The sequence below is a fragment of the Triticum aestivum genome, chromosome 6B (genome assembly GCF_018294505.1).
Source record: "Triticum aestivum cultivar Chinese Spring chromosome 6B, IWGSC CS RefSeq v2.1, whole genome shotgun sequence".
NCBI lineage: Eukaryota > Viridiplantae > Streptophyta > Magnoliopsida > Poales > Poaceae > Triticum > Triticum aestivum.
The window spans coordinates 675,812,053-675,884,141 of record NC_057810.1 but is presented as its reverse complement, the minus strand read 5'-3'; positions in this window follow the sequence as shown (position 1 = coordinate 675,884,141).

The window sequence follows — 72,089 nt, the reverse complement described above, 5'->3', positions numbered from 1 at the left end:
GAGGGTACGAACCTGGGTAAAACATCGTGTCCCCTGTCTCCTGTTACCATTAGCCTTAGACGCACAGTTCGGGACCCCCTACCTAAGATTCGCCAGTTTTGACACCGACATTGGTGCTTTCATTGAGAGTTCCTCTGTGTCGTCGTTGTAAGGCTCGATGGTTCGTCTCATTGTCAAGGACAACATCACCATTGGGGGAGCCCTGGCCCTAGGCCAAACTCTCTGGCTGGGCGGCTTCGTCATGACCGTCTAATCGGCTGTCACGCCGATGATGACTTCTCAGGTCATCAAAAACAGCGTCCACGTCGATTCGGAACTCGCCGAACAGATGGATCCGATGGAGCTCTCCTCCCTTAATGAGCTATTGGATCGCATCGCTGCCCTGGGAATCGCTACGAACTATGACCGGATCGGGCTTAAACTCGACCAAAGGGAGATTCATTCTCCGCCGGTCACCCATGAGATAGCGGTAGTGGAAGAGCATCAGATGAATCCTCCTCCTATTTTGAGGACAAACTATGTCTGGATTTTCGAGCTCTCTGAGCCGGACACCCAAATGGCAAGCTATGGGAGAAGAGCTAGCCAAGCTACTCAAGGTCGGATTCATCAGAGACATAAAACATCCAGATTGGCTAGCAAACCTGGTAATGGTACCAAAGAAGGAAAAATCATGGCGCATATGTGTTGATTTCAAGGACCTCAATAAGGCTTGCCACAAGGATCCCTTTTCCCTCCCCCGCATTGATCAAATCATCGACGCCACCGCAGGACACGACTCATTATGTTTCCTCAACGCATACTCCGGATACCATCAGATCAAGATGGCAGAATCTGACCAAGCAGCAACGCCCTTCATTACGCCATATGGCCCCTTCTATTTCAATACAATGCCTTTCGGTCTCAAAAACGACCGCGCAACCTATCAACGCATGAATCGGACATGCCTGGAAAAACAAATCGGCAAAACGGTAGAGGCTTACGTAGACGACGTGGTCATCAAAACAAGACACGTTGAAACTTTAATAGATGACTTGAGGCTCACGTTCGATAACCTCCGAACATACGACATCAAGCTCAACCCGGAGAAATGCGTCTTCGATGTACCCTCCGGGAAATTGCTCGGCTTCATTGTCTCCAATAGAGGATTCGAAGCAAATCCAGCAAAGATCCGAGCTCTATCACAGTTGGCTACCCCAACGGACCTCAAGCCGATCCTGAAACTAACTGGATGTGTGGCTGCCTTAAGGCACTTTATCTCCCGATTAGGAGAAAAGGCACTACCTCTTTATCGCCTTGTTCGACGCACCGAACACTTCGAGTGGACGGATGCAGCCACGACAGGACTAGAAGAAATAAAGGCACTTTTATCAACTAATCCAGTCCTGACCATGCCAAATACCGGCGAACCCATGCTATTATACATAGCCGCAACACACCAAGTTGTAAGCGCAGTGCTCGTGGTCGAGCGAGAGGCAGACAGACACAAGTTCCCGCTTCAAAAGACGGTATATTACGTGTCCACTATCCTCACTCCATGCAAATCTCGGTACCCACATTATCAAAAGATAGCATTCGCGGTCTTCATGGCATCCTGGAAGCTACGACAGTACTTTCAAGAGTGTTCGATTACGGTTGCCTCCAAATTACCACTCAATGATATAATAAACAACCACGACGCAACGGGCCAAATTGCTAAATGGGCTATTAAGATCCTTCTGTTCGACATAACATACAAACCACGGCGGGCCATTAAGTCGCAAGTTCTGGCTGACTTTGTCACCGAATGGACAGAAGCCGAACTCCCTAAAGAGTACGACGCGTACTCCAATTGGATCATGCACTTCGACGGCTCTAAAATGCTGGCCGGATTGGGAGCAGGTGTCGTCCTTACATCCCCCACCGGAGACACGATTCAATACGTACTCCAAATACTATACACAGACTCCAACAATGCAGCCGAATACGAGGCTTTGTTGCACGGTCTTCGGATGGCAGTCTCCATGGGCATCCAACGCCTCGAAGTGCGTGGGGACTCCAACCTCACAATATCTCAAATAAATGGAGACTTCGATGCCAAAGATCCGAAAATGGCGGCTTATCGCAATGCCGTCCTTAAAATGCCAGCTCGGTTCGAGGGACTCGAATTCCACCATGTGATTAGAGAAAATAATCAAGCGGCGGACGTCCTTGCCCGCATCGGCGCTAAATGCGACCCCGTCCCACCTAATATATTCTTGGAAAGGCTGTTCAAGCCATCCGTGGTATGGGAAGGGGAGTCCGGCAAAATTAGTCCGGCTCCGCATACAACCCCAGATTCCGAACCATCTGACGTAATCGGAGGCTCTGCCACCGAAATAACACCTTCGCCCCATGAAATCATGGCTGTAATCGCCCCGTGGACCGAGCCCTTCTTAGCCTACCTAACTAGGCAAGAGCTCCCTGAGACCAAAATGAGGCACGTTGTATTGTGTGATGCTCTAAGGCCTACAAATCCATGAAGGAGAGCTCTACAAGAAAAGTACTACCGGAGTGCTCCAAATATGCATCTCTGAAGAGGAAGGACGGCAGCTCTTATCCGAAATCCATTCTGGACTCGGCGGGCACCATGCTGCAGCTAGGGCACTTGTAAGCAAGACCTTTCGTACAGGTTTTTACTGGCCGACAGCCCGAGCAGATGTGCAGGACCTTGTCCAACATTGCGTGGTTGCCTACTCTTCGCCAATCAGAGCCATATGCCCCCTACCGCTCTCCAAACAATCCCCATAGCTTGGCCCTTCGCGGTCTGGGGGCTGGATATGGTAGGACCTCTCAAAGGAGGAAGCCATAAGAAAAAAAATACTGATTGGTCATGGTGGACAAGTTCACCAAATGGATAGAAGACAAACCAGTTAAAACGGCCGAATCCGGACCAGTGATAGACTTCATATCAGGGGTCGTACACTGTTACTGTGTTCCCCACAACATCATCACTGACAATGGCTCAAATTTCATAGCCGAGGAGGTGAAAACTTGGTGCGGCAACATGGGCATTAAGCTCGATTACGCCTCTATTTATCACCCGCAAACAAATGGTCAAGTCGAACATGCAAATGGTCTCATCATGAGTGGCATTAAACTCAGACTAGTGTGATCCTTGAAAGACACAGACACGCATTGGGTTGAGGATCTTGACTCCATACTCTGGGGGCTGCGGACCACGCTGAATCGTACCACCAGATACACACCATTTTTTATGGTGTACAGCACATAAGTAGTGCTACCCTGCGACATAATCCATGACTCACCTCGCGTGCGCATGTACGAAGAGAAGGAAGCCGAGCTAGATCGGCAGGAAAACTTAGATGCTCTAGAGGAGGAGCATGAAGTCACAAAAGCCCGTTCTGCATTCTATCAGCAACAGGCTCGAAGGTATCAAAGCAGAGAAGTACACGCCAAAACTTATAACATTGGCAAACTAGTTCTACGCCTCCCCGAGAAGAGGAAGGACAAGCTCAAACCCAAGTGGAAGGGTCCCTTTATCATTGATAAAGTCCTCACCGGAGGAGCGTACCGTCTGCACAATGCATCTGAGAACAGACTCGAGCCGATTCCATGGAATGCAGCCAGACTCCGAAGATTCTACACCTAGCGTCGGATTCAGTGTTCGTATCCTTACCTCCGCTTCCTCAATTATGTTCCCCTTTTTCCTTTCTCGCCCTCTTTTAATTTTCACACACAGTCAAACTGTACGGATGCTTTGATCGCTCCGGCCGCACTACGTGTGCTCATTATACATGGGGGCTTCCTATACAGAAGCTAAATATAACTACTATAATGGCTTCCTGCCAGCCACATATGCGTTTTTTCATCATATGTGCCTTTTCTTCACCATTATATGCATCAATATGACTTAAGTTTTGGCCATGCTGGGTTGCCTGGCTCTTGTGCTTATGCCCTACGTTCACGTTAATTCGGCTAGGGCATAAGGGGAGCACCTTTGCGATTGTTACTGCCGGTTCAGTCAGATGTGTACCTCAGACTGGGTGAAGCCGAAAGCTAGCGTTCTTAAGGGAATATTCGGTCGGTGAACAAAAGATGTTTTATTTTATTACAACGTGAATCCCCAGATATTTTGCTTCCTGTGTTTCTATTGGCAGTTCGGACATGCACATCGATGCATGCGCACCCGGAGAAAGGAACCCCTAGAGGAACTATTCTCTCTAGAAGATGTTTCTTACTATCCATGTAATATAACATAACTAGTTGGGTACTTGTCTGTTCAAGCACATATGACCCCTACGCCTGGTTTCCACACATACCCCGGTTTTTCATAACTATGCAGGTATTCGGATACACTCCAGACTATCGGGTCCGGGGGCTGAAGCAAAAAGGTCTGCCATGACAAATGATTTTCAATCCGGCTAGGGACTACATAGGTCCATTTACATTACATAGTCACTTAGATTGACTATATTCTTCCTCTATACCATCCAACATGTTGTCTAGCTTACAATCCCATTGGGAATACTTTGCGGCTAACGCTACTTGGTCATTGAGGGAGTCCTGGATTAGGGGGTGTCCGGATAGCCGAATTATCATCATCGGCCGGACTCCAAGACTATGAAGATACAAGATTGAAGACTTCATCCCGTGTCCGGATGGGACTTTCCTTGGCATGGAAGGCAAGCTTGGCGATACGGATATGTAGATCTCCTACCATTGTAACCGACTCTGTGTAACCCTAGCCCTCTCCGGTGTCTATATAAACCGGATGGTTTTAGTCCGTAGGACACAACAACAATCATACCATAGGCTAGCTTCTAGGGTTTAGCCTCCTTGATCTCGTGGTAGATCTACTCTTGTAATACCCACATCATCAATATTAATCAAGCAGGACGTAGGGTTTTACCTCCATCAAGAGGGCCCGAACCTGGGTAAAACATCATGTCCCTTGTTTCCTGTTACCATCCGCCTAGACGCACAGTTCGGGACCCCCTACCCGAGATCCGCCGGTTTTGACACCGACATTGGTGCTTTCATTGAGAGTTCCTCTGTGCCATCGCAATCAGGAAGGATGCCTCTTCCCGTCTTTAAAGACGGCCGCTGGTCTAGCTATCCGGCTAGGTGGTTTTCTTATGACCGCCTGTTCGGCCACCGCTTCGACGATGACCTCTCCGGTCATCAAGAGCGATCTTCGCGTCAACTCGGAATTCACCGAGCAGCTGGATCCGATGGAGCTCTCTTCCGTAAATGAGCTCTTGGATCGCATCGCTGCCCTGGGAGTCGCTACAGACTACGATCAGATTGGGCTTAAAACCGATCTGAGAGAAATTAACTCTCCCCAGGCTACCCACCACGTTGTTGTGGTAGAAGAACAACGCGGCGACTCTTCTTCTATGTTAAAAACTAGTTATGTCCAGATTCCCGATCCCTCCATGCCATATTCCCACGGAGGGACGGACGTCAATCGAGTACTAAACCTAAAGTCAGGCAGCGGACTAGATTCATTGGACGACGTCCAGCAATCCAAGCTTCCAAATCCGGAAACTCCTCGGCCTTTGAGCCTCAGATTGGGTGGGGTTCCGAATTTAATTCCACCTACCCACCCCAACACAAGCGATATATCTCAAAGATGGCAAGAGCCCGGTGAAACAGTACATCATTACTGGGCCAGATTCCTCCTGGTTATGGACAGGATAAAGGACTGCCGTGAGGAAAGCGCAATCTCTATTTTCTGCAACAATTGCACGGACAAGGGAATAATGAACGCCATAAGTCATCGCGAAGTTACGTGCTTCGCCGACCTGGCGACCATAGTACAAAAATATTGTGCGATAGAGAGTGCCTGGAAAATCGAAACCAGATTTTGGGACAATCCGGCCCTGAACACAACCCTAGTCCAGAATAAAAGGGTGCACCATGCTCAAGCACCTGGGTCAAAAACCAAAAAGCAAAAACCCCCTAAAGGGTACGGAACCGTACTGGAGGGATGGCTCAGCGGACCCTGCAAAATCCATAATACAGAGGGCGCCACTCCAACACATAGCCTTCGAGCATGTTGGATACTACGGCAGGTGGCCAAAAGTGGCAAAGGTCTTCTAGCCCCGGAGAAACAGCCCAACAATACCAGTACGGTATTAACAGTTTTCAAGACTTTGGCTTCAAATAATATGCAGAAACGATCAATCCGCAGCCTCACTGAAGTCTACCAAGTAGCAACAACAAATCCATGGAGGGACACGGCTATCACCTTCAATGCCAGTGACGAACCTAAATTCCGAACAGCCTGAGCACCAGCCGCATTGGTCCTTAGTCCAATAGTGGATGGCTTTTGTCTTACCAAGGTACTCACGGATGGCGGCAGCGGATTAAATCTCATCTACGAGGAAACCCTCCAAAAAATGGAAATAGACTGGAGCCGCATTGAGCAAAGCAGCACAACCTTTAGAGGAATAATCCCTAGTCGGGAAGCACGCTGCACAGGAAAAATCACACTAGATGTGGTGTTCGGCACGCCAAACAACTACAGGTCCGAGGAAGTCACGTTCCAAGTGGCCAAGTTCAGCAGCGGATATCACGCTCTCTTAGGGCGAGAGGCATTCACAATTTTCCAAGCTGTACCCCATTACAGTTACATGAAGCTTAAAATGCCCGGGCCCAATGGAATCATCACTCTAGTCAGTGATCTGGACATAGCACTCCGCGCTGAAAATAAGACAGCCGCTCTAGCCCTAGAGGCACTATCCAAAGCCCTAGCAGCAGAGGAACTCACTGCACTGCGCTCCACGGTGAATAGGGACGATGTGATACTCGATAAGAGATCTAAGTCCACCTCTTTTAAACCAGCAGACGAAATAGTCAAATTCCAGGTCCATCCAACGGACCCCACAAAGACGGCCTCCATTGGGGCACAATTAAACCCTGATGTAGAAGCCGCACTACGAGAATTCCTTCGGGAAAATTGGGACATTTTTTCCTGGCACCCTTCAGATATGCCAGGAATCCCACGTAGGCTGGCAGAGCACAGCCTAAATATCCTAAAAGGATTCAAGCCAGTCAAACAGGCTCTTCGATGATTTTCTGAACCCAAAAGACAGGCAATGGGAGAGGAGCTAGCCAGACTATTAGAAGCCAGATTCATCAGAGATATAAAACATCCGGACTGGCTAGCGAACCTGGTAATGGTACCAAAAAAGGACAAATCCTCGCGCCTTTGTGTCGATTTTAAAGACCTTAATAAGGCCTGTCCAAAGGATCCTTTCCCCCTTCCCCGCATCGACCAAATCATCGATGCTACCGCGGGGCATGATTCATTGTGTTTCCTCGACGCATACTCCGGATACCATCAAATCAAGATGGCGGAAACAGACCAGGCCGCAACGGCATTCATTACTCCATACAGACCATTCTGCTTCAACACAATGCCCTTCGGACTCAAAAATGCCGGCGCAACATATCAGCGCATGATTCAGACATGTCTGGCTACCCAGATCGGCAAAACAGTGGAGGCATACGTAGACGATGTGGTCGTTAAGACCGAACACGTCGAAACTCTAGTAGACGATTTGAGGCTCACATTCGACAACCTCCGAGCATATGACATTAAGCTCAACCCGGAAAAATGCATTTTCTGCGTACCAGCCGGAAAGATCTTGGGCTTCATTGTATCTGGTAGAGGAATTGAAGCAAACCCAGCCAAGATCCGAGCTCTGTCACAATCGGATATCCCAAATGACCTCAAACAAATACAAAAACTGACTGGATGCATGGCGGCTCTAAGCCGCTTCATCTCCCGTTTGGGAGAAAAGGCATTGCCTCTCTACCGCCTCCTCCGGCGCACCGAACACTTCGAGTGGACGGATGCCGCCACGGCCGAACTCGAAGAAATAAAGGCCATATTAGCAACAAATCCGGTCCTGGCCACGCCCAACCTAGGCGAACCAATGTTATTATATATCGCGACAACACATCAAGTTGTAAGCGCAGTGCTCGTCATCGAACGAGAAACAGAAGGACACAAATTCCCTCTTCAAAAACCAGTGTACTACGTATCCACTGTCTTAACTCCATGCAAGTCCCGGTATCCACATTATCAAAAGATAGCGTACGTGGTGTTCATGGCATCCCGGAAGCTGCGACACTACTTTCAAGAGTGCTTGATAACAGTGGCCTCCGAAGTACCTCTCAACGACATTATAAATAACCGCGACGCGACGGGCAGGATTGCAAAATGGGCCATTGAGCTCTTACCATTTGACATAACCTAGAAACCAAGGCGAGCTATAAAGTCGCAAGTTTTGGCTGACTTCATCGCCGAATGGACCGAAGCCGAACTCCCTAAAGAGTACGGCGCATACTCCAATTGGATCATGCATTTCGACGGGTCCAAAATGTTGGCCGGCTTGGGGGCTGGCGTCGTATTGACGTCCCCAACCGGAGATACAGTCCAATACATACTTCAGATAATGTACACGGACTCCAACAATGCAGCCAAATATGAGGCCCTTCTATTTGGTCTCCAGATGGCAATCTCCATGGGTATTCAACGCCTAGAGGTGCGCGGGGATTCAAACCTCGCAATATACCAAGTAAATGGAGACTTTGACGCCAAGGATCCGAAAATGGCAGCCTATCGTAACATCGTCTTAAAATTGTCAGCTCGGTTCGAAGGACTCGAATTCCACCATGTAGCCCGGGATAATAACCAGGCAGCCGACGTGTTGGCGTGCATCGGCAGAAAACGCGACGTCGTCCCTCCAAACATCTTCCTGGAGCGGCTCTTTAAGCCATCCGTATTATGGGAAGAGGAGTCCGGAAATAGCAACCCGGAACCAACCGCGCCACCCAACACGGAACATTCTGATGCAGTCGGTGGCTCAGCCAATGAAATAACACCCTCAGCCCACGAAATAATGGCAGTAATTGCCCCGTGGACGGAACCATTCCTAGCCTACTTAACTAGGCAGGAACTTCCCGAAGACCAAAATGAGGCCCGCTGCACAGTTCGGCAATCTAAAGCCTACAAGGTCCATGAGGGAGAACTTTATAAGAAAAGCACAACCGGAGTGCTTCAAAGGTGCATCTCCGAAGAGGAAGGACGAAATCTCCTGGCTAAAATTCACGCCGGACTCGGCGGGCACCACGCCGCAGCCCGGGCCCTTGTAGGCAAGGCCTTCCGTACAAAATTTTATTGGCCGACTGCCCGGGCAGATGCTCAGGACTTAGTCCAACGATGCGTCGGTTGCCAGCTCTTTGCTAATCAAAGCCACATGCCACCCACCGCCCTCAAAACTATACCCATCACCTAGCCGTTCGCGGTCTGCGGGCTTGACATGGTTGGACCCCTTAAAGGGGGAACCCACAAGAAAAAATACCTATTGGTCATGGTGGACAAATTCACCAAATGGATAGAGGCCAAGCCAGTTAAAACGGCAGAATCCGGACCCGTGAGAGACTTCATATCCGGGGTAGTACACCATTATGGCGTCCCCCACAGCATCATCACTGATAACGGCACAAATTTCACGGCTGATGAGGTTAAACTCTGGTGCAAAAATATGGGCATCAGGCTCGACTACGCTTCAGTCTATCACCCCCAAACTAACGGTCAAGTCGAACAAGCAAATGGTCTAATCATGAGCGGCATCAAACCCAGATTAGTGCGGTCCCTCACAGAATCTAACACGCACTGGGTAGAGGAGCTCGACTCCGTACTCTGGGGGCTGCGGACCACGCCGAACCGCACTACCGGATTCACACCATTTTTATGGTGTACGGCGCAGAGGCAGTTTTGCCCTGCGATATAATTCATGACTCACCTCGCGTGCGCATGTACGAAGAAAGAGAAGCCGAGTTGGATCGGCAGGACAGTTTGGATGCCTTAGAGGAGGAGCGGGACGTGGCAAAAGCTCGTTCCGCCTTCTATCAGCAGCAGGCTCGAAGATATCAAAGCAGAGAAGTACGGGCCAAAACTTACAATGTTGGCGAGCTAGTTCTACGCCTGCCGGACAAGAAAAAGGACAAACTTAAGCCCAAATGGGAAGGTCCCTTCGTCATCGACCAAGTCCTGACCGGCGGAGCATACCGTCTACGTAACGCATCTGACAACCGACTCGAGCCGAACCCATGGAATGCAGCCCGTCTCCGAAGATTCTACGCCTAGCACCGGACTCAGAGTTCGTATCCTTCCTCCATCCACCTTTTATATTTTCGCTGTCTTTTGTTCCCCTCTTCCCCCCTTTTTTTATAAAAGCCTTTGAGGGACTGATTTGCGCATTGTTCGCACACACTTGATGTGCTACTCGCACTCATTATACCTGGGGGCTTCTTTAATAGAAGCTTATTTATACGGGCTTCATGGCCAACACATGTGTCATACTTCCGCATGTACCTTTTATTCACCATTATATGCATCGATATGACTTAAGTTTTGGCCAAGCTGGGTTGCCTGGCTCCTGTCCTTACCCCTACGTTCCCGATTGTCTGGCTAGGAGGTAAAGGGAGCACCTCTGCGATTGTTACTACCGGGTCAGCCGGATGTGTACCTCAGACTGGGTGAAGCCGCAAGCTAGCGTTCTTAAGAGAATATTCGGTCGGTGACTTGAAAGATGATTTATTACTTATTTATTTATCTGCCCCCAGATGCTTTTTCTGCTCTCTTCGCAGTATGGACATGCACCTTAGGGCATGCCTCCCAGGGAAAGGAACCCCTAACGGAACTATTCTCCCAGGAAGATGTTTCTTACTAACCATGTAATATAACATAACTAGTTGGGCACTTGTCTGATAAAGCAGTAATGACCCCTACGCATGGTCTCCATCCATGCCCCAGTTTTTATATAACCGTTAGGATATTCGGACACACTCCAGACTGTTGGGTCCCGCGGTTGAAGCGAAAAGGTCCGCAAAGACAAACGATCTGCAATCCGGCTAGAAGGCATTTTACATGTCATTTTCAAATTACTGATTGAACTCCTCTTCAATCCCATCTAGCAGGCTGTCTAGTTTACAGTCCCATTGGGAATATTTCGCGGCCAACTCTACTTGGCCGTACATTAAGCTCACAGGGATCTCCTTCCCATCGGGCCCCATAGGTCCGACCTCGGCCATGTGGTTTGGATCAGCCTTCGTGTATCGCGTCTTCACCATGGCCCAGGCCTCTCTGGCGCCTTGACGGCAGGCCAATATATTCCACAGACAAAAGCGCTGCCATACTCCCTGAAGTTTCTCAGCAAGCCCTCCAAGACCCTCGGGTAGGGAGACGTACGGCCATAAGGCCTGAACGACACCGGTCATTACCTGCCGAATACATTCGTGCAGTTGCAGCAGCTCGGGAAGAAGGTCACCCATGGAACCAGGCATTTCCTCCGCCGGACGACCCGTGAGCACACCTACAGACACATTTCTGTCAATCGACTTCCTCGCCGAACTCTTCTTTTCAAAAGAGTTTGCTCAAGCACTTACTGTAAATGCCGCGACGAAGCCGCCGATTCTCCTTCACGGAGTCAGACATCTTTTAGTTCTTTGCCCAGCTGGGTGTTGGCATCTTGGAGTTTGTTCCTCTCTTGCTGCACCCTCATAAGCATCTTCTCGCTGGCCTTCAGCTGGCGCAGCAGATGTCGCTTGTCCGGTTTCAGTCCGGCACCCTCTGCAATATTATTGTCAGAGTTACGCACACGCCGCACTTCATAAACTACTTATCTTTTCGAAGTATGTATTACCAAAGGGGGTCTCTGTGGCTCCCCCTGCGGCGGCTAGCGCAGCCTCAAGTTGGGCCTTGCACTCTTGAAGCTCCTGGGACAAACAAGTATTCTTCTCCGTAAGATCCTGCATAACAAATGATCCTTAAGTCAGTTATTCTAATTATTTTAAGTCTCGGGGGCTACTGGCATATATAACTATTAAAATTCCTCACCCGTATGTCTTTCACATACTGCTCCGTGGCTCTGGTTAGACCATCTCGAGCGGCACGAAGGTGCGCGTCTCCCGCATTAAAGGCATTTAGTGCCTCCGGAGAGAAACACGCGTCACGAAGAACTGTCCGGCGGCGCCTGTGATTCATGGCGCTCTCCACCTCAGACCTAGTGGCGGACAGCCTGTCGGCATCCTCCGTTGGAGGAGCATCCGGCTCATGCCTTGTGTTCGCCTCCCCTTCCGGACCAGGCGTTGGAGCATGGCTGGCGGAGGCTTGATTGGCAACCTCTCCAGACACTGTCCGACGAGCGCTCTTTCTCCTGGAAAAATCATGAGCGTTAATATACCTCCTAGGAATCTTTCCCTTAAAAATGGCGGTGCGCCGTACCGTTGCGGCAACGTTTCGATTCGCGCCGCACTCCTCTTCCGCCTGCTGGGCCGAACTGACCCTTGTTGGTCAGCCGCCGCGGGTTTGGCTTCCCGCCTTAAAGGCGCCTCCTGCGGAGCACCGTTGGTATACGGTGGTCAGAAATGAGCATGGACAAAGTAATGGTGTCAGGACTCCGGTCGTAGTCACTTGGGATGTCGGAGATAAACCGGGGTAGTCAGCCGTAATGGCGACTAGAGCATTGTCCATGCTAAGTTGGTGGAACACCCCGTCAATCAGCTCCACCTTTATGTCCGGATCCTCTTTGGAGGCCGGATCAAGGGATCGTCCCGGATCCTCGGGCTGTGGAGTCAGGCTTTGTATACCCTCCACGTCCCGGCGCAGCTCCTACGTCAAAATCACAAACAGAGACACTTAACTTTGGGAATATGGATTGGATAGATAAATGTCCGCTTACCCAGCTCCAAGGGTTATTCATGGAGAATCCATTCAATGGACTCATGCACAGGAAGTCCTCCTTCTCCCCCTTGTACAAGCCGGACAGTATCTTCACCAGATCGGCGGCCGATCCCGGCCCCTTGCGGCCATGACGGGTGGCGTCATCCTCCCTGTTGAAATCCCACATGGGGTGGCCCCTATATTAGAGCGGCTGCACCCCTCGCATAATGCACGTGGCCATGACTCCAATCATGATCAATCCAGAGTGGGCCAGTAACCTTACCCGGCCCATCAGATATTGGATGCTCCCATCATCTTCCCGTTGAGGGCTCTGCGGGCGCCAACTCAGGAGTTTCTTCAGGGGAGCATTGCTGAACTCTGGGAGGCCGATCTGAACTCGATCCGGCAGAGGGGCGTCTTCCATATAAAACCATTCCGAAGGCCAGTCTTCAGACGCCTTCTTCGGGGTTCCGGATATATATCCGGTCCCAGTGATGCGCCATATTTCGGCTCCGCCCACTTGATATATCGACCCCTCATGAGAACGGGGTACGAGGCAAAACAATCTCTTCCACAGTGCAAAATGGGGCTTGATGCCCAAGAACAGCTCGCAAAGAGCTACAAAGCCCGCGATGTGCAAAATGGAGGCAGGTGTTAGGTGGTGAAGCTGGAGTCCATAGAACTCCAAGAGCCCCCGGAGAAACGGATGTATGGGAAATCCGAGTCCCCTTATTAGATAAGGGACGAAGCATACCCGCTCTCCTTCGGAGGGATTGGGGACACTCTCCGCCTGCTTTCCACCCTTGTAGGTGGCCAGTCCGGCTCGAACCGGAACCATGAAGGCTGGGGGAAGATATCCCTCTGCTTGGAGCGTCACTAGCTTGCTATGCGGAACTGAACATCTCCTCCAATCTCCTGGTTGAGGGCTAGGAGTGCAAGAGGAGGAGCCGCTTCGACTATCCATGATGGAATGGATTTTTGTCAGAGGCGCTTCGATGAGTACTTGCGGAAGGAGGATGGTGTGATTTGGATCTAGATCCTCGCCTCTCTTATAGGCAGCTTATTCGCGGGGCTAGGGGGTAAAACGTAAAAATACCCTAGCTTTTCGCATTCATATGACACGTGGAAGAGGGCCATTATTGGACGTGGAAGCCAAGGAGCGCAACATTTATAAGGAAGCCGGACACTATTCAGCAGGCACATGGAATTTGAAGGAGTACCCGCCTTGCAACACCGAAGACAATATGCGCGTCGGACTCTTCGTCATTGAAGCCTGGTTCGGGGGCTACTGAGGGAGTCCCGGATTAGGGGGTGTCCGGATAGCCGAACTATCATCATCGGCCGGACTCCAACACTATGAAGATACAAGATTGAAGACTTCGTCCCGTGTCCGGATGGGACTTTCCTTGGCGTGGAAGGCAAGCTTGGCGATACGGATATGTAGATCTCCTACCATTGTAACCGACTCTGTGTAACCCTAGCCCTCTCCGGTGTCTATATAAACCGGATGGTTTTAGTCCGTAGGACACAACAACAATCATACCATAGGCTAGATTCTAGGGTTTAGCCTCCTTGATCTCGTGGTAGATCTACTCTTGTAATACCCACATCATCAATATTAATCAAGCAGGACATAGGGTTTTACCTCCATCAAGAGGGCCCGAACCTGGGTAAAACATCATGTCCCTTGTCTCCTGTTACCATCCGCCTAAACGCACAGTTCGGGACACCCTACCCGAGATCCGCCGGTTTTGACACCGACAGTCATATACCAGACTTATGGGTATTTCTTGCCCATCTGCTGTCGGTGTCAAAACCGGCGGATATCGGGTAGGGGGTCCCGATCTGTGCGTCTTAGGCTGATGGTAACAGGAAGCAAGGGACACAATGTTTACCCAGGTTCGGGCCCTCTCGATGGAGGTAAAACCCTATTTCCTGCTTGATTAATATTGAAGATATGAGTAGTATAAGAGTAGATCTACCACGAGATCATAGAGGCTAAACCCTAAGAGCTAGCCTATAATGGTATGATTGTAATTGTGATCGCCTTCTAAGGACCATCCTCTCCGGTTTATATAGACACCGGAGAGGGCTAGGGTTTACATGGAGTCGGTTACAAGGAAGGAAATATAATATCCGGATCGCCAAGCTTGTCTTCCACGCAAAGGAGAGTCCCATCCAAACACGGGCCGAAGTCTTGAGTCTTGTATCTTCACTCTTCTATAGTCCGGACGATGTATATAGTCCGGCTGTCTGGATACCCCCTAATCCAGGACTCCCTCAGTAGCCCCTTAACCAGGCTTCAATGACGATGAGTCTGACGCACAGTCTTGTCTTCGACATTGCAAGGCGGGTTCCTTCTCCAAATACTCCAAGGTTATTGTCGAACACGTAGACCGTATCCGGATCTGCAAAATGATCTTCATACACCATTGTAGAGAGAATGATACTTCAGCTGACAACTTCTTAGGCGACGTGATATGCCATTATAGCCAGGTCTTTATTCGAACCGCTTTTCGACAACCAGCCACAACACGTATTGCGAGGCAGTTTCCTTGACACGTATTATCAAAGCAGAGATCATGTCCCCTTATCACGGGATTCTCATCAATACGGGTATGGGTAATCCCCCCATGCCATCAATCGTGGCGCTTGGGAAGTAAGCGATTCTCAACAGGATAGTGGGGAGGTGCACCGCTTTCGTCGCCTCTATAAAGGGATAAGAGTTCCCCATTCTTACCCATGCCTTCTTCCTCCTCTGCCCACTCTTGCCTCCCTGAGCTACAACGCCCTAGTCCAAGTCTTCTCCGCATAGCTAAACATGTCCGGAGCAGGAGGCAAATGGGTGGCTTCCACCATGAAGGAGAAGAACATCGCAAGTCTTCGGGTGGCCGGATACTTGGCCGCAGGCATAGCACACCGGCTACCAGATGGCGGGCTGGTCATTCCAACTCCAGGACCCCATGAGAGGGTCATGTTTCTTGCCCACTTCGTCCGTGGACTGGGGTTTCCACTCCACCCCTTCGTCCGCGGGCTCATGTTCTACTACCGGCTAGATTTCCATGATCTAGCCCCGAACTTCATCATCAACATCTCGGCATTCATCGGCGTATGCGAGGCTTTCCTCCGCATCAAGCCTCATTTCGGCTTGTGGCTGCAAACCTTCTGCGTGAAGCCGAAGATCGTGAGCGGCCAGCAAGCGGAGTGCGGAGGAGCCATGGTGGGCAAAATGCCTAACTCATCTGGCTCGACGGCTCCTTTGCGGAAACCGTGAAGGGGTGGCAATCGGGATGGTTCTACATCACTGAGCCGCGCGACGCCAACTGGGTGGCGGCCCCCAAGTTCCGATCTGGAAACCCTATGTGGCTCACCTCCTGGGAACAGAAGGGCCTATCATGGGGCGAATCTACAGAGCTGACCGGACTCATCACCTGCATCAAGGGCATGAAGGACAAGAACGTCAAGCTTGTCAACATGATCCAGGTCATGCTCGTTTGCCGGATTCTGCCGTGCCAAAGGCGGGCATTCAATCTGTGGGAGTTCGTCCCGGCCGAACACCAGACGCTTCAGAGGCTCTATGGCATGAAGCAAAAAAACGCGTGGAAGGCGTTGTTCAAGGCCTCTGAAGTACCTCCTCCCATATCCGAGGACTGTGGGCTCCATGCCGCACGATGTCCTATTCAGGTGAGTTCTCAGGCCGCCACCGGATTCGGTTTCTCCCAATACATTCATGGGGGAGCCTTAAGTAATTGTGTATATTGGCGCAGGATTATGTGGAGACAGCGAAGCGGATTGACTGTCCGGCTCCGCTGCCAGAAAGCCCAGCTAATGATCTTCTGATGAAGATGCTGGTCCCGGCGCCCTATAAGGGGCCGGAGAAGAAGGCCGATAAGAAGGCCCCGGGGACCCGAAAGGGTCTCCGGTGTAAGGTTGCGCAAGCCTTGTCTAAAGACGACAAGGTGCACTCCTCCCCCGAAGGGGAAGAAGAAGAAGAAGAGGAGGTCGCCCCATCCGGAAAGGACGAGGGGCCTGAGAGGGCGGACCAGGGGACCAGCAGAGGCCCCCGCCGCAACGCCATCATACCCTTGTTGTCTGACGATGACGAGGCAGATTCCTCCCACGAAAGCAGGGGAAATCAAGAAGAAAATCCACCTCCCCGTACTGGGGGGGAGAAGAGGAAGGCCGCCCCAGTGGGAGAGACTGGGATGCCCAAGAAGGGAAAGGTGTCCCTTCCGGACTACTCCACCACCGCCGCTGATAGCGAGGAAGGGTGGCTGCCCAGGAAGAAGCCTTTAGTGCGATCGTAAGTATCCACACTCCATTGTAATTTTGCTTCATAATTTTTTCATAATGCTGAACTCATATGCAGTCCGGTGAGGGCCCATCCCGAGGTATCGTCTTCGGATGGGTCCTTGAGTGAGTCAGCAATGAAATCGCTCCCGACGACCACTTCTCCTCGGCCTGCGGATGACACGGAGGTGTTTTCCCAAAGGCTTCCAGAGATGGGGGAGATGGCCCTGGAGGTGCCTCAAGGTGTCATTCCAGACGTCGGACTCACAGGGTTCAAGATCCCCGTGGATCATGTTGACGAGAGCCACGGTAAGCCAGGCTCTTAGCCAAACACTGTTTCGGAGCCTTCGGTGGTTCCGGACTCAGGCGGGCAGCCCCTCGTTAGGGAGGGAGGGCTGTCTGTATCTAGGACTTTCGTTGCACCCGAGGCGCCGGATTGTCTGCTGGAAGAGCTTCGTGGCGCTTCCCTAGATGAAGAGCACCGTACTCTGATGAGTGCGGTGATTCAGAAGGTTTCGTCCGTCATGTGCGGACTAACCGAAGCTTCCACCAGCCTCCTGACAGGCTTTGAGGTATGTAAAAATGTGTGAAATTCCCACCCGATAGGTAGTAGCCCTTGATACTCTGTTTGGTGTTCGGAAGGAAAAACCAAACAGAGGGTCAATTATAATCTACAGGAGTCTAACAGTAAGTTTGAATGTGAATAAACAGGCTGTGCTGCTGGCCGTTGCTGTCCGTACGGACGAAATCGCCAGCCTAAAGCAGGACTTGGAGTGGGCAAAGGGAGAGCTCGGCCTCACGAGGAGGCAGCTCGAGGAGAGCAAAGGTGAATGATTCCCTTCTCTCATATAATGATAGGTAAAATTGATAATTCTAACGATGAAGCATCGTGATTTGATAACAGAGACCACCACCGAAGTGGCGTCTCTCAAGAAAGCTCTGTCCGAGGCCGAACACAAGGCGGCCTTGGAACGCGAGGAGCGCAAAAAGCAGCAAGCCCGAGTGGGCGAAGTACAAGAAGCCCGAATAGGTTTTCATCCGCTACCAGCGGTTTGAATGAGGCATTTATAAACCTGCTCAAAGGCTTTGAGGTATGCAGTGAAAAATGCACTATTTTTTTGGTTATGAAGCACGCGCTAGGTGTGCTCCCTATGGATAGTAGCCCCTGAGACTCTGGTTGCCCGCCATAGGCGGCAAATGGGGGATCATAAATTAAGGGCTGTGTTGTATCTATGTGCAGGTATACAAGGATCCGGCAGCCGACCAGTCTGTTGTAGTTGCCGAACTGAGAAGGCAGATTGGATCTATTGATGTCGATATGACGCCGGTGAACAAACGGCTTGAAGAATCCTAGGGTATGTACTCTGCTTCCCTTATTATATTGTATAGGAAAATGTGAGGATGGCATAATGTTAATGCCCTGTGTATGCACTACAGATGGTGCTGCTGCCGTGGAGGCCCTAAGGGTCGGGCTTGCTCAAGCCAAGGAACAAGCTCGGGCTAGCAATGCGGCTGCCCTAAAGGCGCCCGAAGAGTTGAGAGCCGAACAGGCTGCTCATCGCCGAAGCGACGAAAAGATAGCCGAAATGGCCGAAGAGTTGAAAAATGCCGCCGACCGGTATGTGCTCCTTGAAAAGGAGAATAAGGCTAGTTTAGCCGAGCTAGACAAGGCACTTAATGCCGCCAAGGAGATGTGGACCGAGATCCGGGGCATGCGGGAGGAGCTCCAACATGCCGACAAAATCGTGGCTGGGGGCTCCTACCTACTGTGGACGAAGTTTTTGGATCCAAAGTATGCTCCCCTAGCTAGGCGTTGGAGTCCTGCAGACGCATACGCGGACCTGATGAATAGTACAGCTGACGCTGCCAAGTTCTTCGAGGATCAAGGTGATAAGGAAGTGGAGAAGCTTTTCTGGTCGTAGTTCAATGCTCCCAATCGCCCGCTGCCGTTGAATGAGAAGGTGGCTGCTGTGGCGGAGCTTCATAGGCTGTCCGGGCTTGCAATGCGGTCTGTAATAGACCATCTTTCGCAGAAGGGGCCCAAGCCAGACAGTTATTTTTGGTTTGGTGCAACAACTCCTTGGGGCCGTGACTCGGATCGACGCCATGAGGAGGTCGGCGTGCATAGAGGGTGCGCAGATGGCTCTTGCCCGCGTAAAATCTTATTGGACGGATATGGAGGCCACCCTTATAGCGACCCAGGATCTGGCGGGAGGCCAATATCCGGCCGAGCACTACTTGGTGCAGGTCACAGAGGGCGCTCGCCTAATAGAGGCGTAGTGCTCGAAGAATATTTTGTTCGAGTGATAAGTCGAATCATTGTAAAAACAATGTTTATTTTGATTATGAGGCTATATTTATATTTTTTGCCTGAAAATAGGATTGTTTCCCCTATACGACCATTCTTATATGTATAAGTAGTCCGAAAGATAGCAGTCGTTGGCTTGAGCCCCCACGCATACAGTGCGGGGGTGTTCACGAAGAATATGCTTAATCACACTTGATCCAAAGTCTTCGTCCATTAAGGAGGTGATCGCACGTCGAACTAGGCAACCAGACTATATAGCTGTAACACTTTTGCTTAGCCATGGGAATATAATGGTGGGGCTACTATGTAGCCCCTGGTACCTTCGCGAGCATCCGAATACGGGCGCGTGTGTACATGGCCGGAAAACAGCCCTTCGTTAATGCGGAGGAGTCCTAGATACTCCGGTGAGTCTTCGAGTGGTTGAATAGTCTCTCACTGTATCACGATGGTCAGTTTTTGGCTTTCTCTACTGAGGCGCTCATCCGGAATAACCAGGGCACAATCGCAGTAGTTCTCCTTGGGCCTACCTTAGCCTATAATAATGGAACGTAAGGCGGCAAACCCAGGAGCCGGGCAAACCCAACATTTGACCAAAGGCATGATTCGGAGCTGATGCATATAAGGACAAACTCGTGACGCCGAACACTCCCGAATGTGTTCGGACTTTATAACGGATGATGGGCTCAAGAATGCCCAGTCAATATGAACCCTGTGTTTCCAAGTACGTGTGGTAATCTGTCGTGGCAAAATGCCAATAACGACAGTATCCCTCCGTGGGTATGAAACCCATGGGATGGTTTAAACAACAAGAGGCAATAGAAAAGGTTTACACAGGGGCTTAATCTAAAAAGAAACCTGTTGAACGGGGCCCTGCTGCACGTCTGCGCCTTTGTCTCCGTTGTGCCGTGTCCTGGAAGGTTATCGCGCGAACGTTGTCTGTGAAAAAAGAAGGAAAACTCATAGGAGAATACAACGTAAGTATGCGATAGATAGTAAAAGTGTTAGATGATGGCCTGCCAGTAAGGTAGAGCCAAGTTTGTGGCTATATTAAATATTTATAGCCCCTAGTTTCCGCTATGGTATTACATATACGGTGTCCACTTGAATTTTATCCGGGCTACCGGACTCGTCTAACCGTGTTTGTGTTCTTAATGACCAGTCATGTTTTATGATATTAGAGGCCGCTTATAGTCCGGCCGTCAGGGCCGTCTCGTGTTCCTCTGCGTGTGAAGAGCGCTCTGTGATTCTGCTAATGGTGTTGATGCCACGTGGACCGGGCATCTCGAGTGTAAGGTAGCCATAATGCGGCAATGCATTGAAGCGGGCGAAGGCCGGTCTTCCAAGCAGTGCATGATAGCCGTTTTGTAGGGGTGCAACGATGAAGAGTAGTTCTTCACTTCTGGAGTTGCCTGGGGGGCCAAATGTTACCCTCAGTATGATGGAGCCCCTGCCGTAGGCTTCAATGCCTGGTATCACCCCTTCAAAGGTGGTGTTTCTTTGGCTAATTCTGGATGGGTTTATCCCCATCCTGCGGACAGTGTCCTCGTATATTAAATTGAGACTACTGCCGCCGTCCATGAGGACACGGGTGAGACCGTATCCGTCGATTATTGGGTCAAGCACCAAGGCCTGTGATCCTTCGCACTGACTTTAAATGGCTTCTTTTGCTGAGAGCCCGTGAATCCAACATTGACCGTTGTGTTGTCCGGGCTCCCTTCCTTGCTTTGGCGTTTGTGTTTATTACGCCGAGGCTTCCCTTTGCAATCCCTTATTTTGGACGTGCTGGGGTCGCTGGTGCCTTTACGGGCTAGCCAACTATCTTCACCCACGCAAAAGCGGGTCATAAGGCTTGTTAAGGCTGCCATTATCCTTGGCTTTTCTTGGCCGAGGTGTCTGGCGAGCCATTCATCGCGGATGCTGTGTTTGAATGCCGCTAAGTCTTCCGCGTCCGGACAATCGACAATTTGATTCTTCTTAGTGAGGAATCTGTTCCAAAGCTTGCGGGCGGACTCTCCGGGCTGTTGGGTATGTGACTTAGATCGTCTGCATCCGGAGGCCGGACATAAGTCCCTTGAAAATTGGCCCTGAAAGCATCTTCTAGTTCCTCCCAACTCCCAATTGAGTTTTCGGGGAGGCTTTTCAACCAGTGTCAAGCTGGTCCCTTCAGCTTGAGGGGAAGGTATTTGATGGTGTGGAGATCATCCCCACGAGCCATGTGAATATGCAGGATAAAATCCTCAATCCAGACCCCTGGGTCTGTCGTTCCGTCATATGCCTCAGTGTTCACAGGTTTGAAACCTTGTGGGAATTCATGGCCTGGTACTTCTTCGGTGAAGCACATGGGGTGTGTAGCCCCTCTGTATCTGGGCGCGCCGTGGCATGTAGTCGGCTGTTGTTGTGTCCGGAGTTTATTCCGAACTGGTATTTGGCTTGTATTAGCGTTTGGGTGACCGTAGTCCCTCACCGGGGTGTGTCCTTTAGATCCGTAGATGGACCTGGATGCACCGGCCTTCTTATCCAGCTTCTCACGTAGATCGTGCGCGGTGTCAGTAGCCGCTCTGCTGTGGTTGTGACGCGGTACGTCTAGTCTCCTAGTTGTATTATTCTTTGGTGGAACAGCATCGTCGTCGAATTATGGTAGTAGCTTGCGCTTTTGTAGCTTTTGGTATGGCGATCGTTGCCATATCTTTCTTCAGTGTCTAGCAGTTTATTCCATCTGCGATAGAGCTTTTCCTGTGTGGCCTTAAGCCGTTGTTTCTGCTTCTTTAGACTTCTTGCTGTGGGCAAAAGCTTTCGGTGGAGGTTATCTCATTCCACTCGTTCGTCCGGGATGATGAATGCATCGTCGTCCGGACTGCATTCCTGTTCTAGGGCGGTTTCATGAGCTCGTCCCTCCGGATCATTGTGATCAGATATTTGCTCTGAACTTCGTTTGGCGTGACCTGGCTTGTCTTGCTCCATCGCTGGGTCCGTGTGGTCATTACCGCCTTCTGGTATGTCAGCCCTTCTTGCGCTCTTGTCGCAGTTTTTACTATTTCTGGACTTTGAGCGGCGTCTGCGCCGCCATTTTGGCTTTTGTCCGGGTGTTTTATCGTCGGGATTATCGCTGTCATCCTTCTTGGGCGTATCCACCATGTATATATTGTGTGACAAGGTAGTAATCCCGCGCCCTAGAGGTTCTGGAGCTTCTCTTGCATCTCGTCCATACCGTCGATGTCTTCGGAGTCGGAGTCAAGAACGTCGGTTAAATCATCGATCGTGGCAATCAAGTGGGCGGTGGGTGGGCAGCGAATTCCTTCATCGCCTGCCTCCCACTCAAGCCGGACATAGTTCGTCCCAAGTCTCCTGACAGAGAGAGAGAGAGAGAGACTTTAATGAGTTCAGCATGTCACCAAAGGGGGAGTGTTGAAAGATGTCCGCAGCGGTAAACTCCATCACCGGAGCCCAACCTGGATCAGCTGGCTCGAGGGTGTGCGGACCGGAACCAACGACCGGATACGAGTCCGGGGGTCCGGGGTTACAGGTTTCCACAGAGGTGAGACATGTGTTCGGCTCCAACGCCGATTTGTATGCGGCCTGCGGGGCGGGGTCTACTCCTTCGTCCTCGGGCAACGCAACCTGTTCCGGATTTAGATCCGGGGCTATTGCAGGAATGACGTTCCGAGCATTGTCCGACAGTAGGTCTAGGCCGTGCCCGTCGTGACTGTCCGACGCTCCAGGCACAGGGCAGAATCCGTCGAAGATCAAGTCTCCGTGAATATCCGCCGTATAGTTCAAGTTTCCGAACCTGATCTGGTGGCCAGGGGCGTAGCTGTCGATCTCCTCTAGATGGCCAAGCGAATTGGCCCGTAGTGCGAAGCCACTGAACACAAAGATCTGTCCGGGGAGAAAAGTCTCACCCTGGACCGTGTTGTTGACGATTGAAGACGCCATCAAGCCTTGAAGCAACGACACAGAGGAACTCTTAATGAAAGCACCAATGTCGGTGTCAAAACCGGCGGATCTTGGGTAGGGAGTCCCAATCTGTGCGTCTTAGGCTGATGGTAACAGGAAGCAAGGGACACAATGTTTACCCAGGTTCGGGCCCTCTTGATGGAGGTAAAACTGTTGGGGAACGTAGCAGAAATTCAAAATTTTCCTACGTGTCACCAAGATCTATCTAAGGAGAAACCAGCAACGAGGGGAAGGAGAGTGCATCTACATACCCTTGTAGATTGCTAAGCGGAAGTGTTCAAGAGAAAGGGGTTGAAGGAGTCGTACTCGTCGTGATCCAAATCACCGGAGATCCTAGTGCCGAACGGACGGCACCTCCGCGTTCAACACACGTACAGCCCAGTGACGTCTCCCATGCCTTGATCCAGCAAGGTGAGAGGGAGATGTTGAGGAAGACTCCATCCAGCAGCAGCACAATGCCGTGGTGGTGATGGAGGAGCGTGGTAGTCCAGCAGGGCTTCGCCAAGCACCGTGAGATATGAGGAGAAAGAGAGGTAGGGCTGCGCCAACAGGAGAAGAAACTCATCTATTGGGCTGCTCCTATGCCTCCACTATATATAGGGGGAGAGGGGGCTGCGCCCCCACCTAGGTTTCCACCCCTAGGGGGTAGCGGCCAGCCCTAGATCCCATCTAGGGGCCGGCCAAGGGGTGGAGAGGGGGAAACTTGCCCCCCAAGCAAGGTGGGGCGCCCCCTCCCCAAACCCTAGGCGCCTTGGGCCCTTGTGGGGGGGCGCACCAGCCCACCTGGGGATGGTCCCCTCCCACACTTGGCCCATGCAGCCCTCCGGGGCCGGTGGCCCCACTTGGTGGACCCCCGGGACCGTCCCGGTGGTCCCGGTACGTTACCGATAAAACCCAAAACTTTTCCGGTGACCAAAACAGGACTTTCCATATATAAATCTTTACCTCTGGACCATTCCGGAACTCTTCGTGATGTCCGGGATCTCATCCGGGACTCCGAACAACATTCGGTAACCACATACAAACTTCCTTTATTACCCTAGTGTCATCGAACCTTAAGTGTGTAGACCCTACGGGTTCGGGAACCATGCAGACATGACCGAGACGTTCTCCAGTCAATAACCAACAGCTGGATCTGGATACCCATGTTGGCTCCCACATGTTCCACGATGATCTCATCGGATGAACCATGATGTTAAGGACTCAATCGATCCCGTATACAATTCCCTTTGTCTAACGGTATTGTACTTGCCCGAGATTCGATCGTCGGTATACCGATACCTTGTTCAATCTCGTTACCGGCAAGTCTCTTTACTCGTTCCATAACACATCATCCCGTGATCAACCCCTTGGTCACATTGTGCACATTATGATGATGTCCTACCGAGTGGGCCCAGAGATACCTCTCTGTTTACACGGAGTGACAAATCCCAGTCTCGATTCGTGCCAACCCAACAGACACTTTCGTAGATACCTGTAGTGCACCTTTATAGTCACCAAGTTACGTTGTGACATTTGGTACACCCAAGGAATTCCTACGGTATCCGGGAGTTGCACAATCTCATGGTCTAAGGAAAAGATACTTGACATTATAAAAGCTTTAGCATACGAACTACACGATCTTTGTGCTAGGCTTAGGATTGGGTCTTGTCCATCACATCATTCTCCTAATGTTGTGATCCCGTTATCAACGACATCTAATGTCCATGGTCAGGAAACCGTAACCATCTATTGATCAACGAGCTAGTCAACTAGAGGCTTACTAGGGACATGGTGTTGTCTATGTATCCACACATGTATCTGAGTTTCCTATCAATACAATTATAGCATGGATAATAAACGATTATCATGAACAAGGAAATATAATAATAACTTTATTTATTATTGCCTCTAGGGCATATTTCCAACAGTCTCCCACTTGCACTAGAGTCAATAATCTAGTTCACATCGCCATGTGATTAACACTCATAGATCACATCGCCATGTGACCAACATCCAAAGAGTTTACTAGTGTTGCTAAACTAGTTCACATCATCATGTGATTAAGACTCAAAGAGTTCTTGCGTTTGATCATGTTTTGCTTCTGAGAGAGGTTTTAGTCAACGGGTCTGCAACATTCAGATCCGTATATACTTCGCAAATCTCTAGGTCATATTCTAAATGTTGCTTCCACGCTCCACTTGGAGCTATTCCAAATGGTTGTTCCACTATACGTATCCGGTTTGCTACTCAGAGTCACTCGGATAGGTGTTAAAGCTTGCATCGACGTAACCCTTTACATCGAACTCTTTATCACCTCCATAATCGAGAAACATATCCTTATTCCTCTAAGGATAATTTTGACCGCTATCTGGTGATCCACTCCTTGATTACCTTTGTACCCTCTTGCCAGATATGTAGCAAGGTACACAACCGGTGCGGTACTTACCATAGCATACAGTAGAGCCTACGTCTAAAGCATAGGGGATGACCTTCGTCCTTTCTCTCTTTTCTGCCATGGTCGAGCTTTAAGTCTTAACTTCATACCTTACATCTCAGGCAAGAACTCCTTCTTTGACTGATCCATCTTGAACACTTTCAAGATCATGTCAAGGTACGTGCTCATTTGAAAGTACCATTAAGCGGTCTTTGATCTGTCCTCATAGATCTTGATGCTCAATGTTCAAGTAGCTTAATCCAGGTTTTCTATTGAAAAACACCTTTCAAATAACCCTATATGCTTTCTAGAAATTCTACATCATTTCTGATCATCAATATGTCAACAACATATACTCATCAGAAATTCTATAGTGCTCCCACTCACTTCTTTGGAAATACAAGTTTCTCATAAACTTTGTATAAACCCAAAATCTTTGATCATCTTATCAAAGTGCATATTCCAACTCCGAGATGCTTACTCCAGTCCATGGAAGGATTGCTGCAGCTAGCGTACCTTTTAGCATCCTTAGGATCGACAAAACCTTTCTGACTGTATCACATACAACCTTTCCTTAAGAAAACTGGTAAGGAAACTCGTTTTGACATCCATCTGCCAGATTTCATAAATGCAGATTGTGCTAACATGATTCCGACATACTTTAAGAATCACTACGGATGAGAAAATCTCATCATAGTCAACTCCTTGAACTTGTGAAAAACTCTTCGCCACAAGTCGAGCTTCATAGATGGTGACATTACCATCCACGTCCGTCTTCTTCTTAAAGATCCATTTATCTCAATGGCTTGCCGATCATTGGGGAAGTCCACCAAAGTCCATGCTTTGTTCTGATACATGGATCCTATCTCGGATTTCATGGTTTCTAACCATTTGTCGGAATTTGGGCCCACCATCGCTTCTCCATAGCTCGTAGGTTCATTGTTGTCTAGCAACATGACCTTCAAGACAGGATTACTATACCACTTTGAAGTAGTACGTATCCTTGTCACCCTACGAGGTATGGTAGTGACTTGATTTGAAACTTCATGATCACTATCATAAGCTTCCACTTCAATTGGTGTAGGTGCCACAGGAACAACTTCATGTGCCCTGCTACACACTTGTTGAAGTGACGGTTCAATAACCTCATCAAGTCTCCACCATCCTCCCACTCAATTCTTTCGAGAGAAACCTTTCCTCGAGAAAGGACCCGATTCAAGAAAAAATCCCTATTTCTTTCGGATCTGAATTAGGAGGTATACCCAACTGTTTTGGGCGTCCTATGAACATGCATTTTATCCGCTTTGGGTTCGAGCTTATCAACCTGAAACCTTTTCACATAAGCGTCGCAGCCCCAATTTTTTAAGAAACGACAACTTAGGTTTCTCCAAACGGTGTCGTCTCAACGGAATTACGTGGTACCCTATTAATGTGAGTGCGGTTGTCTATAATGCCTAACCCATGAATAATAGTGGTAATTCGATAAGAGACATCATGGTATGCACCATATCCAATAGGGTGCAACTATGATGTTCGGACACACCATCACACTATGGTGTTCCAGGCGGTATTAATTGTGAAACAATTTCCACAATGTCTTAATTGCGTGCCAAAGCTTGTAACTCAGATACTCATCTCTATGATCATATCATACACATTTTATCCTCTTGTCACAATGATCTTCAACTTCACTCTGAAATTACTTGAACCATTCAATAATTTAGACTTGTGTTTCATCAAGTAAATATACTTAGTATCTACTCAAATCATCCGTGAAGTAAGAACATAACGATATCCACTGCGTGCCTTAGCACTTATTGGACTGCACAAATCAAAATGTATTACTTCCAACAAGTTGCTATCTGGTTCCATCTTACTGAAAACGAGGCTTTTCAGTCATCTTGCCCATGTGGTATGATTTGCATATCTCAAGTGATTCAAAATCAAGTGAGTCCAAACGATCCATCTGCATGGAGTTTCTTCATGCGTATACACCAATAGACATGGTTCGCATCTCTCAAACTTTTCAAAAACGAGTGAGTCTAAAGATCCATCAACATGGAGCTTCTTCATGCGTTTTATACCAATATGACTTACATGGCAGTGCCACAAATAAGTGGTACTATCATTACTATCTTATATCTTTTGGCATGAAAATGTGTATCACTACGATCGAGATTCAATAAACCATTCTATTAGGTGCAAGACCATTGAAGGTATTATTCAAATAAATAGAGTAACCATTATTCTCCTTAAATGAATAACCGTATTGCGATAGACATAATCCAATCATGTCTATGCTCAACGCAAACACCAAAAGACAATTATTCAGGTTTAATACTAATCTTGATGGTAGAGGGAGCGTGCGATGTTTGATCACATCAAACTTGGAAACAGTTCCAACACATATCGTCATCTCACCTTTAGCGAGTCTCCGTTTATTCCGTAGCCTTTTATTTCAAGTTACTAACACTTAGCAACCGAACCGGTATCTTAATACCCTGGTGCTACTAGGAGTACTAGTAAAGTACACATTAACATAATGTATATCCAATATACTTCTATCGACCTTGCCAGCCTTCTCATCTACCAAGTATCTAGGGTAATTCTGCTCCAGTGGTTGTTTCCCTTATTACAGAAGCACTTAGTCTCGGGTTTGGGTTCAACCTTGGGTTTCTTCATTAGAGAAGTAGCTGATTTGCTGTTTCATGAAGTATCCCTTCTTGCCCTTGCCCTTCTTGAAACTAGTGGTTTCACCAACCATCAACAATTGATGCTCCTTCTTGATTTCTACTTTCGCGGTGTAAAACATCACGAATACCTCAAGGATCATCATATCTATCCCTGATATAGTTCATCACGAAGCTCTAGCAGCTTGGTGGCAATGACTTTGGAGAAACATCACTATCTCATCTGGAAGATCAACTCCCACTCGATTCAAGTGATTGTTGCACTCAGACAATCTGAGCACAAGCTCAACGATTGAGCTTTTCTCCGTTAGTTTGCAGGCTAAGAAAATCATCGGGGGTCTCATACCTTTTGACGTGGGCACGAGCCGGAAATCCCAATTTCAGCCCTCGAAACATCTCATATGTTCCATGACGTTTCGAAAACATCTTTGGTGCCTCAACTCTAAACCATTTATCTGAACTATCACATAGTTATCAAAACGTGTATGTCCGATGTTCGCAACATCCACAAATGACGTTTGGGGTTCAACACATTGAGCGATGCATTAAGGACATAAGCTTTCTACTGATCGCATAATCGCTACTGTCAACTTTCAACTATATTTTTCTCTAGGAACATATCTAAACAGTGGAACTAAAGCACGAGCTTACGACATAATTTGCAAAGATCTTTTGACTATGTTCAGGATAATTAAGTTCATTTTATGAACTGCCACTCAGATAGACATCCCTCTAGTCATCTAAGTGATTACATGATCCGAGTCAACTAGGCCGTGTCCGATCATCATGTGAGACGGACTAGTCATCATCGGTGAACATCTTCATGTTGATCGTATCTACTATACGACTCATGCTCGACCTTTAGGTCTCTTGTGTTCCGAGGCCATGTCTGTACATGCTAGGGTCGTCAAGTCAACCTAAGTGTTTCGCGTGTGTAAAACTGTCTTACACCCGTTGTATGTGAACGTAAGAATCCATCACACCCGATCATCACGTGGTGCTTAGAAGCGACAAACTTTCGCAACGGTGCACAGTTAGGGGGAACACTTTCTTGAAATTTTAATGAGGGATCATCTTATTTACTACTGTCGTTCTAAGAAAATAAGATGCATAAACATGATAAACATCACATGCAATCAAATAGTGACATGATATGGCCAATATCATTTTGCTCCTTTTGATCTCCATCTTCGGGGCTCCATGATCATCATCGTCACCGGCATGACACCATGATCTCCATCATCGTGTCTTCATGAAGTTGTCTTGCCAACTATTACTTCTACTACTATGGCTACCGGTTAGCAATAAAGTAAAGTAATTACATGGCGTTGTTCAATGACACGCAGGTCATACAATAAATAAAGACAACTCCTATGGCTCTTGCCGGTTGTCATACTCATCGACATGCAAGTCGTGATTCCTATTACAAGAACATGATCAATCTCATACATCACATATATTCATCACATTCTTCTTGGCCATATCACATCACATAGCATACCCTGCAAAAACAAGTTAGACGTCCTCTAATTGTTGTTTGCATGTTTTACGTGGCTGCTATGGGTTTCTACCAAGAACATTTCTTACCTACGCAAAACCACAACGTGATATGTCAATTGCTATTTACCCTTCATAAGGACCCTTTTCATCGAATCCGTTCCGACTAAATTGGGAGAGACTGGCACCCGCTAGCCACCTTCACTAGTGCAGAACCGGGCAATAGCACCGGTTCGTAAGGCCCTTTAGTGCCGGTTACATAACCGGCACTAAAGTGTGGTCACTAAAGGCCCCCCCCTTTAGTACCGGTTCGGCACGAACCGGTGCTAAAGGGCAACCATGTGGCACGAGCCAGCTCCGGGGGCCTGGAGCCCTTTAGTACTGGTTGGTAAGACCAAACGGTACTATAAGGTTTGGGCTTTTTTAGTTTTATGATTTATTTTTCATTTAATTTTGTGTTTCCATTTTAATTCTTTTTCATTTGCTGGTATTTTACGATACTACACATTGTACACGTTATGCATATACATATATATATATATAGAGAGAGAATTTCTAGTAGAACCAATCATGCATATATATATATATCATCAATGTCTCACAAACCACCATATTAATTAATTCACAAATACACAAATGTAAAGCTATATACAATTTCTCCTACATATGCATGTTGCCTTTGGAGCAGTGGCATTAGCCTAATTGGTGTCTTCGGAGCACGATGACAATTGGAAGTGGTTTTCATTGGGGCGGTAGCGGGTAATAGTAATCTCCCTTCGGATTTATGACCTGGTCGAGCAAAAATCCCGCTATTTCCTCTTGAAGTGCTTCTACGCGCTCCGTTTCTAGGAGCTTCTCCCGCACCTCGTTGAACTGTTAAGAAGGAGATCAATATGCATGTGTATTAGTTTCTGTGACTAGATATCGATAATGGTGTAAAAATTGTGAATAGTGTTCTAACAAGCGTACCCATTCCTGTCTTTGAGATCTGCTCCTTTCAGACGCCATATTGTGAATGTTCTCGCAAACGCAGAATGCACACAGATCAGTCCCCTGTGCCTGCTTCAGGGCCTTTACGAGAATGGAATTTGATCAGATAATAATTAATCAAGCATGATAATTAAAGAGATGGCAGCTAGCTAGCTAGCTAGTACTACTTAATTACTTACCTTGGATCGAAACCATCTAAGCTTTGGTTTCCATTCGCCTTCCGTGACCTTGATGAACCTTGCCCAAGCCCTGCCCCGCCGACAAAGAAAATGAATAAAGGGGTTATTAAATAGTTCATATCATGAAATGACGAACTAAATAGGCCGAGATATATAGTTAATAATGATTGAATTAAATTACCTGTTGACTATCCCAAACAGGATGTTATAGTCAGTTTTTGCTTTGAGTAGTGAGTCCAGTATTTCAACTGTTCCGTCGTCAACTTTAATGATACACAAGACCCATCGAAATCTTCATGCACACACGTTTGCATGTCTTTATTAAGCGGGCATATGTAAGCAAAAACATGTAGCTAGCTAGTAGGCAAAAACAGAGAATTTGTAGTACAAGACAGTGTGACTCACTGGAAGTTGTAAGGAAGTAGTATATCTTCATTGTATTTGAGGTGCTTCAAGAACTCTAGCATGTTGTCCTCTACGTCCTTTTGCTGATGTGGATTCATCCGCCATGTGTATTCATTAACGGTGTTTGGGTCAATGAACCCAATGCCAAAGCATCCACCTTTTCTCATTTCATACACCTTCATCCTGCATAATACCACAGAAAAGAATATAGTGCGGATAACTACAGGTAATGATTGATCAAAAGGATCACTACAGCTAGCTTGAGACTTCAATTACAGAAAGAAATCACTTACAGACAATAGCAACTGACGATAGATTTGTCGAGTGCGTCTTGATTGTATAACTGAAATAGTTCAGAATACTCAACGGACAGAGCTTTCTCATGGAAGTAATGCTCCTCCTTGACATTCACCATGAGGGAAAATCGATCTGAAATGTTGCTAATGTTCATGTACCATTGATGCAATTCATACATTCTCGTTGGGAGGTTCTTGACCTTGTCTGGCGCGACCAAAGGTTGGCCCCGGACATATTTACGTTTTATTTCATCCTCTCTAAGCACAAGCATGGGCTCGATCTCAAGGAGTTGTCCAACAGTGATGTTGAGAACTCCAGCCTGCATTATATGCTCCTCCGTTATTACCACATTGCCCACCTCGGGAACGTGCACTATTTGCCCACAATAATATTGGGCGCGCGTACTGTCACGTGTTGTTGGCACAACAAGTGAGGGGATCGATTGCGCCGCCTGTTCTCCCAGCTGGGGAATGGTTTTCCCGCATTTTTTGTCAGCTGCTTCTTGTTTGCTCGATCCCGATGTAGACTTGCTCGCCTCCTTTTGTAGACGTGCTCGATTTAACTTCCTGATGTGGCGCTCATAGTCTGTGTCAACAGGCTTGGGAGCTGGTGGTTGAGCCATACGAATGAAGTGGTCAATCGTTTCCTCAGGCACTTTCTCCCTTGGCGGCGGCTGCGGTTTCGGTGCAAAATGGGCTTCCACCTCGGCCTTCGATATGGCTGCGATTTCCTCCTCGGACCTGTCATAAGCCCTCTGCGGAAGAGGCGTGAGGCTTGGACCATATTTATATCGCTTGCCTCCGCCTGTACTTCTAGTACTACCTCGACTCGTACCGCTACGCACCATAGCTGCGGGGTGTCTCTTCTTCGATTGCTGAGGCGACGGAGACGGCTGACGGGGCTAAGTTGGACGAGGAGGAGTGGCCTGAGGTTGTGCCGGACTTGGAGGAGGAGTGGACGTCTGACGCTATGGCGGACTTGGAGGAGGTGGAGTGGCCTGACACTTTGCCGGACTTGGTGGACTTGCAGGAGCGGGAGACTGCTGACTCGGTGGTGGACTTCGACGAGGAGTCGGCTGACGCGGTGTCGGTGGCCTTCGAAAAATGATGCAATCCTTTTTCCATAGGATGATACGATGTTTGGCCTCTCCGAGAAAGCGCTCGCCGTCACCTCCAGGAATGTCAAGCTGTAGCTCTGAATATGGTGGGTCCACCACCTCATCAACCAAGACACGAGCATAGCCTGCTGGAATTGGGTTGCAATGGAACGTTGCCTCGGGGGGATTTGTAAAAGCAACGGCGTCCGCCACCTTCATGGATATGTTCTTCATTTTGACGTGTAGCTCACAGTTAGTGTTCTCCGTGATGTCATCCACGGGGTATCTACCCAGCATTGCGTCGTCCTGGGCGGCCGAACCCACGCTGCTTCTCGGCATGGATGGGCCGGTGCTATCCAATGCTGGATCATTTGCTAGCTGCTGCAGCTGCTGAGACCCCCTTTGCTGGGTAAGTGAGTCGATCTGCTCCTGCTGCCGTTGGAATTTGACTGCCAATTCCGCTTGACTTGCTTCTAGGCCTTGAAGGCGTTCATAGTCCCGCTTCCTCTGCTCCTCCTCCATCTTCCTCTTCTTCTCCTCTGCAATCTTCTTTCTCGCACGGGTTCTGTAGTCGTTGTTCCAGTCTGAAAACCCCTCATACCACGGAATAGCGCCTCATGCCTCGTGTTCTTCCCAGTTGTTTAGGATTTCCCAGGGCACGCGTAAGCTCGTCGTTCTCTCTGTTGGGCTGGAACACCCCCGATCGTGCCTCTTCTATTGCAACAAGTATCGCATCGTCGGCTCCCTTTAGACTTGCCTTCGTCGAAACATTGCCTGTCTTCGGGTCCAACTCTCCCCCATGCGCATAGAACCAAGTCCTGCACCTGAGGGGCCAGCTCTTAGTAACCGGAGTGACACCTGCATCCTCCATCTCTTTCTCAGACTAATCCCACTTAGGCATTGCCACCGCATAGCCACCTGGCCCCATCTTATGGAACTTATCCTTTTTTCGGCATTCTTCTTGTTTATTCTCGACCGTTCCTTAGCTAATTCCGAATCCTTGAATTTCACGAAATCGTCCCAATGAGCACGTTGGTTCTCTAGTGTTCCCTCGAATACTGGAGTCTTCCTTCCTCCCTTGACGTACTTGTCCCATTCACGATTCTTGTGGTTCTTGAATGCAACCGCCATCTTCCTAAGAGTAGCGTCCTTGACTTTCTGCACATCTGCTTCTGTGAAATGATCTGGTAGGGTGAAATGTTCCATGAGAGTATCCCAAAGCAGATCTTTTTGATTCTTGTCGATCAAAGTAACATCTGGATGTGGAGCAGCGTCCTCTTTGTCTTTTTGTCTTTTGTCTTTTGCTGGCTCTCTCCATTCTTGAAGGGAGATCGGGAGTTGGTCCTTCACAAGAACTCCGCACTGACGAACGAACTTGTCTGCAATCTTCTTAGGCGCTAATGGTTCGCCATTAGGTTTGACTGCCTCGATATTGTACTTTACGCCCTCCTTCAACTTTTTGTTCGGGCCTTGTTTCATCCTTTTGCCTGAAGATTTGCTCGATCCGGATGGCGGAAAGAACAAAGATCAATTCGTTAATATATCTGCAGGTCATTTAAAACATGTGATGATCACCAGATACCTGCTTATATAAATATATATACCTCGCCGGTCTTTGTTGTTTCAGGATCAACATGTTCTTCATCATCGTCATAACCGTAGTTCATGACTTCATCAATTCGGTCGTCGCGATCGAATATCATATCACCCTCTCCGATGTTGTTTAGAAATTCGGAGCCGTCATAATCTTCTTTATTCTGATCATCATCTGGCCCGCGTATCATATCGAACATGGTCTGTTCTCCCTCTCTGTCGGTATTGTCTGCCATAGCTTTTATTTAACTAATCCGAAAGAAATATAAAACAATTTAGTATTCAAATTACATCGTCTTGAATAATAGATATAATCTCGAATACATCGTCTAGAATAATAGATATAATCTTGAATACATCATCTCGAATAATATATAATATTGAATAGTACATCACTGGCTAGGTAGCTAATTAAAGTTCGAATACTACAGAAGAATCTAGGACACTCGCGGTTCCTGCGGCGCGGGCGGTGGACACCCAAAGAGAAGGAACCCTCACAGGATCATAGCTGAAGTGAGATCCCCGAAGATACTGCCAGGTATTGGAGAACCTGCCGCCCTCTAACGCAACCATGTAGCGATGGACGTGCTCGTCCTCCTCCCTGACACGTCGACGTACCACCTCCGGCGGGGATGGGTCCCTCCGCACCAAAACTGGCCCACGCGAACGCCACCAAACGAGATCAGGGTCGACGACGGGACCCGGGGCCGGGTTCCTCATCAAGCGGCGTGCCCCTCCAGGCAGCACCTCCTAGTGCCAGCCCAGCGGAACCCAGTCCCGGACATGGGTCGGCTGGACGTCGTCGTGGACAGGTCGACGGCGAGGATGCGGGCCGGGCATCGTCGAGAACAAATACTAGCTATATGCCCGCAAAAGTAACATTTTTTTAATGATTGGATTTTGATAACTAAAATTTCTAACACTTCTATATAACACTAAAAAATTTCCATACTAATTAAACACTAATTATATCCATCTAACATGCATTCATACATATATAATAGTGAAAAATAATAATCTAAATAATCTAAACTAATTAAACATACAAAATACGTGTGTGTGTGTGTGTACTAATTAAACACTAATTATCTAAACTAATTAAACATACAAAATAATAATCTAAATAATCTAAACTAATTAAAGACTAATTATCTAAACTAATCTGAACAATCTAAATAATCTAAAATAATAATCTAAACTAATATAAATAATCTAAACTAATATAAACTTATCAAAAACTAATTAAACATGCTTGTGTATGTGTGTACGGGCTCGGGGCCGGAGGGCTCATAGCGGGCGACGGCGACGGCGAGGCGAGGCAACGGCCGGGGCGGCGACGGCGGGGACGGTGCAACGGGGACGGGGACGGCGCGACGGGGACGGGGACGGCGTGATGGGGACGGGCCCGGGGAGGCGACGGAGACGAGGGCGGCGACGGGGACGGGGGCGGCGACGGGGATGGGGGCGGCGACGGAGACGAGCGGCAATAGAGACGATCGAGGGCGGCGGTGACGGCGACGAAGACGACGGAACAGAGGAACAAACAGAGGGAAACTGAAATTTTCGTAAGTCTTGTATATATAGAAGGCACCTTTAGTACCGGTTGGAGCCACCAACCGGTACTAAAGGCCTGTTTTGGCCAGGCCAAGCGGCGGGAAGCGACCCCCTTTAGTGCCGCGCCTTTAGTACCGGTTTGTGCCACGACCCGATACTAAAGGGGGTGCGCTGGCGCAGGTGCGGTGCGGCAAGTTTAGTCCCACCTCGCTAGTCGAGGGGCTACCGCACTGGTTTATAAGCCCCAGTGCGGTAGCTCTCTCGAGCTCCTCTCCTAACCAGGCCTACTAGGCCTACCTGTCCTCTTTGCCTAGTGGGCCTACTGGGCCTTCGCGGGCCTGCATCCTGGCCCAACGAAAGGTTGTCTCGCTAGTCGTATGCAGGCCGCTTTGGCCCAGTAGGCGGGCTTATTTTTTCTTAATTTTTTTTTTGCTTTATTTTTTTTGTTTTATTTATTTTTGAGTTGTTTTTTGCTGTATTTAGTGTTTCTTTGTGAATATTTTTGCTTTAGGTACAAAAAATTACAAACTTTCTGTTAGTGCCGGTAGATTTCAAATTTGAATAGTTTAAATTTTGAATTATTTGAAATTTGTGTGAATCACTAGTTTGTGAATAACTTAACTTTCAAAAAAGTTTTTTTAGTGATTCTTTTTTCTTATGTTTAATATTAGTGTGTTTTATCATTATATTCAATTTAGTAATGCTTAGGTTATTTAAAAAATGAAATGCCTTTGTAACAGTTCAGTTTTCGTCGGAAACCCTGATACTTCGAAAGAGATTGTCCATTTTCTACATGAAGTGCATCCAGTTTTTGCCGTAACCCTCTCTACTTTCTTGCACATGCTATTTGTATGAAATTATGATACCATGCCAACTTTCAACCTTTTCTGAGTTCATTTGAATTGCTTTTCAATTTCAGGGTCATTTAGCTGGAAAAAAAATCAGTAAATGCATGAAAAGAATTTGTTTGCACATAAAATTTCTTCGCGTTTCAAATGCCAAAACAGATAACTACCCTAACTATTACAGACATTCCCTCCTGGATGTGAAACACAGAAGAAAGTGATGATAGTGAAGCCGATCACATCCCAGATCTTTGGGTGTGAAACTTTTTCTTTGCGTGTGTCCCTTTGCGCCGTAACCATGGAAAATCTTCATCATTTAACGGGATGCTCGGGTCAATATTCACTGTGAATGGAGCAACTTCATCAAACTTTTCATAATCTTCTGACTTGTCTGTCTTGTCATCCACTCCCATGATGTTTCTCTTCCCAGAAAGACCTATGTACCGCTTTGGCTCATCGTACGATGCATTCGCTTCCTTATCTTTTCTTTTTCTTGGCTTGGTAGACATGTCCTTCACATAGAAAACCTGTGCCACATCATTGGCTAGGACGAATGGTTCGTCTGCATACACAAGATTGTTAAGATCCACTGTTGTCATTCCATATTGCGGGTCTTCCGTTACCCTGCCTCGTGTCATATTGACCCATTTGCACCGAAACAAAGGGACCTTTAAACCACGTCGATAGTCAAGTTCCCATATGTCCTGTATATAACCACAATATGTTTCCTTTCCCGTCTTGTTTTCTGCATCAAAGCGGACACCACTGTTTTGGTTGGTGCTCTTCTTATCTTGGGCGATCGTGTAAAATGTATTACCATTTATCTCGTACCCTTTGAAAGTCATTATATTCGAAGATGGTAACTGGGACAGCAAGTACAGGTCATCTTCAATAGAGGTGTGATGCATGGTACGTGTCTGCAACCAGCTGGCGAAACTCCTGGTTTGTTCACGTGTAATCCAGTCATCAGACCGCTACGGGTGTTTGGAGCGTAGCAAATTCTTGTGTTCATCCATATACGGAGCCACCAAGGCGGAATTCTATAGAACTGTGTAGTGTGCTTCAGTGAGAGAATGTCCGTCCATACATATTATTTGTTCCCCTCCTAGCGTGCCTTTTCCATCCAGTCTGCCCTTATGCCGTGATTCAAGAACACCAATCGGCTTAAGGTCAGGAATAAAGTCAATACAAAACCCAATGACCTCCTCATTTTGATGGCACTTGGAGATGCTTCCTTCTGGCCTAGCACGGTCATGAACATATTTCTTTAAGACTCCCATGAACCTCTCAAAGGGGAACATATTGTGTAGAAATACAGGACCCAAAACGTTAATCTCTTCGCATAGGTGAACTAGGACGTGCGTCATGATGTTGAAGAAGGATGGTGGGAACACGAACTCGAAACTGACAAGACATTGCACCAAATCATTCTGTAACCTTGGTATGATTTCTGGATCGATTACCCTCTGAGAGATTGCATTGAGAAATGCACATAGCTTCACAATGGCTAATCGAATGTTTTCCGGTAGAAGCCCCCTCAATGTAACCGGAAGCAGTTGCGTCATAATCACGTGGCAGTCATGAGACTTTAGGTTCTGGAACTTTTTCTCTGCCATGTTTATTATTCCCTTTATATTCGACGAGAAGCCAGACGGTACCTTAATACTGAGCAGGCATTCAAAGAAGATTTCCTTCTCTTCTTTGGTAAGAGCGTAGCTTGCATGACCCTGATGTATGCCGTGTTCTCCGTGCATAGGTTGCTGGTCCTCCCGTGCCTCAGGTGTATCTTTTGTCTTCCCATACACGCCCAAGAAGCCAAGCAGGGTCACGCAAAGATTCTTTGTCACGTGCTTCACGTTGATTGTGGAGCGGACCTCTAGGTCTTTCCAATATGGCAGGTCCCAAAATATAGATTTCTTCTTCCACATGGGTGCACGTCAGTCAGCGTCCTTCGGAACAGGTTGTCCGCCAGGACCCTTTCCAAATATCACCTTCAAATCCTTGACCATATCATGTACATCAGCACCAGTACGGTGGCGAGGCTTCATCCGGTGATCCGCCTCACCTTTGAAATGCTTGCCATTCTTTCTTACGGGATGCCTGCTCGGAATAAATCGACGATGTCCCAGGTACACATTCTTCTTACAACTATTCAAATATATACTGTCGGTATCATCCAAACAGTGCGTGCATCCGTGGTATCCCTTGTTTGTCTGTCCTAATAGGTTACTAAGAGCTGGCCAATCATTCATTGTCACGAACAGCAACGCCTTTAGGTCAAATTCTTCCCCCATGTGCTCATCCCACGCACGTACACCTGTTCCATTCCACAGTTGTAAGAGTTCTTCAACTAATGGCCTTAGGTACACATCAATGTCCTTGCCGGGTTGCTTAGGGCCTTGGATGAGCACTGGCATCATAATGAACTTCCGCTTCATGCACAACCAAGGAGGAAGGTTATACAAACATAGAGTCACAGGCCAGGTGCTATGGTTGCTGCTCTGGTCCCCAAATGGATTAGTGCCATCTGCGCTTAGACCAAACCATACGCTCCTTGCGTCATCTGCAAACTCCTTCCCGTACTTTCTTTCTATTTTTCTCCACTGCGACCCGTCAGCGGGTACTCTCAACTTTCCGTCTTTCTTACGGTCTTCTCTGTGCCATCGCATCGCCTTGGCATGCTCTTTGTTTTGGAACAAACGTTTCAACTGTGGTATTATAGGAGAATACCACATCACCATGGCAGGAATCTTCTTCCTGGGGCGCTCGCCCTCGACATCACCATGCTCGTCGCGGCTGATCTTATAGCGCAATGCACCACATACCGGGAAAGCGTTCAAATCCGCGTACTCACCGCAGTAGAGGATGCAATCATTAGGGCATGCATGTATCTTTTGCACCTCTAACCCTATAGGGCAGAAAACCTTCTTTGCTTCGTACGTACTCTCGGGCAATTCGTTGTACTTTGGAAGCATATCCTTTATCATTACCAGCAACTTTCCAAATCCCTTGTCAGATACACCATTCTCTGCCTTCCATTGCAGCAATTCCAGTGTGGTGCCCAGCTTTTTCTTGTCACCTACGCAATTCGGGTACAACAATTTTTTGTGATCCTCTAACATGCGCTGCAACTTCTTCTTCTCCAAATCACTTGCGCAGTTTCTCTTTGCATCGGCAATGGCCCGACCTAGATCATCAACGGGCTCATATGATGCCTCTTCTTCAGATTCTTCCCGCATTACCGGCTCAGCTTCTTCCCCCATTGTTGTATCATCGTATTCAGGGAACCCATGGCCAGGATAGCTGTCGTCGTCCTCTTCTTCTTCATTGTCTTCCATCATAACCCCTCTTTCTCCGTGCTTGGTCCAAACATTATAGTGGGGCATGAAACCGGACTCAAACAGGTGGACGTGAATGGTTCTTGACGTAGAGTAATTGCGACCATTCTTACAACCAACACATGGACAAGGCATAAAACCATCCGCCCGCTTGTTTGCCTCAGCCGCAATTAGAAAAGTATGCATGCCCTCAACGAACTGGGGAGAGCATCGGTCATCGTACATCCATTGCCGGCTCATCTTCATTACACAACACCGAATAGAAAAAATTAATACAAGTTCATACATAAAGTTCATACAACACTTAAATGCAACAAACAAATAACTCTCTAGCTAAAGCATTTAAATGTAACAACAAATGCGATCAAGATCGCAACTAAGGTAACAATTGATCCAACAGCATAATGATACCAAGCCTCACTATCGATGGCATATTTTCTAATCTTTCTAATCTTCAAGCGCATTTTCTCCATCTTGATCTTGTGATCTTCGACGACATCGGCAAGATGCAACTCCAATTCCATCTTCTCCCCCTCAATTCTTTTCAATTTTTCTTTCAAGTAATCATTTTCTCTTTCAACTAAATTTAACCTCTCGACAATAGGGTCGGTTGGAATTTCCAGTTCACATACCTCCTAGATAAAAATATCTATGTCAACTTGATGGGCATAATTTGTCATAAATACGAAATGCAACAAATAGTTTTAAAAGAGAATATACCACATCCGAATCATAACAAGGACGAGGGCCGACGGGGACAGATATCAAAACCATGGCACTATGTATAACAAACAACGTACGGGTAAGATAATTATTTTACGAGTAACTATATATCCAAATCACACAAACATCAATTTTTTATATAAAATTTCATGAACAAGAGGCTCACCACAAGGTGGTGCCGGCGACGGGACGGTGCGGGCGATCGACGGTGGTTACGATGGAGATTTAGAAGGCACTAAGTAAACCACACCTACATATGCAAACTAAGTGTTATTTTGACCTCAAATTGCATATAAATCAAATACTAGCACATATATATATTTCCTCCCAAATTACTAAACTCACAAATTAATAACTATATAAAGCATTGCAAGAGCTAATCTAGCAATGAGAGATGAAAGGACAAAGTTGCTAACCTTTGTGATCACTTGAATGGATGGGGGCCTTCAAATCTTGACAAAATTTGGGCAAAATGTGTGATGAGCTCGAGGGGAGAAGAGGAAGAACAGAGAGGATAGGAGAGGGGAAAGGGGGGAGAACAGAGCGAGCTGGACGAAGGGTTTATATGCAGGAGGACCTATAGTACCGGTTCATGGCACGAACCGGTACTAAAGGTGCTAGAGGGGGCCCAGACTGACAACATCCTGCCACCACCCTCATTAGTACCGGTTCATGGCACGAACCGGTGCTAAAGGTTAGCCATGAACTGGTACTAATGAGAGCGGCCCGGCTAGCCGTTTGAACCGGCACTAATGTATACATTTGTGCCAGCTCTAATACAAACCGGCACTAATGTGCTTCACGTTTGACCCTTTTTCTACTAGTGCTTATGCACCAAGTGCATGTCAGTCGGTGGAACCTGTCTCACGTAAGAGTACGTGTAAGGTCGGTCCGGGCCGCTTCATCCCACAATACCATCGAAACAAGATTGGACTAGTAACGGTAAGCATATTGAACAAAATCAACGCCCACAACTACTTTGTGTTCTACTTGTGCAAAGAATCTACGCAATAGACCTAGCTCATGATGCCACTGTTGGGGAACGTAGCAGAAATTCAAAATTTTCCTACGTGTCACCAAGATCTATCTAAGGAGAAACCAGCAACGAGGGGAAGGAGAGTGCATCTACATACCCTTGTAGATCACTAAGCGGAAGCATTCAAGAGAACGGGGTTGAAGGAGTCGTACTCGTCGTGATCCAAATCACCGGAGATCCTAGTGCCGAACGGACGGCACCTCCGCGTTCAACACACGTACAGCCCGGTGACGTCTCCCATGCCTTGATCCAGCAAGGTGAGAGGGAGAGGTTGAGGAAGACTCCATCCAGCAGCAGCACAACGGCGTGGTGGTGATGGAGGAGCGTGGTAGTCCAGCAGGGCTTCGCCAAGCACTGCGAGATATGAGGAGAAAGAGAGGTAGGGCTGCGCCAACAGGAGAAGAAACTCATCTATTGGGCTGCTCCTATGCCTCCACTATATATAGGGGGAGAGGGGGCTGCGCCTCCACCTAGGTTTCCACCCCTAGGGGGCGGCGGCCAGCCCTAGATCCCATCTAGGGGGCGGCCAAGGGGTGGAGAGGGGGAAACTTGCCCCCCAAGCAAGATGGGGCGCCCCCTCCCCAAACCCTAGGCGCCTTGGGCCCTTGTGGGGGGGGGGGGCGCACCAGCCCAACTGGGCTGGTCCCCTCCCACACTTGGCCCATGCAGCCCTCCCGGGCCGGTGTCCCCAGTTGGTGGACCCCCGGGACCCTCCCGGTGTTCCCGGTACGTTACCGATAAAACCCAAAACTTTTCCGGTGACCAAAACAGGACTTCCCATATATAAATCTTTACCTCCGGACCATTCCGGAACTCCTCGTGACGTCTCATCCGGGACTCCGAACAACATTCGGTAACGACATACAAACTTCCTTTATTGCCCTAGCGTCATCGAACCTTAAGTGTGTAGACCCTACGGGTTCGGGAACCATGCAGACATGACCGAGACGTTCTCCGGTCAATAACCAACAGCTGGATCTGGATACCCATGTTGGCTCCCACATGTTCCATGATGATCTCATCGGATGAACCACGATGTCAAGGACTCAATCGATCCCGTATACAATTCCCTTTGTCTAACGGTATTGTGCTTGCACGAGATTCGATCGTCGGTATACCGATACCTTGTTCAATCTCGTTACCGGCAAGTCTCTTTACTCGTTCCGTAACACATCATCCCGTGATCAACCCCTTGGTCACATTTTGCACATTATGATGATGTCCTACCGAGTGGGCCCAGAGATACCTCTCCGTTTACACGGAGTGACAAATCCTAGTCTCGATTCGTGCCAACCCAACAGACACTTTCGGAGATACCTGTAGTGCACCTTTATAGTCACCCAGTTACATTGTGACGTTTGGTACACCCAAAGCATTCCTACGGTATCCGGGAGTTGCACAATCTCATGGTCTAAGGAAAAGATACTTGACATTATAAAAGCTTTAGCGTACGAACTAAACGATCTTTGTGCTAGGCTTAGGATTGGGTCTTGTCCATCACATCATTCTCCTAATGATGTGATCCCGTTATCAGCGACATCCAATGTCCATGGTTAGGAAACCGTAACCATCTATTGATCAACGAGCTAGTCAACTAGAGGCTTACTAGGGACATGGTGTTGTCTATGTATCCACACATGTATCTGAGTTTCCTATCAATACAATTATACCATGGATAATAAACGATTATCATGAACAAGGAAATATAATAATAACTTTATTTATTATTGCCTCTAGGGCATATTTCCAACAAAAACCCTACTTCCTGCTTGATTAATATTGAAGATATGAGTAGTACAGGAGTAGATCTACCACGAGATCGTAGAGGCTAAACCCTAAGAGCTAGCTTATGATGGTATGATTGTAATTGTGATTGGCCTTCTAAGGACCATCCTCTCCAGTTTATATAGACACCGGAGAGGGCTAGGGTTTACATGGAGTCGGTTACAAGGAAGGAAATATAATATCCGGATCGCCAAGCTTGTCTTCCACGCAAAGGAGAGTCCCATCCGGACACGGGCCGAAGTCTTGAGTCTTGTATCTTCACGCTTCTATACTCCAGACGATGTATATAGTCCGGCTTTCCGGATACCCCCTAATCCAGGACTCCCTCATCTACCCCCACCGGTCCGACATCGGCCATATGGTTCGGGTTAGCCTTGACGTATTGCGTGTTCACCATGGCCCAGGCTTCCCTCGCACCTTGTCAGCAGGCTGATATCTTCCATAACCGGAAACGCCGCTGTGCTCCTTTGAGCATATCCACAAGCTCGTTCATGCCTCCGGGCAGGGAAGCGGATGGCCACAAGGCCTGAGCAATAACCTGCATCACCTGCCGCGCTCGTTCGTGCAATTGTGAAAGATCTTGCAGCATATCTCATGCGGATCCGGGCATCTCCTCTCCATGACGGCCCGTCATCATACCTACAGACATGACTCTGTCAATACGCTTCCTTTCTGAACTATACTATAGTTTGCTTAAGCACTTACTATAAATGCCGCGTCGAAGCCTGAACATCTTTTAATTCAACACTCAGCCGAATATTAGCATCTTGGAGATTATTTCTCTCTTGAATAGCCTTCGTCAGCACGTGCTCGCCCGCCTTCAGCTGACTTCGCAGATGTGGCTCATTATCTTCCACAGTCTTCGGATTCTCTCCGGGATTGTCTGTAGCATCTCTTGTTAGACTTATAATCCATGTCGAATAAATAACTAGTACAAGTTTAGTCTTACCAGCAGAGGCCCCTTTTCCCTCTCATTCGGCAACAGCGGCCTTCAGCTGGGTCTTACATTCCTCCAGTTCTTGAGATAAATGGGTATTCTTCTCTATAAGAACCTATGCATAGAATGATCCTTAAATCAATTGGGCCAAGTGTTTCAAGTCTCAGGGGCTACTACTACTACACATACTTCTAAGATTTCCTTACCGGTATATCCTTTGCATACTGGTCCATAGCTCTAGCAAGTCCATCTTGAGCAGCGCGGATATATGCATCTCCAGAGTTGAAGGCATCAAAAGCCTCCTTGGAGAAAATACCATCGCGGAGTACGGCCTATCTGCACCGATGATTCATGGCGCTCCTCACTTTGGAGTTTGAAGCGGAAAGCATGTCAACATCCTCTATGGGAGGGCAAGTCGGCACTGCCCCCACATCAGCCTCCACCCGTGAATCCAATTCAGGAATTCGGCTGCTTGAGGCATGATCGGCAGGGGATCTGGATGTAGTCCGGCGGATGTTTTTTCTGCCAGGACACAATTCAAACTGTCACATTTCAGCAAAGATAATCACATAGCAAGTTTAATTCGTACCTCTGCCTCAGCGTCTCGGTTCTAACTGCCTTCCTCTTATGCCTACCCGAACCGGATGCCTCTTGCTGTTGAGCCCCCGTGGGCTCGGCATGGCGTCCTGGTGGTCGTCTCTACAAAAATACAACATGTGCACTTAAGGCACGGCATAATTCGGAATTTAGGGCTCCGGCTTTACTTACATTCGACACCGGGAGCAGCCCGGAATAATCAGCAAGGATGGCCACTAAAGCGCCGTCATGGCTTGCGTGATAAAATGTCCCGTCTACAAGCTCCACGGATATATCCGGATCTTCTTCAAGTCCAGGGTCGAGAGCCCGGCCAGGATCCTCTAGCTGCGGAGGGGGGATGTTGAACTCTTCCACGACCCTTCTTAGTTCTTACTTTGAAAATAGCGAGAAAAATGATTGGTGATAAAGGACACAGGTGTGAATAGAATCGGGTAAAGAATGACAGCTTACCCAGCTTGGGGGGTTGTACATGGAAAATCCATCCCGCGGCTTAATGCGGAGGAACTCACCTTCTTCCCCTTTGTATAAATCAGACAATATTTTTGCCAGTGCGGTGGCAGAGTCCAGACCTTTACCACCGCAGCGGCTGACGTCGTCTTCCCTGTTGTAATGCCACATGGGTTTCCCCCGATATTGAAGTGGCTGCACCCCCCACATTATGCATATTGACATAACCTCTATCATTGTCAATCCTAATTTGGCTAGAATTTTTATCCTGCCCATCAGATAGAGGACCTCTCTGTCGTCTTCCTCCTGGGGGCTACGCGGGCGCCAGTTTTGGCGTTTCTTCAGCGGGGCGTTGGTAAACTCGGCAAGGCCTGTCCGGACTGGGTCCAAAAGGGGAACGTCATCTACATAAAACCACTCCGAGGGCCAATCTTAGGATGCCTTCTTTCTAGTGCCGGACAGGTCTGGCCTGAGCAATGCACCATATTTCGGCTCCGCCCTCTTGATATATAGATCCCCCCTGATTGCAAGGGATGAGGCAGAATAACCTCTTCCATAGCTCGAAATGAGCTTCGCATCCCAGGAAGAGTTCATAGAAGGCAACATACCCTGCGATGTGCAGTATTGAGGCAGGAGTGAGGTTGTGCAGCTGGTGACCGTAGAACTCCAGGAGCCCGCGGAGGAATGGGTGGATTGGAAACCCAAGCCCCCTCAGCAAATACGGGACAAGGCATATCCACTCCCCTCTAGATGGGTTCGAAAAGTTCTCCGCCTGCTCCCCGCCATTATAGGTGGCTAGTTCGGCTCGGACGGTGACCATGTATGCAGGTGGGAGGAACCCCTGGGTCTGCAACTCCACTAGTCGGCTGTGAGGGACAGAACACTTTTCCCAATCGCCTGGCTTAGAGCTAACGGTGCGAGAGGAGGAGCTTCGGTGGCCTGCCATGATGGAATGTCTTTTCCCCGGCACGCGCTGTTGGATGCTTGCTGGGAGGAAGATGGTGTGATTTGGATCTGAGGATCCCCGTCTCTTCAAATAGACGATTGGCTTGGAGGGTCAGGGTGGCAAATGTAAAAATGCCCCGACTTCTCATATTCACTTGACACGTGGAGATAGCCATTATTGAAGCACAAAAGCCGAGGAGTACGACATTCACTACTAGGAAAAGGGCTACTATTGGCGCACCAGTTTTGCCTACTAATGGCGCACTACTGGTGTGCCATTAGTATCATGCCACTAGTATTTTTTACTAATGGCACACCACTGGTGCGCCATTAGTATCTGGTATACTAATGGCAAACCATGCAGTGCGCCATTAGTATGTAACACCACGCGCCATTAGTATGCCTCCCAGAGGGCCATATGTAACCATGTGCTTTGTCATACTAATGGCGCACTCTGTAGTGATGCGCCATTAGTATCCTTTGGCATACCAATGGCACACCTTGAGGTGATGCGCCATTAGTATGAATATTAGGTTTATTTTACATTTCTGATTTTTGCACAGGTTACAAAATATATTATTGGACAGAATATAGACAGCAGCACACAACAACATCAGATTCATCGAATACAATAGAAGATTAGTCTCCGAATACAATTCATCATATTCGTCTCCGAATTCAAAAGACCGAACAAATATAAAACATTACAAGTCTCAAGACCGCGAGTATCGAGTTTGTCTTCACATTACAAGTCGATATCGAGCATCTAAACTACCATCACATAGAAGAGAGCTGCGGTCATCATGATGAGCATCATCGCGATCAAACTGGTCTTCATCGGGTTCCTCCAATGCTCCCTCCTCTCTCCCGCTAGATAGCGGGCGTATCTAGATTCACCCTCCGCCCTAGTGGTGTACCCTTTGTAACTGTTATCGCTCAAACAGTGAACCTGTCTCCGACACTCCTCCTAGTCGTCGTAGACTCCGGGAACCTTACCCTTGTACACGACATACGACGTCATCTCTATGCACAAGCCAAACAACAGACAATACATAAGCAATATGTAAGTACGCAACAAAAGGATCGGAAGAGAACAGCAAGACATTAATAGCATGATTCATGGTCCTACTAATAAATAGCATCGATTACATCTAAGTTGAATGACTGTCCAAACCAAAGAGACATACAAATTCATTAAAGCTTAATTACAACATGAACCAATCAATTTTTCAGAACTACACATCACTACTTTCGACTCGACTCATGGGACAAGAGCGTGGATGAAGCCGCCGTCTATCGTGATGGTCATGAAACCGCGGTTGTTGTAAGCCTGCATTTGTAGCGTTCCGTCTATCTCACTGTTGGACGGTTGATATCTGAGGAAGAACTGCCCCGAGGTATGAAGGACATCTTGATGGATGATGTCCGCAAACTCCGACTAGATGCAAAAGAATTCTTGTTTGATGTCCGCGTCCTGGAGTGCCAACAAGCTCGCGGCCCAATCTTTGAGATTATGGTCCCCTACGATCGCCCGCATGTGATGATGGTCCCTTACGATCGCCCGCATGTGATGGAGGGCATAGTAGGCATCCTTCTGACCGTCAGGCGGCTGCTTGACGCACCAGAACTTCGTATTGTCGGAGAACATGTGCTTGCCATACTTAAGAACTGCCCTGGTGAAGGTCCCTCCAGATTTGGCATAGCCGGGGAGAACATCATCACGAACTTTCTTGATATTTGTGTAGTCTATCTTGGAGTTATGGTTCGGGTCGAAATATGTGGCCATGGAATATTTCGGGTTTAAGAGGATGAGTGTGCAATATGTGGCACTGCACAGAACACTGAATGTTAGAAAAAAACAACGATAAAAATCTAAGAAATCATATGTTACGGGGCGGTTAAGGGATGACTTACTCGGGAAAATAAGCCACAAGGAAGTTATACTTATCGGGTTTGCCAGAATGATGCCTTCGAGGTGCGAACTCACGACTTGGCGGTCCCCAGTGCTGCTCAAGAGCTTGGCACGCATGTAGAAGGCATCGACTATCACGATGTCCGGGGTCTTGTCTGTAATGATCCGCCTACATACTTAGCAAAAACAGCCGAACAAAGTTGTAGTGCAGCGGATGAAGGTTAAACATAGCAAAGATGTCATCAAACCATAGGACGATCGTACCCCCGATGTTGCCATACATAAAACCCTTGCCCTCTGGCACCTTGGCCATGAAAACCGGTTATGCCACATCATTCTCTCTGAGACGCTGCTTCTCCAAAGAAAGAACACTGTCGTGCAGACTCTGCATAGCACCGGTTGCAGCATTGAGCATATTTGTCGGTAGCATTGCCCTACCCGCCACATGCACCCTCCTCGAGATATCCTTAGGTGAAGGTGGCCCGTCTTGAGCACGGATCGAACTCGGTGCCGGCTCGCTCGCACCGGAGCCCTTGTTAGTCTTTCATTTCCGTCCCTTCTTCTTGATCTCCTGTAATGGGACCGAGTTCTGCTCACAGAACACCTTCTTGAGCGTGTTGGGGCTGATAATATTTCGCACATCAGCTATCTGAGGCTCGGTGAAGGCGGGAGCTGGAGGAGTCTCCTGAGAACTGAACGCCAGATGACGCCTGTTGCAATTGGATTTCTCTGCCGTACCAGCTAGATCGCGGTCGTCTTGGTTGGGTTCTTGAGAAAGAGGCCTGTAGAACTCGTCAACGTACCCATGTTGGGCAAAGTACTTATCGATGTTGGTAAATGTACCGTCGTTGTTGTCGTCGACCTCCGGATCATGTGCCATATGCATGTCCGGATCCTGTGCCATAGGGATGTCTGGCATAGGGATGTCCAGCAAGTCCGGTAGCGTTGCGGCGTTCTTGCCATGGCTTGGCATCGGCATGACTGGCGGTCTTGTCTGTGGGGTGGTGTCCCCCGCCCCCAAACGAATTTGGCTCTTCGGCCAAAGCAGGGGCCAGCTTACGCAGGCGCTATGGGGTGGTGTCCCCCGCCCCCAAACACACCTCGTTTTCCATACCTTCAGCAGCGGCTCTAGCGCCTTTCGCTTCTACCCCAGCTCTGGCGCCTTTTGCTTCTTTCCCGGCAGTGGGCAATCTTTCCAATTTTTCAACAGCTCGTCTATTTCCTCGCCGCTCCTCGTACGCGGGCGTCTTCGGGGTTCGATTTCACCATCGAACAGATCCTTGTGTTTCCTCCACGGGTCATCGTCGCGAAGCCACCTTCGATGTCCCATGAACAAGGTTTTCGAAGACCCGGGATCTCTATCTAGCTGGCGATACGTTGTGTCATCCATGCATCTTACGTATCCAGAAAATCCGTGGACTACCTGCCCCACGAGATATCCGTAACCGAGATAGTCGTGCACCGTCATGAGTAGTGCGGCTCTCATATGGAAATATTCTTTCTCTGCGGCGTCCCACGTATTGGCTGGCATTTTCCATAGCGTGTCTAGCTCCTCTTTCAGCAGCCCCAGATACAGATTGATGTCGTTCCCTGGTTGTTTCGGCCCTTCAATTAGCATACTCATGTGAATGTGCTTCCTCTTCATGCACAACCAGGGGGGAAGGTTGTACATCCACACAAACACAAGCCAGGTGCTATGTGTGCTTCTCTGGCTGCCAAACGGATTGACTCCATCGGTGCTCGCGCCTAGGATGATGTTCCTTGGATCCTTCCCAAATTCTGGGTATTCGAAGTTCAACACTTGCCACTGGCTCGCATCCTTAGAGTGACTCAACTTCTTGTCTTTTTTATTAATCTACGGATCATTTCCGTCATCTTCCCACTTCTTCTCCTCCCTATCCGCGTGCCAACGCAGGAGCTTTGCTACCTTAGGGTCCGTGAAATGCCGCTGCAGACGAGGAGTGATCGGAAAGTACCACACCAATTTTCGAGGAGCTTTCTTCCCCTTCTTGTATCGAGTGACGCCGCACACCAGACATATGGTAGACTTCGTGTGCTCGTCCCAATAAATGATGCAACTGTTCATGCACACATGGTATTTCACGTGAGGTAAATCCAGAGGACACACGATTTTCTTCGCCTCCTTGAAACTGGTCGGGCACTTGTTCCCCTTGGGAAGATGTTCGTGCCAGAATGACATGTTCTCATCGAAGCATGTGTCGGTCATTTTGTGTTTTACCTTCGTCTCCAGAGCCATGAGCGTTACTTTCAGGCGGGTATCCTCGGGCCTGCATCCTTCATACAATGGAGTAACCGCGTCTATCTCTAGTTTATCCAGCTTGGCTTTCTCTCGGGCGGCAGCTCTTGCGTTATCCGTCTGCTTGAGAAGCAGCTCTTGAATATGAGGGTTCTGCACCCAACCTCCATCGTCGTCTGCTCCGGCATCTTCCTCTTCATGATCATGCCCTTCGTCTTGATCTTCCTCATCATCTTGTCCGTCATCTTCTACATGATGACTGTGTACAACATCACCGTCGTGAACATGTCCTGGAGATTCTTCGTCTTCTCGCCCGCCCTCGCCGTGGTGATTGTCTTGTTGCCCTTCCTCATTTCTTGCCCGGCCCCCATGGACGACTTCATAGTCATCTTCATCCCCTTGCCACCGATAGCCATCCATGAAACCATGCAAGAGCAGGTGGTCCCGCACCTGCCCGGAATCCGGGTCTGCAATAAGGCTCTTCAGCTTGCATCTTCGATACGGACATCTTATCTCTGTCTCGTTCTTTTGAAGCATCTCGGCCTTCGCGGAGATCAAAAACCTATTCACGATGCCTTCAGTCATCATGTCGACCTTGGTCACCTGCGGGGTAGAGCAAAACGATATTTTAGAACCAAGAAAAAATTTGGCATGACATTCCCTAAAAATAGGACCAAAAAGAATGCATAGTGCCAAAATTCTCGGCGAAACGGAAATGAATCAACATTCCGGAAAAATATTGGCAACTATCGCATTTCAAATACCGGTACCTGCAAACACAAACATATATGCAACACCACAAACATATGCAACACCACAAACATACATAGATCTAGCTAGGCCACAAAAAGTGCATGTGCACGTTGTTGGAGCGAGCTAGGGAGAAAAAAAGTAGATCTACAATATGAAGATAGCTTTCCCCTTACTTACCTATCAAAAAAAGTAGATCTACAATATATGTACTAATGGCGCACCGTGGCAAAGTGCGCCATTACTAGATTAAACTAGTAATGGCGCACTGTGCCACGGTGCGCCATTAGTAGTTTGGCAAAAAAAAAGTACTAGCGCACCCTGTGGCTGGTGCGCCATTACTAGTTAGAACTAGTAATGGCGCACTTCGCTCGGATGCGCCATTAGTATGTTTGGAAAAATGGAAAAAAATTGTTACTAGTGGCGCACCTAGTGTCTGGTGCGCCATTAGTGTCTTCCACACTAATGGCGCATCACCAAATGGTGCGCCATTAGTATATAGTAGTGGCGCACCACTTCTCTGGTGCGCCATTAGTGTCAATTTCATCTATAGCCCTTTTCCTAGTAGTGATTAATGGAGGCCAGACACTGTTCGCCATGATAGGTACTCTAGATTTGGGGAGGAACCCGCCTTGCAATGCCGAAGACAATCTGCGTGCCGGACTCATCATCATTGAAGCCTGGTTCGGGGGCTACTCAGGGATTCCTGGATAAGGGGGTATCCGGACAGCCGGACTATGTACTTTGGCCGGACTGTTGGACTATGAAGATACAAGATTGAACACTTTGTCCCGTGTCCGGATGGGACTCTCCTGTGCGTGGAAGGCAAGCTTGGCAATCCGGATATGTAGATCTCCTTCTCTATAATCGACTCTATGTAACCCTAGCCCCCTCCGGTGTCTATATAAACCGGAGGGTTTAGTCCGTAGGACAACAACAATCATACCATAGGCTAGCTTCTAGGGTTTAGCCTCTATGATCTCATGGTAGATCAACTCTTGTAATACTCATATCATCAAGATCAATCAAGCAGGAAGTAGGGTATTACCTCCATCGAGAGGGCCCAAACCTGGGTAAAACATCGTGCCCCTGTCTCCTGTTACCATTAGCCTTAGACGCACAGTTCGGGACCCCCTACCCGAGATCCGCCGGTTTAGACACCGACAGAGGGAGCGTTGGAGGAACCGGATGAAGACCAGTTTCATCGCGATGATGCTCATCGTGACCCCAGCTCTCTTCTATGTGATGGTAGTTTAGATGATTGATATCGACTTTGTAATGTGACGACAAACTCGGCTAATACGATGAACTTTGCTAATGTCTCGAGACCTAAACTAGGCTATTGTTTGAACTTTGTTTGCTATTTCGAATTTGGAGAATAATATGATGAATTCTATTGTGTGATGTTTATATTCTGTGTTGTAACGTATTTTGTTACCTGTGCAAATACCAGAAAGGCAAAAAATAATAATTCCTAATATTCATAGTGGAAAATATGGCCCCCAGTAGTGGCGCACCATATTGAGCATTAGTGGCGCACCAAGGCTAAATACCAGTGGCACATTATGGGGCATAGTAATGGCGCACTTGGGGGCATATGTGAAGGTAAATATGCCCCCCCAGGAGGCATAGTAATGGCGCACAGTTGGACATAGTAATGGCGCACTATGTGGTGCGCCACTATTATCTGGGATACTAATGGCACACCAGAGGTGCGCCATTACTATTTGTTACTAGTGGCATGTTAATAGTGGTGCACCTATAGTGCGCCATTAATAGCAAAAACTGGTGCGCCACTAATAGCCTTTTTTTCTAGTAGTGCCCCTTACGTTCAATGGACACATATACCTTGTCACAACCTTCATACTAGGGGCTATACCCGGCCCCACAAACTCTTAAGTCCGAACACCTATAGGGAACTCTTCGGCGTCTCGGATATTGCATTATATGCATCGGCTCCGAATCATGTCTTGGTCTATAGTTGGGTTGCCCGGCTCCTTTGTTTGCCACCTTACGTTCTGCAAGTTCGAATAAGGTAGTAAAGGGAGAACTACTACGATTGTATTTCTGGTTCATCCGGTTAAGTACCTCAGTAGAGAAAGGCGAAAACTGACCGTCATGACATGCGAGAGCGGGTCAGCGATCCGGTGACTCAGTGTCATACTACAAATTGTTCGTGATTTATGCCTTGTTATACGAGGAGCTGGGTTTCGACCAGCCGCATTGCAAAGGCGCCGCACTCCAAGATCGTCGTTCATGCAACAAGGGTCTAGTACTTAGCGCCACTAATGGATTCTTATGGCTAAGTGAAAGTACTAAAACCGCATAGTCTGATTGCCTAGTTCACCTTGCAGGCCACCTCCTAAACTAGACCAAGACGTTGCATAAAGTGCGGTCATGCGTTCCCGAACACCCCTGTAATATTTACGTGGGGGCAGAAGCCGACGACTGGTAAATTTTCAGACTTATAGACGGCCAAACAGGAGGATAAACTAATCATAAAGCGTAAGCATAACTATTATACATCATGAGTTCATTACACAACTCTTACAAACCGGACACAACAATTCAAATATGATGTATTTTGAGGACTGGCCCTCTACTGTGTGAGCTCCCTCGAGGACTTCCTCGAAGTACTTCTCCGGCCACCGGTGATCCTTGCCTTCAGGAGGCCCTGCGGTGGCAATCTCGGCGGCCTTCATCTTCGCACACTAAACCTTGACACGGGCGAAGGCCATCCGGGCACCTTCTATGCAGGATGACCGCTTCATGGTATCAATCCGACGAAGTGCATCCATCAACCGCTTCACGAGTCCAAAGTTGCTGCTAGGTATGGACTCGGTTGGCCATAGACGGACTATTACATCCTTCGTGGCTAGTCCGGCCACCCTATGTAGCTCAGACAACTGCTTCAGCTGGTCACTAAGGGGCATTGGATGTTCTGGCGCAAGTTACTGCGACTAGAACAGTTTCTCTGTCGAGCTCCCCTCTTTGCCTTAGAAGAATTCGGCAGTGTCCACAATACTCCTCGGCAGATCCGCAAAGGCGCCTGGAGAACTCCAAACTCAGGTCAGAAAAATATACCTCTTACTAGTAAATCTACTCTGCATGATAAAGGCCTTACCAGCCGCTATCCGCCTCGCCTCTTGGATCTCCTGGGGAGCGCCCTGGGCTTCAAACCGGGCTTCTTTTGCGCTTTCCAGCGCTTTGGTGAGCTTGGAGGCCTGGTCCGAACTCTTCTGTTTCAAGGACTCACACCTGCTGATGGCATCCTTGAGCTCCTATTTCGACCTCCCCCACCCGCGCCTCATGTATTCGGTGGGTGGTTTGCTCCACCTCTAACTCCTTGGCCACTTTGTTCGCGGCTGCTTTGCTCACCTCCGCCTCCTTCTGGGCTTCAGCGAGGGCGCTCTTGACGGACTCGACCTCGGTTGCGCCAACTGTGAGTATTTCATAACATTTTTAGTCAATTTAAACGACTAATACACATATAACTTTCTGGTATGTCATTGTGCCGCAAACCTTGGGTTTTGTTAAACCGCCTGTTGATGCGGTCGAGTTCCTCATCGGATAGTCGAAGCTTTCGATTGATCTCAACAATCTCTGTGGCTTGTGTAGTAGCCGCCAACATAGAAGCCTGTCCAACAACATATACGGCGCATTATATACTTGGTTTTGTTCCTTTGTCCGGATTGTTCTAATCTAGACAGAGCCTCAGGGGCTACTGTCTACACATGGGTTTCGCCTCACACACTTATATATACAAAAAAAACTTGTAAAAAATATTACATCGCATACCTCAAAGCCCGTCAGTAGGCTGTTGAAGGCTTCGATCAGTTCGCTCTTCGCGGACCGAACCTTTTCCATAACCGCACCCTATGCTCCTCCATAATGGATCCATGATGCAGTGCTTCCTGCAGAGTGTCAGCGGCCTCTGTATTGACAGAGGCCACCGATGGAGCTGCAGCTCCTCCCCCCTCTTTCGAAGGGGGGTGTTGGTCTGAACCCAGAGTAGTATTGGTCTTCGGGACGATGTTCAGCGAGGGCCCGGACTGTTGAGGCCTGATGGAGTCCTGGACTAAGGGATCCTCGGACGGCCGGACTATTAACATGGGCTGGACTATTGGGCTATGAAGATACAAGATATAAGATAGTAATGATAGTACCACATACTTGTGGCACTGCCACTTGAGTCATATTGGTATAAAACGCATGAAGAAGCTCCATGTTTGATGGATCTTTGGACTCACTCGTTTTTAAAAAAGATTGAGACATGCGAACCATGTCTATTGGTATATATGCATGAAGAAACTCCATATAGATGGATCGTTTGGACTCACTTGATTTTGAATCACTTGAGACATGCAAATCATACCACATGGGCAAGATGACTGAAAGACCTCATTTTCAGTAAGATGGAAGAAGATAGCAACTTGTTGGAAGTAATACATTTTGATGTGTGCAATCCAATGAGTGTTGAGGCACGCAGTGGATATCATTATGTTCTTACTTCACAGATGATTCGAGTAGATGCTAAGTATATTTACTTGATGAAACACAAGTCTGAAATATTGAGTGAAGTTGAATATCGTCATGACAAGACGATAAAATGTCTATGATATGATCATAGAGATAAATATCTAAGTTACGAGTTTGGTACACAATTAAGACATTGTGGAAATTATTTCACAACTAACACCGCGTGGAACACCATAGTGTGATGGTGTGTCCAAACATCATAACTGCACCCTATTGGATATGGTGCATACCATGATGTCTCTTATCGAATTAACACTATCGTTTATGGGTAAGGCATTAGAGACAATTGCATTCATTTTAAATAGGGCACCACGCAATTCCGTTGAGACGACACCGTATGAACTATGGTTTAGAGAAACCTAAGCTGTCATTTCTTAAAAGTTTGGGGCTGCGACGCTTATGTGAAAAAGTTTCAGGCTGATAAGCTCGAACCCAAAGTGGATAAATGCATCTCCATAGGACACCCAAAAACAGTTGGATATACCTCTTATCTCAGATCCGGAAGCAAAAGGGATTGTTTCTAGAATCGGGTCCTTTCTCGAGGAAAAGTTTCTCTCGAAAGAATCAAGTCGGAGGATGCTGGAGACTTGTTGAGGTTATTGAACCGTCACTTCAACTAGTGTGTAGCAGGGCACAAGAAGTTGTTCCTGTGGCGCCTACACCAATTGAAGTGGAAGCTAATGATATTGATCATGAAACTTCGGATCAAGTCACTACCAAAACTCGTAGGTCGACAAGGTACGTACTACTTCAAAGTGGTACGTAATACTGTCTTGGAGGTCATGTTGCTAGACAACAATGAACCTACGAGCTATGGAGAAGCGATGGTGGGCCCGGATTCCGATGAATGGCTCAAGGCCAAAAAATCCGGGAGAGGATCCATGTATGAAAACAAAGTATAGACTTTGGAAGAACTACTTGATGGTCGTAAGGCTGTTGAGTACAGATGGATTTTTAAAGGAAGACAGACAATGATGGTAAGTGTCACCATTAAGAAAGCTCGACTTGTCACTAAGATGTTTTCCGACAAGTTCAAGGAGTTGACTACGATGAGACTTTCTCACTCGTAGCGATGCTAAGAGTCTGTTGGAATTATATTAGCATTTATTGCATTATTTATGAAATCTTGCAGATAGGATGTCAAAACGTTGTTTCCTCGACAATTTTCTTGAGGAAAGGTTGTATATGATACAACCAGAAGGTTTTGTCAATCCTATAAGATGCTAACAAGTATGCAAAGATGAAAGTGCAACTATCCCTAGGTGGTTTTGGTAATTCCTAACAACATATAGCTCATTGAGCTAACATTATTCCAAGATAAATATTTCAGGAAAAGCTCAATGAATGGCATGGCATCGATGAGAAAAGCGGACCCCTCAAAATACTAAGGATAAAAGGATTGGCTCAAGCTCAAAGCTCAAGACTCTACATTTTATATTTTAGTGATCCAAGATCACATTGAGTCTATAGGAAAAGCCAATACTATCAAGGAGGGATGAGGTGTTGCTTAATGAAGTTCGTGCTTCATAGTGCTTAGTGATATGCTCCAAAACCCTCAACTACTTTCCCACATCCACATCTGACCTAAACCTAAACTCAAACTCGGCCCCACCGATTCTTTCCATCCGGTGCCACCGAGTTCAGATGTCATAGCCACTGCCACAAACCCTAGGCAAATTGGTCTCACCGATAGGGATCTCGGTCTCACCGAGATGGGATTGTAATCTCTCTGTTTCCCTTCGTAACGTTTCGGCACCACCGAGATGAGCAATCGGTTCCACCAAGATTGCAATGTAAACTCTCTGTTTCCTTTTCGTAACATTTCCGTCCCACCGAAATGAGCGAACCGGTCCCACCGAGTTTACCTGACCAACTCTCTAGTTAGCTTATTACCAAAATCGGTCCCACCGAGTTTCTGTAATCGGTCTCACCGAGATTATGTTATGCCCTAACCCTAACCATATCGGTCCTACCTTGTTGCATGTCGGTCCCACCGAAAATCCTAACGGTCACTAGATTTGCTGAATCGGTCAGACTGAGTTTCTCATTTCAGTCCCACCGAGATTGGTAAATTGTGTGTAATGGTTAGTTTTTGTGTGGAGGCTATATATACCCTCCACCCCCTCTTCGTTTGTGGAGAGAGCCATCAGAACGAACCTACACATCCAACTTACATTTTCTGAGAGAGAACCACCTACTCATGTGTTGAGACAAAGATATTCCATTCCTACCATATGAATATTGATCTCTAGCCTTTCCCAAGTTGCTTTCCAGTCAAATGTTCTTTCCACCAAATCCAAATCCTATGAGAGAGAGTTGAGTGTTGGGGAGACTATCATTTGAAGCACAAGAGCAAGGAGTTCATCATCAACACACCATTTGTTACTTCTTGGAGAGTGGTGTCTCCTAGATTGGCTAGGTGTCACTTGGGAGCCTCCTACAAGATTGTGGAGCTGAACCAAGGAGTTTGTAAGGGCAAGGGATCGCCTACTTCATGAGGATCTACCGCTAGTGAGGCAAGTCCTTCGTGGGCGACGACCATGGTGGGATAGACAAGGTTGCTTCTTCGTGGACCCTTCTTGGGTGGAGCCCTCCATGGACTCGCGCAACCGTTACCCTTCATGGGTTGAAGTCTCCATCAACATGGATGTACGATAGCACCACCTATCAGAACTACGTCTCAAAAATCACCGTGTCTCCAAATTGCGTTTGAATTCTCCAAACCCTTCCCTTTACATTCTTACAAGTTGCATGCTTTACTTTCCGGTGCTCATATACTCTTTGCATGCTCGCTTGAATTGTGGTAAGATTACTTGACTTGTGCTAAGTTTGCTAAAATCTGCCAAAGACTAAAATTGGGAAAAGGCATAGCTTTTATTTGTTCAAGTAGTCTAATCACCCCCCCTCTAGACATACTTCCGATCCTACAAAAGCTCCAGCAATCCTTCTAAGGACAGGAGTAAGCATCTCGGAGTTGGAATATACACTTTGATGAGATGATCAAAGATTTTGGGTTTATACAAAGTTTATGAGAAACTTGTATTTCCAAAGAAGTGGGTGGGAGCACTATAGAATTTCTGATGAGTATATGTTGTTGACATATTGTTGATCAGAAATGATTTAGAATTTCTAGAAAGCATATAGGGTTGTTTGAAATGTGTTTTTCAATGGAAAACATGGATTAAGCTACTTGAACATTGAGCATCAAGATCTATAAGGATAGATCAAAAACGCTTAATAGTACTTTCAAATGAATACATACCGTGACAAGATTTTCAAGGAGTTCAAATAGATCAGCAAAGAAGGAGTTCTTGGCTGTGTTATAAGGTGTGAGTATTGAGTAAGACTCAAGACCTGACCACAGCAGAAGAGAGAGAAAGGACGAAGGTTGTCCCCTATGCTTTTTAGACGTAGGCTCTATAGTATGCTATGCTGTGTACCACACCTGAAGTGTGCCTTGCCATGAGTCAGTCAAGGGGTACAAGTGTGATCCAGGAATGGATCACAGGACAGCGGTTAAGTCTATCCTTAGTAACTAGTGTACTAAGGAATTATGTCGATTATGGAAGTGGTAAAAGAGTTCGTCGTAAAGGGTTACGCCGATGCAAACTTGGACACTAATCCGGATGACTCTGAGTAGTAAACCGGATTCGTATAGTAGAGTAGTTATTTGGAACAACTCCAAGTAGCGTGTGGTAGCTGCATCTAGAAGATGACATAGAGATTTGTAAAGCACACACGGATCTGAAAGGTTCAGACCCATTGACTAATAACCTCTCTCACAAGCGAGATATGATCAAACCCCATGGGTGTTGGATTCATTGCAATCACATAGTGATGTGAACTAGATTACTGACTCTAGTGCAAGTGGGAGACTGTTGGAAATATGCCCTAGAGGCAATAATAAAATGGTTATTATTATATTTCCTTGTTCATGATAAATTCTATTGTTCATGCTATAATTGTATAAACTGGAAATCATAATACATGTGTGAATACATAGACCACAACATGCCCCTAGTGAGCCTCTAGTTGACTAGCTCGTTGATCAATAGATGGTTATGGTTTCCTGACCATGGACATTGGATGTCATTCATAATGGGATCACATCATTAGGAGAATGATTTGATGGACATGAACCAATCCTAAGCATAGCACAAGATCGTATAGTTTGTTTGCTAAGAGCTTTTCTAAATGTCAAGTATCATTTCCTTAGACCATGAGATTGTGCAACTCCCGGATACCGTAGGAATGCTTTGGGTGTACCAAACGTCACAACGTAACTGGGTGGCTATAAAGGTGCACTACAGGTATCTCCGAAAGTGTCTATTGGGTTGGCATGAATTGAGACTGGGATTTGTCACTCCATATGATGGAGAGGTATCTCTGGGCCCACTCGGTAATGCATCATCATAATGAGCTCACGACTAAGTAGTTAGTCACGGGATCATGCATTACGGAACGAGTAAAGTGACTTGCCAGTAACGGGATTGAATGAGGTATTGGGATACCAACGATCGAATCTCGGGCAAGTAACATACCGATAGACAAAGGGAATTGTATACGGGATTGACTGAATCCTCGACATCGTGGTTCATCCAATGAGATCATTGCGGAACATGTGGGAGCCAATATGGGTATCCAGATCCCGCTATTGGTTATTGGCCAGAGAGGTGTCTCGGTCATGTCTGCATGGTTCCCGAACCCGTAGGGTCTACACACTTAAGGTTCGGTGACGCTAGAGTTGTTATGGGAAATAGTATGTGGTTACCGAAGGTTGTTCGGAGTCCCGGATGAGATCCTGGATGTGACGAGAAACTCCGGAATGGTCCGGAGGTGAAGATCGATATATTGGATGAAGGGTATTGGAGTCCGGAATTGTTCCGGGAGTACCGGGTGACGACTAGCGTGACCGAAAGGTGTTTCGGAGGCCCCAGCAAGCGTTGGGGGGCCTTATGGGCCAAGGGGAGGGGGCACACTAGCCCACTAAGGGACTGTGCGCCCCTCTCAACCCCTCTCACGTAATCTGGAGAGGTGGGGGCGCCTCCCCTAGGGCAGCCGCCCCTCCCGGCTTGGGGGGCAAGTTTTCTAGGGGTGGGGGCACCCAAACCCATCTAGGGTTTCCCCTGTGGCTGCCACCCCTCCCCTAGGGAACCCTAGGGCGCATCCTCCACCCCCTTCCCCCTACATACAGTGAGGGAGGGAGAGGGCAGCCGCACCTTTCCCCTGGCGCAGCCCCTCCCTCCTCATACATCTCCTCCTCCTCTGTAGTGCTTGGCGAAGCCCTGCTGGAGAACCACGAACTCAACCACCACCACGCCATCGTGCTATCGGAGTTCTCCCTCAACTTCTCCTCTCCCCTTGCTGGATCAAGAAGGAGGACACGTCCCTGGGCTGTACGTGTGTTGAACGCGGCGGCGCCGTCCGTTCGGTGCTAGATCGGATCTTCCGCTATTTGAATCGCCGTGAGTATGACTCCATCAACCGCGTTCTTGTAACGCTTCTGCTTAGCGATCTTCAAGGGTATGAAGATGCACTCCCTTCTCTCTCTCGTTGCTAGAATCTCCTAGATTGATCTTGGTGATACATAGGAAAATTTTGAATTTCTGCTACGTTCCCCAACAATGTAGTCCAGGGGGAGGTTTTCCTCCCCGGACAGATCTTCGTATTTGGCATGGCCATCTGGAGCAGATCGACAGCTATGCCCCTGGCCATCGGGTCAGATTTGAAAGATTGAATTACGTGGCCGATATCCTGGGAGACTTGATCTTCGACGGAATTGAGTCCATGATGGCTGCTCCCTGTCACCACGATGAACATGACCTAAATCTGTCATTAGACCGTGCTCAGGAGATAGCACCTATAAGCGCTCTGGCCCTAGATTCGGAGCAGATTGCGCCATCCGAGGACGGGATTCTCAACCCCGCCACAGAAGCCGCAGACTCAACGGTTTTGGAGCCGCACAGAGGTCCAACCTTGAGCGGGGCCTGTGTCATCGAAACCTCGGATTCGTCTCCGGCCATAAGTTCCAAACCGCGTGCATCCGCGCCCATCGAACCTGATCAGGCCCCGATCATCGAGTTGAGCTCCGCAGACATCTTCCGGCACTCACCTTTAGGCGATGTGCTAAACTCATTAAAAGCCCTCTTCTTGTCAAGAGACTCTCAGCCGAACTATATCCAGCTTGAATTGGAAGCTGATGACGGAGAATTTAGCTTCCCACCCACCACCCACTACATAGCCACTGTCGAGGCGTAACCGACATGCTCGATTATGACTTCGAAGAAAATCGACGGTATGGACGACGATGCCGGAGAGGAGCAGGTACAAAAACCACCACTTACAGGACGATGGACAACCACCTCCTCGTATGACGTATACATGGTGGATACACCCAAAGAGAACAACGGAGACAATGAAAATCCAATCGAGGATAAGCCTCCTAAGATACAGCCAAAGCGCTGGCATCAGCGGCGCCGCTCTAAGCCACGCCGTGGTAAAAACAGCAGTATCGTCATAGGAGAAATTAATACTCCGGATGATGTCGGAGACAATGAAGACCCTATTGAGCCAACTTCCGAACATGATGAACGGGAAGATGGGCGAGTTAGCCCTAATGAACAGGCCATGAATGAAGACTCAGCAACTACCTTCCGCTCTCCGAGGACGAGGTGAGCCTCGGCGTCGAAGACTTTATTGTGCCCGAGGAGCCCATCGACCAGGAGCGCTTTAAGCGCCGGCTAATAGCCACTACAAGGAGGCTGAAAAAGAAGCAGCAGCAGCTTCAAGCTGATCAAGCTCTGCTCAATGATAGATGGACTAATGTCCTAGCAGCTGAAGAATACGGCCTCAAGCGCCCAACCAAAAGTTACCCGAAGCGCAAGTTGTTACCCAAATTCGATGATGAGGCGGTGGAGCCCGTCCTACCAACGTACAATGCGGCTAACCGACCACCACGTGGCCGAGACAAGGTGGCAACTCGAGCCGAACACCAGCCCGCACTGCCTTGCCATAAAAACAAAGACACAATAGCTCAAGACATATGACCTACGGCATGACCTGGAAAACAAAGTAGGTTAGACCAGATCAATCTATGGATCACGGGGGCGTGGCCCGATGCACGATGATGGCCATCCGGCCGGATGTGACAAATATAACCACGTCCGGGCCGAAAACCGCAAATGAACTCCATCCGAGCTACGTCATGACCTGGCCCAATATAGAGGCGCCGCACACCCCCTTTGCTTCACTGATGAAGTAGTGGAACATGAATTCCCAGAAGGGTTTAAACCCGTGAACATCGAATCATATGATGGGACAACAGACCCCGCGGTATGGATTGAGGATTTTCTTCTCCATATTCATATGGCCCGCGGTGACGATCTTCATGCCATCAAATACCTCCCGCTAAAACTCAACGAACCCGCTCGGCGCTGGTTGAACAATTTCCCCGAAAACTCAATTGGTAGCTGGGAGGACCTGGAAGATGCATTCCTCGACAACTTCTAGGGTACATATGTCAGACCTCCGGATGCCGACGACTTGAGTCACATAATGCAACAGCCCAGATAGTCAGCTAGGAAATTCTGGACTACGTTCTTAACTAAAAAGAACCAGATCATCGACTGTCCGAATGCCGAAGCCCTAGCGGCCTTTAAACATAGCATATACGACGAATGGCTTGCTCGACACCTTGGTCAAGAAAAGCTGAAGTCTATGGTAGCCCTCACGACGCTTATGACCCGCTTTTGCATGTGCGAGGATAGCTGGCTAGCCCGTAGCAATAACAATGCAAATGAACATGTCACTTCTGAAGCCAGAAACAGCAACGGCAAGCCCCGATGCAACAGACACAAGCGTCGAAGCAACGGTGACAACATCGAAGACATGACGGTCAATGCCGGATTCAGTGGCACAAAGTCCGCTCAGTGGAAGAAGCCATATAAAAGAAATAATCCAGGCATGTCCAGTTTGGACCGCATACTCGATCGTCCATGTCAAATCCATGGCACTCCTGATAAACCAACCAATCATACCAACAGAGAGTGTTGGGTTTTTAAACAAGCCAGCAAGTTAAACGCCGAGAACAAGGAGAAGGGGTCGCAAAGCAAGGACGACGAACGGAGCCTCGGCCACCGAACACAGGGGGACAGAAGAAGTTTCCCCCCAGGTTAAAACGGTGAACATGATATACACTACCCATATCCCCAAGAGGGAGCGTAAGCGCGCGCTCAGGACGTCTACGCGATAGAGCCAGTCGCCCCAAAATTCAACCCATGGTCATCCTGCCCGATCTCCTTTGATCGCAGGGACCATCCGACCAGTATCCCTCATGGCAGTTCAGCCGCACTGGTCCTCGACCCAATTATTGATGGGTTCCATCTGACGCGAGTCCTCATGGACGGTGGCAGCAACCTGAACCTGCTCTATCAGGATACAGTGCGCAGGTATTGATCCCTCAAGGATCAAGCCCACAAAAACCACCTTTAAAGGTGTCATACCAGGTGTAGAGGCCCGCTGCACAGGCTTAATCACACTGGAGGTGGTCTTCAGATCTCCGGATAACTTCCGAAGTGAAGAGTTGATCTTCGATATCATCCCCTTCCGCAGTGGCTATCATGCACTACTCGGACGAACCACATTCACTCGATTCAATGCAATACCACACTATGCTTATCTCAAGCTCAAGATGCCCAGACCACGCGGTGTCATAACAGTCAATGGAAACACGGAACGCTCCGTCCGTAATGAGGAGCACACCACTGCCCTCGTAGCAGAAGTACAGAGCAGCCGTTTTAGGCAGAACATTAATAAGGCGGCCAAGCTCCCGGACACCGTCAAACAAGTCTGAACTACACTGCAGTAGGACAGTCCAGCTCGTCAAGAGCTTAACTAGCAATTCCGCCTCCAACCCAGTCCCGACCAAACAGCGGCATTCATACCGCGCGTACATAACTACGCACCCAAAATACCATGGGCATAGATGGAGGCAGAGCTAGATCGTGGTCGATAGTATGGCTCAACCTCTCCTGGACCCGCATACTTTCACTTCTTCTTCTTCTTTTCAGGTTTCTTTTTTCCAGACCTTTCCTGGTGGCCTGATTGACGGACCTATCAAGGGACGAATACACCAAGACGGCAGGAAGCTTTGACGTATAATGGAATTTCCAGGTGGTCTCTTTAAATGATCGTTATGCCTGTTTTAAAGACCCGCACGCAGATCACCCTTGGCCGTGGCATGTTAAATAGCCCTGTTTGCTTGTTGCCTACATGTACAAATATGCTTTGATGTATTAATCAAACTACAATGAAAAAAATAGTTTGCGGCCCAATTTCTGTGGCATTAGCCTATTACTTCGTTTTTGTTTTTCTTGATATTTTTATCAATTGCACCCGTACACTCTGGTGTGCCTTAATTCGCCAGGGGCTTCATTACGCTCCATAATACGGCCACAAAGTCCGAACACTTTTTTTACAGTGTAGTTCGGCACCCCGAACTTATAGCATTATATGCATCGACTCTGAATCATGTCTTTGGTCAATAGTTGGGTTGCTCGACTCCTATGCTTGCTACCTTACGTTCTACTATATCGGCTAGGGTAGTAAAGGGAGAACTACTATGATTGTGTCTTGCATCCAGATGAGCACCTCAGTAGAGAAAGCCGAAAACTGACTGTCATGATGCGGGGTGAGCCGGTCAGCTATTCGAGGGGTTTTAAAATCTTTTGTGATTTTTCCGCATTACACATGAATCGGTTTATATCCGATCAGGTGTTTACATCATCCCAAGTTCAGATTTTTACGAATACTAGAGGTTGCGCCAAAAAATTTATTGTCAAACTCCCATGGCTAAGTGAGAATGATAAAGCCACATAGTCCGATTGCCTGGTTCGTTACGCTAAACACCTCCTTTAAGGACCAAACTTTGGCGTAAAGGGTGTTTAGATTTAACCCGATTACCCCTGTACTACCCACGTGGGGGCGGAAGCCGGCGACTGGCCAACTCTCAGATTTAACAATACGGCCACACAGGAGGTAAAATTTTAAATAACAAGCAGTATATTACATAACGTGCTTGTTTAATAGTACAGGACAGGATAACATGAATGTATTCATTCAAAGATAACATCCTTAGCACATTGCTCCGCCACACGGCGGGATCCGTCCAGGACACTGTCAAAATACAGCTCAAGCGTGCGGTGCTCCTTGCCTGCTGGCGGTCCCTCGGTCGCAACCATCACGGTGTCCATCCTCACCCAACGCATCTTGACTCGGGCGAAGGCCATGCATGCGCCTTCGATGCAGACCAACCACTTGATGGCATCCAGCCAAGGGCAGGCATTGACCAGCCGCTTCACGAGCCCGAAGTAGCTGCTGGGCATAGCTTCTGCAGGCCATAGCCGGATTATTAAATCCTTCATGGCTAGTTCGGCCACCCTATGCAGCTCGACCAACTGTTTCAGCTGATCGCTAAAGGGCACCAAACATTCTGGCGCAAGGTATTGCGACCAAAATAGCTTCTCCATGGAGCTCCCCTCTTCCGCTCGGAAGAATATCACAGCGTCTGAAATGTTGCGCGACAGATCTGCAAACGCCCCTGGAGAACTCCCAATCCAGGTCAGTAAGAGGAACTCCCAATCGCCGCGATTTTTCTGGTCTCCTAGATTTCCTAGACGGAGTCTTGGGCTTCAACCCGGGCATCGTGTGTGTTTTGGCGAGCCTTGTCTAGTTCGGACTCTTGATCTGCAAGTTTGTGCTCCAAGGACTCTCATTTCTTCACGGTGCCATGGATCTCCTGCTGGACCTCACTGACCCTGGCCTCGTGCTTTTCACGGGCGGCCTTTTCCTTGGCCACTTTCTCCTCGGCCTTGGCCAGCGCCTTCTTGAAGGTCTCCACCTCGGTTGCCGCTCCTAACAAATCAAATGGCACTTTGGTCAACACAAATCATTCATCCTTCCTGAATATATACAAGGTTATTGCATACCTTGACTATGTTCCAGCTGCTTTTTTCATGCAGCCGAGTTCCTCCTCGGTCCGCTCCAGACTCTGCTTCAGTCCGAAGACCTCAGCAGTGTGAGAGGTCGCAGCCAGCAGCGACACCTGCTTATTCACATAGACATTTCAGGTTAGTCTCCTGCAAAAATTATTTGATCCTCTGTTCGGCTTTTCTTTCCGAACACCGGACAGATTATCAGAGGCTACTGTCTATACTATGACATTCTTTTTATAATTTTGTTTCTTACCTCAAAGCCTATTAGAAGGCTTGTGCAGGCTTCGGTCAGTCCACTCTTCGTGGACTGAATCCTCTCAATCACCGTAGCCCATAAGGGTACGATGTTCCTCAACAATGGAAGCGCCTCATAGCGCTTCCAACAAATTATGCGGTGCCTTTGGATGGACAGAGGTCACCGGTGGAATAGGCACACCTCCTTCTTTCGAAAGAGGCAGCTGGCCTGATTCCGGAGCCATATGGGTCTCTGGAACTGTATTTGGCTGGGGGGCCAAATTGGATATGGCCCCCATTGTCAGTACCCATGGGGGTTTGCTCCCCCATGTGTCCGGCAGCCAAGGCTTCACCCTCCGGCGCCTCCTGGACAGCCTCCTGAATCTCTCTTGGGTCTGGGATCCTTCAAGACGATGCCTCGGCGCCATCCATGTCCTTGGGAGAGGAGGCCGCTGGAAGGGTCCCGCTGTCCATTGCCTCCGGGTCTAGCGAATCCTCCGACGATAAGGACCGCTCGAGGTTGGACCAAGCCTGACTGCAAATACATGATTAAACATATCAAAACAATGAAGTAGAGGGGATGGATATATGAATGTGTCCAGGTACTTACAATTTGCTAGGGGCTTGTCCCTGGGGCGCCACTCCAAGCCGATGTCGGTGGCCACGGTGGAGCTGTCCGGAAGGGAAGCTTTCTCTTCTTGGACGCCTCGGCCTCCAGACGCATGGAGGCCGACCTCTTATATCTCCCCCCTCAGGGGGGATGGCTTTCTTCTTCCTCCTCCTTTCCTCGTCCTCCTCAACGGTGGAGGAGTGAGTCTCGGCGTCTTCGGATGTCATGTCCGAAGCATCCTTGCGACGGAGACCACCCCTGGTCCCCTTGGCCTTCTTCTTGGCCTTCTTCTCCGGCGCTTGATAGGGCGCCGGAACTAGCATCTTCGTCAGAAGCGGGATTTCTGGGTCTTCGAGCAGCGGATCCGGACAGTAAATCTGCTCCGCCTTCTTCGTCCAACCCTGAAAAATCAATAGGGAGGCTTAGGCGTCTTCCTCGAGTATACAAGGGTAAACCTTCAAAACATGAAAAAGCTTACCGGACTAGCGGGATGGGTTAAGTCGTGCACGCAGTCCTCGGTCGTGGTCGGCCGCGCCTCATTGGCCTTGAAGAGCACCTTCCAGATGTCTTCGTGTGTGGTGTCGAAGAGCTACAACAGGACTGGTGCTTGGCCGGATCATACTCCCACGAATGACAAGTCCAGTGCTAGCACGGAAGGATCCGGCGAATGAGCATCACCTGGATCACATTAACGAGCTTGATTCTCTTGTTTATCATGTTCTATATGCGCGTATGAAGCGCTGTCAGCTCGTTCGACGAATACCAGTCCATGCGCTTCTCTTGCCAGGAGGTGAGCCGCATCGGGACTCCGGACCGGCATGCGGGAGCCGCGGCCCAGGTGGTGCCGCGTGGCTTTGTGATGTAGAACCACTTTGATTGCCACCCTTTGACAGTCTCCACAAAGGAGCCTTCAGGCCATGTGACGTTGGGCATCTTGCCCACCATGGCGCCTCCGCACTCTGTGTGTTGACCACTCACCACGTTTGGCTTTACATTGAAGGTCTTTAGCCATAGTCTGAAGTTAGGTGGGATGCGGAGGAAGGCCTTGTACACAACAATAAATGCTGAGATGTTGAGGATGGAGTTGGGGGCCAGATCATGGAAGTCTAGCCCATAGTAGAACATGAGTCCGCAGACAAATAGGTGGAGAGGGAATCCCAGCCTGCGGACAAAGTGGGAGATGAACACCACCCTTTCATGGGGCTCCGGGGTGGGTACGATCTGTCCCTCAGCCGGAAGCCGATGGGCGATTTCCTTAGCCAAGTACCCGGCCTCTCAGAGCTTCGTAATGTCCTTCTCCTTGATGGAGGAGGCCATCCACTTGCCCTGCGCTCCAGATCCGGACATGGTTGGAATGCTTTTTTGGGAGGAAAGGTGAGAGCTTGGGCGATGGAGCTCGAGAATGGATGGGCAGAGAAAGAGAGGGCGTGGGTGAAAAAAGGTGGATCCTTATCTCTTTATAAAGGCAGTGAATATTAAGCGCCTCCCCACTCGCCTTAAAACTCACCTATTCCCCAAGGGTCGTGTAGATGACACAGCTGGCTTACCCATGCCCGTATTGATGAGAATCATGCAATAAGGGGACACGATCTTTGCTTTGACAAGACGTGCCAATGAAACTGCATCTCGAAATATGGAGCGGCAGGCTAAAAAATAGTTCGAATAATGACCTGGCGGTGACGTGATGTCACACTACAAAAAGTTTTCAGCAGATTGGACTCTTGAAATATTATACTCTCTACGGTTGTGCCTGGGATTTGTTTTGCAGAGCTGGGCACGTTTTTTGTGTTCAAAGATTATTTTGGAGTATTCGAAGAAGGAACCCGCCTTGCAATGCCGAAGACAATCTGCACGCCGGACACCTCATCATTGAGTCCTGGTTCAGGGCTATTGAGGGAGTCCTGGACTAAGGGGTCCTTGGACGGCCGGACTATTAACATGAGCCGGACTGTTGGGCTATGAAGATACAAGATAGAAGACTTCCTCCCGTGTCCGGATGGGACTCTCCTTGGCGTGGAAAGCAAGATTGGCAATTCAGATATGTACATTCCTTTCTCTGTAACCGACTTTGTATAACCCTAGTCCCCTCCGGTTTCTATATAAACCGGATGATTTAGTCCGTAGAGGCAAGGACAATCATAATCATATAGGCTAGACTTCTAAGGTTCTAGCCATTACGATCTCGTGGTAGATCAACTCTTGTAATACTCATATTCATCAAGATCAATCAAGCAGGAAGTAGGGTGTTACCTCCATAGAGAGGGCCCGAATCTGGGTAAACATCGTGTCCCCCGCCTACTATTACCATTAGCCTTAGACGTTCAGTTCGGGACCCCCTACCCGAGATTCGCCGGTTTTGACACTGACAAGGCGCCCCGCCATCGGTGGTCATGGGGCCCACCCTGCCCCACTCTACGGTGTCTGAGGTGTTGTCCTAAGGCGCCTTCTGGACGGTCTCGTCCGCTCCTCCTCGACCAAGAGATGGCCTTTGGGACGACACCTCGGTGTCCTCCATGGCAGGTGGAGAGTAGGCGTGAGACGGTCCATCACTCTCCGCCTCTCCAGGTGCTAGAGAGTTCCCCTCCAAAGAGGAGGGGATGGGATCTCGCATGGAGGGCTGAAAAGCAGATAAAAGACTTGATATGATAGAGGCGTATTAAGTGATAACTGAAAAAGTAAGTTTTTCATACTTACGTTTCCGCCAGGGGCTTCTCCCTTTGGATTCTCTTTAGGCTGTGTTCAGACTCCGAGTCCGAACTATCCGAGAGGACCACCCTCCCCTTGAGGGAGTCCTCGATAAGGGGGTATCCGGACAACTGGACTATATACTTTGGTTGGACTATTGGACCATGAAGATACAAGACTCAAGACTTCGTCCCGTGTCCGGATGGGACTCTCCTTGGCGTGGAAGGCAAGCTTGGCGATTCGGATGTAGATCTCCTCCTCTGTAAACCGACTCTGTGTAACCCTAGCCCTCTCCGGTGTCTATATAAACCGGAGGGTTTAGTCCATAGGACACAACAACAATCATACCATAGTCTAGCTGCTAGGGTTTAGCCTCTCTGATCTCGTGGTAGATCAACTCTTGTAATACTCATATCATCAAGATCAATCAAGCAGGAAGAAGGGTTTTACCTCCATCGAGAGGGCCCGAACCTGGGTAAACATCGTGTCCCCTGCCTCATGTTACCATTAGTCTTAGACGCACAGTTCAGGACCCCCTACTCGAGATCCGCCGGTTTTGAAACCGACATTGGTGCTTTCATTGATAGTTCCTCTGTGTCGTCGCTGTAAGGCTAGATGGCTTCTCCAACCTTCAACCACGCTGCCCTGGGTGAGACCTTTCTCCCCGGACAGATCCTCGTGTTCGGCGGCTTCACGCTACAGGCCAACTCGCTTGGTCATCTGGAGAAGATCGATAGCTACGCCCCTGGCCATCAGGTCAGGTTTGGAAACCTAAACTACACCGCCGACATCCACGTAGACTCGATATTCAACAAATTCGGACCCGTGTGAGGAGCACTGAACGATCGCGACAAGCATGACCTAGAGTTGCAGTTGGACATTATTCAGGACATCGCACCTGCCACCGCTCCGGACTTTGTTCCAGAGTAGGCCGTGCCTTCCGAGGACGGGTGGATGGACCCCGCCCCGAAGACCGCACACTCATTGGCTTTAGAGCCGAACATAGACTCCTCTTCTAAAGAGATCAGTATCTCCGGACCCCTAGACTCGCCTCCAGTCGTGTGTTCCGGACCACACGCATCCGAGCCCATCGAATCTAGCAGGGCCCCGGTTATGGAATTCATCGCTGCAGATATCTTTCAGCACTCACCCTTCGGAGACGTGCTAAACTCATTAAAGTTTCTCTCTCTCTCTCTGTCAGAAGACTCCTGGCCGAACTATGTCCGGCCTGTGTAGGATACGGAAGACGAGGAAAATCACAACCCACCCACCACCCACTTTATAGCCACTGTCAGTGACCTAACAGACATGCTTGACTCCGACCCCAATAACATCGACGGTATGGACGTCGATGTAGGGGACGATCGGGAACCACCGCCCACAGGGCGCTGGACAGCCACTTCATCATACGACGTCTACATGGTAGACACCCCCAAAGAAGACAAAGGTGCCAAAAAGGACACAACAGAGG